We start from the raw sequence: 72,089 nt of genomic DNA on the forward strand, positions 1-72,089 counted from the left end.
GAAGATTTCATCGGCTGACAAGGATCAATGTGGAGGATACCAAGAAGAGGGGGGTTTACACTTTGGTGATTATGATAGCTTTGGTCAATTTGTAAACAAGGCAACGTCCGTGTATTAGGAAACATAAGAAGGCAATTTGTCCCTAAAAAAGGAATATGATGCTAAGGAATTAATTAATTGCATCATGGATGAGCTGAGCCTGTGGAAGCTTGCAGCTGCCGGAGGGAGACGGTGTGTGTGTGTTGTGTGTAAATGTGACAGTTTGTTCGCAACTATGTCAAGCATCTTGTAAATTGCTTCTTTTTTCCTTAACAATATGGTGCGCTATTTGCGCACTCTCAGAAAAAAGTTTCATTTGTCGGTTTCATATTCTTGCATGTTTTCTGTTAAATATCGGAACCTATATGAAAATAAGGGCACACAAGGTTTAGATTTGACTTATATACGAATATGTAAGGAATGGAAATGGCCAGATCGTGGACTTAGTTTTATTACCCTTATTACTTTAAGGTTATAAATATTCATCTCTTCATTTTATTATGACATGTATGTTTCTTTTTTAATCATACAAACTTACGATCGAAAGTGGTTGAAAGAATTGATATTTTCCTTTATTTGTATATTAAGACAACATCTATCAACGGAGGAAGTATTATATTTGAGTTTTTATCCTATATATGTTCCAAGTTTTTATTCTATAAATATGTTAAATACTACACGCGGTTATTTTTTCCTACATACTTGCAATATTTACATGCATTATATGTTCACCCGTATAACATAGACGTCATCAAATATACGGCAAGGAGCCGTGGCGAAGCACGGGCATTCAACTAGTAAGAACTAAGATACATAAGCGGCATATTCATTACCACAATAGTTTTTAGGCTACTTTCCCATGAGATATGTATTGCAAAGACAAGGAATGAAATTTTTGAAGGTAGCACGCAAGCAATTTACTTTGGAATGGCAGAAAAATACCACATAGTAGGTAGTTATGGTGGACACAAATGGCATAAGTTTTGGCTCAAGGTTTTGGATGCACGAGAAGTAATCTCTCTCAGTACAAGGCTTTGGCTAGCAAGGTTGTTTGAAGCAAACACAAGTATGAACCGGTACAGCAAAACTTTCATAAGAACATATTGCAAGCATTATAAGACTCTACACTGTCTTCCTTGTTGCTCAAACACTTTTACCAGAAAATATCTAGACTTTAGAGAGACCAATCATGCAAACCAAATTTCAACAAGCTCTACGGTAGTTCTCCACTAATAGGTTTAAACTACATGATGCAAAAGCTTAAACATGATCTACTTGTAACGGCCCCGGATAGTACCCCTATTAGATTTGCTTATTCTTTTCTTTTTATGCATCATCATGACATCATGCATCATATCATCCATGTTTTTCACTAAATAAAATTATTTTATAAAGCCTAGATATTTTGTTTTCCTCTCATACGGTTTATATAATAAACCCTCCTCTTTTCTTTTCTCTAACAAAACCCCTAAACCTCCCGGGCCTCCCTCCTCTTTGGCCCAACTCGTCCTCTATCTTTTCTCCTTTTCTTTTCCCTGTTGGCCCTCTCCCTCTCCTCTTTCCTGCAGCCCAGCACCGGCTCGCTCCTCTCCAGCCCAACCTCCCTTGTTCTGGCCCGTACCCCTTCGCACGAGAGGCTCCTCTTCTTTCCGGGTTCGTCGTTTACCCACACGCAGGAGGCGTGACCCCTTTTTCCCATGGCCGCGCGTGGTCCTTCCTCTCCAGCACCGTGCGCCCACCTGCTCCCTCTCCTCTCCCTTTTAAGCGCCTCGTGATCTCCGCCAAACCCTAGCCCTCCTTCCTCTGGGCGCCGCCACTATCTCCTCTTCTTCCCCAACTTCCTCTTTTTCTCTCTGTGAACAAACGAGAAACCCCTGTACACCACCGCACCTTCCCCTCCATGGCACGGTCGAACCAGGCCACCCCTCGCCGAGCCGAGACCACCGGCGGATGCGCCTCGTCGTCCTCTCCATCCTCACGTGAGGAATCGAACCAGAATCTCTCCAATCTCCCGCAAAATCGCCAATTCCGTTCATGACCTGCCGGCGAGTTTCTTCGATTTCGGCCGCTGCGGTGTACCTCTGGCCTCACCAACCCCTCCAATGGCTTCCTGGTGATGTTCTTGTTCCCCATGACCTCTGGCTCTTCTCGTTTCTGCTCCTAGACGCGCCGCCGACGGTGACCATCTTTTTGCCCCGCAGGACCTCGTCGCTGGCCGTTCTCCGGTGGTACCCCGCCCTCACCTCCGCCCGCCTCAGATCCTCCACGTCGCGGCGCATCTACGACGCCCTCTGCCTCGTCCCGCCTCAGCCTCCCTCGACAAATCCGAGCTCGACTTGATCTCAGCCATGGCGTATGTGTCTCAGACCTCGGCCTAATTCTGGTCAAAAGTGCCACGCGTCTACTTCTAATCAAAACCCAACGACCAGCTTAGTGGTAATCCCCTGCTTCCTAACCCATCAGATCCCTGGTTCAAATCACCACTCTGGCTATTTAAGCCTCTTTTTGTTCTGGATCAGATCCGGCCCCGTTGATGGGCTTCGACCCAGATCCATAGCGTGGCAGGCTGCATCTCATCACCGGATCGGCCCACCAGCACCACCTCGCCATGCGGCAGGTAGCAGCCCAACGCCCTTCCAGCCCAATTCCTTTTCCCTGTCTTTTTCTTCTTTTTGCAAATCTGTCTATTTTATATCTTTTAAACTATAACTCCAAATGAAAAGTGTTATATATGAAAATTGATCAGAAAAATGTGCTGAACATGAATATGCCATCCATATGCCTGTTTGCATCTTGCATCATGTCGAGACGTGATAGTTCGTGCATACCACCTAACATATATGCGGAGTATTTCGGACGCCGACTATGGTTTTCCCCGCTCCGTTTAAATTTGAAGTAGCTCACCCTTGCCATGTTATGCCATGCTAATCAACCCTTAAATTTGTCGGTAGGAAATGCAACCTTAACCTAATTTGTTTGTCCGGGGTTCCGACTCCGATTAATATGGATAAGTTCCATCACCGCATCATGTTTGCCATGTCATGCATATCATCTTGATCATGCCGATTCTTCTTGCGTAGTTGTAAGACTTGCATGCGTTGTGTGTTCCAGCATTTGCTTCTTCTCGGATAGGATCGCGAAGTGGAGATGTGAGATACGACGAGTTCTCCGACAAGTTCTTCTGCAGCTTTCCACAGGCGAGCCCACCCCTTCACCTATTTTACTTTTACATGCTCTTTTGATCTATTGCTGTCCTTGTGTTGCGATTCTGTTGTGTCACGTGTCCTATCCACCTGTTACCTATATGTCCGAGATACACCTCCTCGCCCTACCTATTGTTTGTTGTTTGCCAGCTTTGCGAGTCGTAGGCGTGTTTAGGATCTGTTGTTTATCTCGATCTGTTATCGGGATATGTTGGGTTGTTGGGAGGTTTTTTACATGCTATATCATTTGTTGGAGATAATCACACTTTACTTTATTGTTAACAACTAAAATTGTAAGCAGAGGCATCTGTGAGCCCCTTTGCGAAAGCATCGGAACTTTGACTCGCTAATGTCCCCTAGGACCCGAGTTCTTGTTATCTGTTCCGAGATTGAGCGCTCTACCCGTACGTGGGGGAATGGGACCCCCATCACCAACTACCTTTCCTCGAGTCTGTTTATTGGGAGCCACAACCTTGGTTTTATTTGCTCATATGCACGATGCACGTTTTACTTCCTGTTGCCTTCGGGTGTTTATTCCTGTACTGTACTCATAACGCGGGACTCTTTATCCTTGGCCGGTCGTTAGTGCCCGCCTTGGAAGCCGACGCAAACCTCTGGGTCCGTATCGGAGTACGGCCGGACTTCGTCACGGGTAGCTTAGTTGGGTGGCTCCCATTAAATTTTCTCTTGCATTGGGAACGGTCTTGATGTGAGACTCCACCTGTAGTAAGTGGGTTCGAGCATGCGTATGGTTACATTTGGGCAACCCCTGCAGGGTGTACATCTTATCGATAAGCCGTGTCCGCGGTTATGGACGACTTGGAATTGTATGGCTTGATCATAGAACAACTTACACCTTATACTTGTTGTTAATAATCTGATAATAACTTGCGTAGTAATATAGCATTACTACAACCGATACCTAATAAAACTGGTCCACCGTTGAGTGCCTTTTACATTGCCTCTTCGCAATTGTTGAAGGGGATATGTGTAATCGGCTGGGTTATGTTTGTGTAGTATTTATCTGTTACCTTGTGCGCTCTCTTATCTTCTCTGAGTAGACGGATGTTGTAGCGTGTCTCTATTGGATAGTAGCTTTGCTGCCGCTAAACTCCACATATAGCCGGGTGAAGTTTATACCGCCCACCAGCGAGCATAGCTGGTCTTGTCTCGCAAGTACGTGCCAATGGTACTTACCCTCGCCTTCCTTTCTTTTTGTCTCCTCCCCCTTTTGTCGGCAACCGATGGCCCGACTTTGACAGGTACGAGATGATGACGTTAGCAAGGTTACCCTTCCGGCTTGGCCTGGGCAGGGTTATGGACGCCACTGGTTATCTTCAGGACTCTTAGTCCAATTTGTATCTTGTCCGTACTCGGACGTATTTGATCTTCTGTATGATTCGGATCTTTGTATGTATCTATTTGTATCTTGACTCGTTGGAGTCGTTGTTGTAATATATGTTTCTTGTGGGCTCTATTGTAATCCTGTTGTAATGTTACTGCTCGTGTTAATTCCTCTGGCATCACGTGTGTGATTCTTCGCGCACGTCGTGTCGGAGGGCGTCTCTGGATCGATATCGTGCGGATTTCGGCGGGATCGCTGGAATCCTCAGGATACCGGTTCCGGGGCGTCACAAGTTGGTATCAGAGCCTCAGGTTGACGGTACCCCACTAGTCCAGCCTGTAGGATAACCTTGCCAACAGACGTCGTTGTGTCTAGTGTCAAAACTATTCTCTAAAATTCGTTGGATAGATCTGATTAGCTCTGATTTTTCTCCTTACCTATATTCTTTCTCATCTTATCTTCGCGAGTTTTGAGTCTTCTCTCTTATCTGAGTTTTTCCGAGTCTTAGGTTCCGACGTGGGTTGGACGATCTATGCCTTTCACCTATTAGGTCTGATCTTCGGAGGATACCGACGGAAGCGCATCATCAACAGCGGGACAATGACTTCTTGTTAGTGGTGTCGCCCTATCAGCATGGAGCAAGAACTCTTGTTAGTGGTGTCGAGGAGATCAACACTTCGCCAGAAGAAGGTTCCACCTCGAGGTCGGGTAATTGTCAACATGGTACAAGAAGACTCGATAGTTTAACCAACTCCCCCTTGGCTTGACGTGGAACCTCGGGGCGAGGTTCCTTGTTAGTGGTGTCGATTGTAACGGCCCCGGATAGTACCCCTATTAGATTTGCTTATTCTTTTCTTTTTATGCATCATCATGACATCATGCATCATATCATCCATGTTTTTCACTAAATAAAATTATTTTATAAAGCCTAGATATTTTGTTTTCCTCTCATACGGTTTATATAATAAACCCTCCTCTTTTCTTTTCTCTAACAAAACCCCTAAACCTCCCGGGCCTCCCTCCTCTTTGGCCCAACTCGTCCTCTATCTTTTCTCCTTTTCTTTTCCCTGTTGGCCCTCTCCCTCTCCTCTTTCCTGCAGCCCAGCACCGGCTCGCTCCTCTCCAGCCCAACCTCCCTTGTTCTGGCCCGTACCCCTTCGCACGAGAGGCTCCTCTTCTTTCCGGGTTCGTCGTTTACCCACACGCAGGAGGCGTGACCCCTTTTTCCCATGGCCGCGCGTGGTCCTTCCTCTCCAGCACCGTGCGCCCACCTGCTCCCTCTCCTCTCCCTTTTAAGCGCCTCGTGATCTCCGCCAAACCCTAGCCCTCCTTCCTCTGGGCGCCGCCACTATCTCCTCTTCTTCCCCAACTTCCTCTTTTTCTCTCTGTGAACAAACGAGAAACCCCTGTACACCACCGCACCTTCCCCTCCATGGCACGGTCGAACCAGGCCACCCCTCGCCGAGCCGAGACCACCGGCGGATGCGCCTCGTCGTCCTCTCCATCCTCACGTGAGGAATCGAACCAGAATCTCTCCAATCTCCCGCAAAATCGCCAATTCCGTTCATGACCTGCCGGCGAGTTTCTTCGATTTCGGCCGCTGCGGTGTACCTCTGGCCTCACCAACCCCTCCAATGGCTTCCTGGTGATGTTCTTGTTCCCCATGACCTCTGGCTCTTCTCGTTTCTGCTCCTAGACGCGCCGCCGACGGTGACCATCTTTTTGCCCCGCAGGACCTCGTCGCTGGCCGTTCTCCGGTGGTACCCCGCCCTCACCTCCGCCCGCCTCAGATCCTCCACGTCGCGGCGCATCTACGACGCCCTCTGCCTCGTCCCGCCTCAGCCTCCCTCGACAAATCCGAGCTCGACTTGATCTCAGCCATGGCGTATGTGTCTCAGACCTCGGCCTAATTCTGGTCAAAAGTGCCACGCGTCTACTTCTAATCAAAACCCAACGACCAGCTTAGTGGTAATCCCCTGCTTCCTAACCCATCAGATCCCTGGTTCAAATCACCACTCTGGCTATTTAAGCCTCTTTTTGTTCTGGATCAGATCCGGCCCCGTTGATGGGCTTCGACCCAGATCCATAGCGTGGCAGGCTGCATCTCATCACCGGATCGGCCCACCAGCACCACCTCGCCATGCGGCAGGTAGCAGCCCAACGCCCTTCCAGCCCAATTCCTTTTCCCTGTCTTTTTCTTCTTTTTGCAAATCTGTCTATTTTATATCTTTTAAACTATAACTCCAAATGAAAAGTGTTATATATGAAAATTGATCAGAAAAATGTGCTGAACATGAATATGCCATCCATATGCCTGTTTGCATCTTGCATCATGTCGAGACGTGATAGTTCGTGCATACCACCTAACATATATGCGGAGTATTTCGGACGCCGACTATGGTTTTCCCCGCTCCGTTTAAATTTGAAGTAGCTCACCCTTGCCATGTTATGCCATGCTAATCAACCCTTAAATTTGTCGGTAGGAAATGCAACCTTAACCTAATTTGTTTGTCCGGGGTTCCGACTCCGATTAATATGGATAAGTTCCATCACCGCATCATGTTTGCCATGTCATGCATATCATCTTGATCATGCCGATTCTTCTTGCGTAGTTGTAAGACTTGCATGCGTTGTGTGTTCCAGCATTTGCTTCTTCTCGGATAGGATCGCGAAGTGGAGATGTGAGATACGACGAGTTCTCCGACAAGTTCTTCTGCAGCTTTCCACAGGCGAGCCCACCCCTTCACCTATTTTACTTTTACATGCTCTTTTGATCTATTGCTGTCCTTGTGTTGCGATTCTGTTGTGTCACGTGTCCTATCCACCTGTTACCTATATGTCCGAGATACACCTCCTCGCCCTACCTATTGTTTGTTGTTTGCCAGCTTTGCGAGTCGTAGGCGTGTTTAGGATCTGTTGTTTATCTCGATCTGTTATCGGGATATGTTGGGTTGTTGGGAGGTTTTTTACATGCTATATCATTTGTTGGAGATAATCACACTTTACTTTATTGTTAACAACTAAAATTGTAAGCAGAGGCATCTGTGAGCCCCTTTGCGAAAGCATCGGAACTTTGACTCGCTAATGTCCCCTAGGACCCGAGTTCTTGTTATCTGTTCCGAGATTGAGCGCTCTACCCGTACGTGGGGGAATGGGACCCCCATCACCCACTACCTTTCCTCGAGTCTGTTTATTGGGAGCCACAACCTTGGTTTTATTTGCTCATATGCACGATGCACGTTTTACTTCCTGTTGCCTTCGGGTGTTTATTCCTGTACTGTACTCATAACGCGGGACTCTTTATCCTTGGCCGGTCGTTAGTGCCCGCCTTGGAAGCCGACGCAAACCTCTGGGTCCGTATCGGAGTACGGCCGGACTTCGTCACGGGTAGCTTAGTTGGGTGGCTCCCATTAAATTTTCTCTTGCATTGGGAACGGTCTTGATGTGAGACTCCACCTGTAGTAAGTGGGTTCGAGCATGCGTATGGTTACATTTGGGCAACCCCTGCAGGGTGTACATCTTATCGATAAGCCGTGTCCGCGGTTATGGACGACTTGGAATTGTATGGCTTGATCATAGAACAACTTACACCTTATACTTGTTGTTAATAATCTGATAATAACTTGCGTAGTAGTATAGCATTACTACAACCGATACCTAATAAAACTGGTCCACCGTTGAGTGCCTTTTACATTGCCTCTTCGCAATTGTTGAAGGGGATATGTGTAATCGGCTGGGTTATGTTTGTGTAGTATTTATCTGTTACCTTGTGCGCTCTCTTATCTTCTCTGAGTAGACGGATGTTGTAGCGTGTCTCTATTGGATAGTAGCTTTGCTGCCGCTAAACTCCACATATAGCCGGGTGAAGTTTATACCGCCCACCAGCGAGCATAGCTGGTCTTGTCTCGCAAGTACGTGCCAATGGTACTTACCCTCGCCTTCCTTTCTTTTTGTCTCCTCCCCCTTTTGTCGGCAACCGATGGCCCGACTTTGACAGGTACGAGATGATGACGTTAGCAAGGTTACCCTTCCGGCTTGGCCTGGGCAGGGTTATGGACGCCACTGGTTATCTTCAGGACTCTTAGTCCAATTTGTATCTTGTCCGTACTCGGACGTATTTGATCTTCTGTATGATTCGGATCTTTGTATGTATCTATTTGTATCTTGACTCGTTGGAGTCGTTGTTGTAATATATGTTTCTTGTGGGCTCTATTGTAATCCTGTTGTAATGTTACTGCTCGTGTTAATTCCTCTGGCATCACGTGTGTGATTCTTCGCGCACGTCGTGTCGGAGGGCGTCTCTGGATCGATATCGTGCGGATTTCGGCGGGATCGCTGGAATCCTCAGGATACCGGTTCCGGGGTGTCACACTACTTGAGAGCTCAAAACAATTGCCAAGTATCAAATTATTCAAGACAATATATCATTTAACACATGAAGCATTTTCTGTTTCCAACCAAATAGCAATATATGAAGCGACTTTCAGCTTTCGCCATGAATATTAAAAACGAAGAACACAAGTGTTCAAATGAAAAAGCGAAGCGTGTCTCTCTCCAACACAAGGAATGCTAGGATCCGATTTTATTCAAACATAAACAAAAATAAAAACAAACAGACGCTCCAAGTAAAGAACATAAGATGTGACGGAATAAAAATATAGTTTCACTAGAGGTGACTTGATAAGTTGTTGATGAAGAAGGGGATGCCTTGGGCATCCCCAAGCTTAGATGCTTGAGTCTTCTTGAAATATGCAGGGATGAACCACGGGGGCATCCCCAAGCATAGACTTTTCACTCTTCTTGATCATATCATATCATCCTCCTCTCTTGATCCTTGAAAACTTCCTTCACACCAAACTCAAAACAATCTCATTAGAGTGTTAGTGCATAATCAAAAATTCACATGTTCAGCGAGGACACAATCATTCCCAACACTTCTGGACATTACCCAAGGCTACTGAAAGTTAATGGAGCAAAGAAATCCACTCAACACAGTAAAAGAGGCAATGCGAAATAAAAGGCAGAATCTGTCAAAACAGAACAGTCCGTAAAGACAAACTTTTTTGAGGCACTTAACAGGCTTAGATGAAAAAGCTCAAATTGAACGAAAGTTGCGTACGTATCTGAGGATCACGCATGAATTTTTTCAGCATTTTACGAGTTTCCTACAGAGAGATCTACTCAAATTCGTCACAGGTAAAAATCTGTTTCTGCGCAGGAATCCAAATTTAGTATCAACTTTACTATCAAAGACTTTACTTGGCACAACAACGAAATAAACATGATAAGAAGAGGTTGTTACAGTAGTAACAACTTCCAAGACACAACAAAACAGTAGCAAAAATAAAAAACAACATGGGTTATCTCCCAAGAAGTGCTTTTCTTTAACGCCTTTCAGCTAGGCGCAGAAAGTGCAAATCAAGTAACATCAAGAGAAAAAGCATCAACATTATAATTTGTTCTAATAATAGAATCAAAAGGCAACTTCATTCTCTTTCTAGGGAAGTGTTCCATACCTTTCTTGAGAGGGAATTGATATTTAATATTTCCTTCTTTCATATCAATAATAGCACCAACAGTTCGAAGAAAGGGTCTTCCCAAAATAATAGGACAAGATGCATTGCATTCAATATCCAAGACAACAAAATCAACGGGAACAAGGTTATTGTTAATCGTAATGTGAACATTGTCAATCCTCCCCAAAGGTTTCTTTATAGAATTATCATCAAGATTAACATCCAAATAACAATATTTCAATGGTGGCAAGTCAAGCATATCATAGAGTTTCTTAGGCATAACAGAAATACTTGCACCAAGATCACATAAAGCATTACAATCAAAATCATTGACCTTCATTTTAATGATGGGCTCCCAACCATCTTCCAACTTCCTAGGAATAGAAGTTTCAAGTTTTAATTCCTCTTATCTAGCTTTAATGAGAGCATTTGTAATATGTTTTGTAAAGGCCAAGTTTATAGCACTAGAATTAGGACTTCTAGCAAGTTTTTGCAAGAACTTAATAACTTCAGAGATATGACAATTATCAAAATCAAAACCATTATGATCTAAAGCAATGGGATCATTGTCCCCAATACTCTGAATTTTTTTAGCACTTTTATCACAAACAGTTTTAGCAGTTTCAGGCAATTTTGCATGCTTTGTATTAGGAGTAGAAACATTGCCAACACCAATTATTCTACCATTGATAGTAGGAGGTTTAGCAACATGTGAAGCATTAACATTACTACTAGTGGTGGTAATAGTCCAAACTTTAGCTACATTATTCTCTTTAGCAAGTTTTTCTTCTCTTTCCCACCTAGCATGCAATTCAGCCATCATTCTAATATTGTCATTAATTCGAACTTGGATAGCATTTGCTGTAGTAAGAATTTGGGTATCATTATCCTCAGGTTTAGCAGCCATTTTATTAATTAAAGAAGCTTGTGACTCAGACATGTATGAGATTCGGTTTTCAGCATTTGCAAGCTTAGTTTGCAAACCAGAAATTTCCATATTCAAATTTTCAAGTTGATTCCCTATATTTTTCAACAAGGCGGATTGTTCATTCATAGTTTTAGTAAACAATTGATTTTGCTCATATTGTGATTGCATAAAGCTCTTAGTAGCTCTTTCAATTTCTAGCATCTTTTCCTCACTAGGCAAAACAGATCTACCATAAGAATTACCACTATTAGAAGGATATGGCCTATAGTTGTTACCAAAATTATTCCTATAAGCATTGTTGTTGAAATTATTACTTTTAATGAAGTTTAGATCAACTTGCTCTTCTTGAGCAACCAATGAAGCTAAAGGAACATTATTAGGATCAACATTAGATCTACCATTAACAAGCATAGACATAATAACATCAATCTTATCACTCAAGGAGGAGGTTTCTTAAACATAATTTACCTTCTTACCTTGAGGAGTCCTTTCAGTGTGCCATTCAGAGTAGTTGATCATCATATCATCAAGAAGTTTTGTTGCAGCATCCAAAGTGATGGACATAAAAGTACCTCCAGCAGCTGAATCCAATAGGTTCCTTGAAGAAAAATTTAATCCTGCATAGAAGGTTTGGATGATCATCCAAGTAGTTAGTCCATGGGTAGGGCAATTCTTTACCAAAGATTTTATTCTTTCCCATGCTTGGGCAACATGTTCATTATCCAATTGCTTAAATTCATAATGCTACTTCTCAAAGATATAATTTTAGCATGAGGATAATATCTTCCAATGAAAGCATCTTTACATTTAGTCCATGAATCAATACTATTCTTAGGCAAAGATAGCAACCAATCTTTAGCTCTTCCTCTTAAGGAGAAAGGAAACAATTTCAGTTTTATAATATCCCCATCTACATCCTTATACTTTTGCATTTCACAAAGTTCAACAAAATTATTAAGATGGGCAGCAGCATCATCAGTACTAACACCAGAAAATTGCCCTCTCATAACAAGATTTAGTAAAGCAGGTTTAATTTCATAAAATTCTGATGTAGTGGCAGGTGGAGCAATAGGAGTGCATATGAAATCATTATTATTGGTGCTAGTACAATCACACAACTTAGTGTTTTCAGGAGTATTCATTTTAACAGTAGTAAAGCAAACCGAATTAAATAATGTAAAACAAGTAACTAATTTTTTTGTGTTTTTGATATAAAGAAAGCAAAACAAGACAGAAAATAAAATAAAATAAAGCAAGACAATAAACAAAGTAAAGAGATTGGGTGTGAGAGACTCCCCTTGCATCGTGTCTTGATCTCCCCGGAAACGGCGCCAGAAAATATGCTTGATGACGCGTGAAGCACACGTCCGCTGGGAACCCCAAGAGGAAGGTGTGATGCGTACAGCAGCAAGTTTTCCCTCAGTAAGAAACCAAGGTTATCGAACCAGTAGGAGACGAAGGCCACGTGAAGGTTGTTGGTGAAGGAGTGTAGTTGTTGACTGCCAAAACCCACCGGCGGGCAGTGACTTGTCAACACTGTAGAGCCGGGAAGAGCCTAGAGCTGCGGCTGGCTGAGACCCCTCCGAGCGACGGCCCGCAATGCTCTTCTGGTCACACGCGGCGATGCGAAGTGCAAGGGCGTGCCACCTGACCTATACCTGGTCAGGAAGGTGATGGAGATGCCTCGCTTAGTTTCCTGCAGGGCATACACGTAAACGTTAAATACGAGCCTCGATCGGCTCTCAGGTTATCCTGTGAATCGGCTCAAAGAGCCGATCCACCCATGATTCGTACGGGGTGCACGAATATATGGTGGTCCTGCTTGATCAAGATAAAGTTAATGAGATCTACGACGATTTAGGGTTTTCACCGCATAATCGGATCATCCTACTCTAGGTTGGGCCTCGCGGCCACGCACGGTGATCGTAAGCCGATCCTAAACAAGGCCTAAAAACCAACACAAGGTTGATCCCCGGAACATCCTGTTTAGGGCCAACGAACGACACCCTACGTGCCGCTGGATCCTCCACCCCTTTGTAAGGCCTAACTATTGCAGATATTAAACTAATCCTTGTAGAACAAGGAGCAATCGTAACAGATCAGATCTACTAAATAATGATCAAGCGGGGTGCCGCCCCCACACCTGAGATAGGTGTGAGGGCGGCTAGACATGCAAGGGTTGCACTACGTAAGCATGTTATACGAAGAACTATGCTAACCCTAACACATCTATGATAACTACGTTGCTCGCCATCAAAGACGCTTCAGTACGAGCAACGCATGAACAACGTGGGGCTTGTGCTGCCTAGATCGCAAGATGCGATCTAGGCAGCATGTCGCTTACCTGATAGAAACCCTCGAGACGAAGGAGTTGGCGATGCGCCGAGATTGGTTTGTTTTGGGTTGAACGTGAGTTGTTGTTTATTTCATAAACCCTAGATACATATTTATAGTCCGTAGACTTTCTAACGTGGGAATAATCCCAACCGTGCACGAGGCAAACTCTAACTAACCGACACGTATCCTACTATGTTACAGATACACGGGCCAACTAGCCCAAACTTTGCATATAAAGGCCGATTCACGTATTCCTTCCATGTATATTCTTCAAGCCCATCTCCAATCGCGGCCCACCTCTGATCCGGTCAAATTCTGGTGATAACACATGCCCCCCTGGTTTTGGAAATGACAATTCCAAAATCATTTTGCTTTTCCTTCGTCGGGTCATGTCGTGGCAGAGCAAAACCGTCGCAGTATCCTCCATCATGATGCCTTGCCTCTTCCACCTCTGCGTGAACTCCCATTTTTGAAGAAGGTTTCGACGAAGGACCAGCCGATGACACCCCAATCGGCTTTTAAAACAGAGCATCTACTAGGCCAGCTGCCCCCCGAGCCTCAGCCAAGGCGAGAATACTGGTGAAGATGCACAGATCAGACCAAAGGCTTGGAACTCAGATAATTCTGAGACAGCCACCCTACCGATTCAGCCGCTCTTGACCCCATCGATTGCCTCTTCCCCCATTGAAAGCCGATGTTGTACGCCAAAACTGACTTCTGACAGCACTGTTGTAATCGGCTCATTGCAGCTGAGGAAGCTCTCATCGTTTGCCCCCTCGAGGAAGCAGAGGGCCTCAAGAAATCCGTGTCTTGCACCCCAACCGGTGGATCTTGCGTAATTGTACTAGAGTCGATGGTTGTGCATCGGCTGTATGTCATGAAAAATCATCTATGGAAGAACATTGCAAAACCAAATGACATTTGGACTGAAAGGGCAAAAGGTGGCATCTTCTGGATATTATCAACATAAAGTAATATAACAAGTGCAATATGCAAGTATGTAGGAATCAATGCACAGTTAACACAAATGTTTGCTTTTTTAGATAGAAGGAAATGGGTAAACTGACTCAACAATAAAAGTAGAAGAAAGGCCCTTCGCAGAGGGAAGCATGGATTGCTATATTTGTGCTAGAGCTTTGATTTTGAAAACATGAAACAATTTTGTCAACGGTAGTAATAAAGCATATGTATCATGTAAATTATATCTTACAAGTTGCAAGCCTCATGCATAGTATACTAATAGTGCCCGCACCTTGTCCTAATTAGCTTGGACTACCGGATCATCGCAATGCACATGTTTTAACCAAGTGTCACAAAGGGGTACCTCTATGCCGCCTGTACAAAGGTCTAAGGAGAAAGCTCGCATTTTGGATTTCTCGCTTTTGATTATTCTCAACTTAGACATCCATACCGGGACAACATAGACAACAGATAATGGACTCCTCTTTTATGCATAAGCATGTAACAACAATTAGTAATTTTCTCATATGAGATTGAGGATATTTGTCCAAAACTGAAACTTCCACCATGGATCATGGCTTTAGTTAGCGGCCCAATGTTCTTCTCTAACAATATGCATGCTTAACCATAAGGTGGTAGATCGCTCTTACTTCAAACAAGACGGACATGCATAGCAACTCACATGATATTCAACAAAGAATAGTTGCTGGCGTCCCCAGAAACGTGGTTATCGCACAACAAGCAACTTAATAAGAGATAAAGTGCATAAGTACATATTCAATACCACAATAGTTTTTAAGCTATTTGTCCCATGAGCTATATATTGCAAGGGTGAAGAATGGAATTTTAAAGGTAGCAATCAAGCAATTTACTTTGGAATGGCGGAGAAATACTATGTAGTAGGTAGGTATGGTGGACACAAGTGGCATAGTATTTGGCTCAAGGATTTTGGATGCATGAGAAGTATTCCCTCTCGATACAAGGTTTAGGCTAGCAAGGTTGTTTAAAGCAAACACAAGTATGAACCGGTACAACAAAACTCACATAAAAGACATATTGAAAGCATTATAAGACTCTATACCGTCTTCATTATTGTACCTTTTATCATCATATCGAAGCCGATCGCTTGAACCGGCCTCCTCTTTGTCCTTGCCACCAGAGTGACTGCTCTCTTCTTTGTCTTTACCATGGCGGTATACAGAAGTTGCACTGAAGACCGACTTGGTGAAAATCCGCGTCTTGAACACGCAGCGGGCAGATCCATGAGAATTTTTTTTTACTGGCCGATTTTTCTATCGGCCCCCAATATTTCACTGCATATGTATCGCACATGTTCATAGCATCTGTCTATCTGATTATGTGCCCCCCCGAGCCGATTCTGTCAGGTTACTGCAGATATCGGCTCTGCAGTTATCCACAGAACTATACCTGAACATCGGCTCTGCAGACATGACCAATGCCGATTTCCTCGAGCTCTCAAGCCGATGTAGTCCCACCGGGCGTGCCAGAATGTGTTGACTGCCAAAACCCACCGGCGGGCAGTGACTTGTCAACACTGTAGAGCCGGGAAGAGCCTAGAGCTGCGGCTGGCTGAGACCCCTCCGAGCGACGGCCCGCAATGCTCTTCTGGTCACACGCGGCGATGCGAAGTGCAAGGGCGTGCCACCTGACCTATACCTGGTCAGGAAGGTGATGGAGATGCCTCGCTTAGTTTCCTGCAGGGCATACACGTAAACGTTAAATACGAGCCTCGATCGGCTCTCAGGTTATCCTGTGAATCGGCTCAAAGAGCCGATCCACCCATGATTCGTACGGGGTGCACGAATATATGGTGGTCCTGCTTGATCAAGATAAAGTTAATGAGATCTACGACGATTTAGGGTTTTCACCGCATAATCGGATCATCCTACTCTAGGTTGGGCCTCGCGGCCACGCACGGTGATCGTAAGCCGATCCTAAACAAGGCCTAAAAACCAACACAAGGTTGATCCCCGGAACATCCTGTTTAGGGCCAACGAACGACACCCTACGTGCCGCTGGATCCTCCACCCCTTTGTAAGGCCTAACTATTGCAGATATTAAACTAATCCTTGTAGAACAAGGAGCAATCGTAACAGATCAGATCTACTAAATAATGATCAAGCGGGGTGCCGCCCCCACACCTGAGATAGGTGTGAGGGCGGCTAGACATGCAAGGGTTGCACTACGTAAGCATGTTATACGAAGAACTATGCTAACCCTAACACATCTATGATAACTACGTTGCTCGCCATCAAAGACGCTTCAGTACGAGCAACGCATGAACAACGTGGGGCTTGTGCTGCCTAGATCGCAAGATGCGATCTAGGCAGCATGTCGCTTACCTGATAGAAACCCTCGAGACGAAGGAGTTGGCGATGCGCCGAGATTGGTTTGTTTTGGGTTGAACGTGAGTTGTTGTTTATTTCATAAACCCTAGATACATATTTATAGTCCGTAGACTTTCTAACGTGGGAATAATCCCAACCGTGCACGAGGCAAACTCTAACTAACCAACACGTATCCTACTATGTTACAGATACACGGGCCAACTAGCCCAAACTTTGCATATAAAGGCCGATTCACGTATTCCTTCCATGTATATTCTTCAAGCCCATCTCCAATCGCGGCCCACCTCTGATCCGGTCAAATTCTGGTGATAACAGTAGTGCGGCGCAACATCAGGGATTCCGGCGCCAACGTGGAACCTGCACAACACAATCAAAATACTTTGCCCCAACTTAACAGTGAGGTTGTCAATCTCACCGGCTTGCTGTAAACAAAGGATTAAACGTATGGTGTGGAGAATGATATTTGTTTGCAAAGAACAACGGAGAGCAATGATTTGCAGTAGATTGTATTTCAGATGTAAAAGAATGGACCGGGGTCCACAGTTCACTAGTGGTGTCTCTCCTATAAGATAAATAGCATGTTGGGTGAACAAATTACAGTTGGGCAATTGACAAATAGAGAGGGCATAACAATGCACATACATATCATGATGACTACTATGAGATTTACTTAGGGCATTACGACAAAGAACATAGACCGCTATCCAGCATGCATCTATGCCTAAAAAGTCCACCTTCGGGTTAGCATCCGCGCCCCTTCCAGTATTAAGTTGCAAACAACAGACAATTGCATTAAGTACTGTGCGTAATGTAAACAATACAAATATCCTTAGACAAAGCATTGATGTTTTATCCCTAGTGGCAACAGCACATCCACAACCTTAGAACTTTCTATCACTGTCCCAGATTCAATGGAGGCATGAACCCACTATCGAGCATAAATACTCCCTCTTGGAGTCACAAGTATCAACTTGGCCAGAGCCTCTACTAGCAACGGAGAGCATGCAAGAACATAAATAACACATATATGATAGATCGATAATCAACTTGACATAGTATTCCATATTCATCGGATCCCAACAAACGCAACATGTAGCATTACAAATAGATGATCTTGATCATGATAGGCAGCTCACAAGATCTAAACATGATAGCACAAGAGGAGAAGACAACCATCTAGCTACTGCTATGGACCCATAGTCCAAGGATGAACTACTCACGCATCAGTCCGGAGGCGGGCATGGTGATGTAGAGCCCTCCGGTGATGATTCCCCTCTCCGACAGGGTGCCGGAGGTGATCTTCAGAACCCCCCGAGGTAGGGTTGACGGCGGCGGCGTCTCTGGAACTTTTCTCGTATCGTGGCTCTCGGTACTAGGGTTTTCGCGACAGAAGGAATAAATAGGCGAAGGGGCAGAGTCGGGGGGCGCCCGAGGGCCCACCCCATAGGCCGGCGCGGCCAGGGGTGGGGCCGCGCACCCCTATGGTGTGGCCGCCTCGCGTCCCCTCTTCGTCTCCTCTTCGGTGTTCTGGAAGGCTCCATGGAAAATAAGACCGTGGGCTTTTGTTTCGTCCAATTCCGAGAATATTTCCTGTGTAGGATTTCTGAAACCAAAAATAGCAGAAAACAGGAACTGGCGCTTCGGCATCTTGCTAATAGGTTAGTACCGAAAATGCATCAAAATGATGTAAAGTGTATATAAAACATGTGAGTATTGTCATAAAACTAGCATGGAACATAAGAAATTATAGATACGTTTGAGACGTATCACATCACTCTCTCAAGATCATGCCAATGATCATCTCCCGGGTTGGCCACAAATCGGCTAAGTTTGCATACAACAAACGAGATATCAGGCCTCGTAGCGCAAGCTAAATACATGAATGAACCAATGATCTGAGAGTATCTCAATTGATCTCTAGTTGCCTTTTTATTCTTTCGAAGCAAGACACTAGGATCAGAAGGTATGAGAGAAGATTTACAATCAGCATAGTCAAAACTGCTCAACACATTCTCAACATAATGAGATTGCACAAGTGTAATCCCATTATTTCCATCTTTCAATAACTTGATATTTAATATAACATCAGCTTCTCCAAGATCTTTCATCTCGAAACACTGAGATAAGAAGGTTTTGACCTCCTCAATCAGTTTGAGACTTGTCCTGATAATTAGTATGTCATCCACATATAAACATAGGACAACTCCCTCACCTCCACCATGGCGGTAGTACACACATTTGTCGGCTTCATTAACAACAAAGCCCACAGATGTCAAAGTTCTTTCAAACTTCTCATGCCATTGTTTGGGTGCTTGTTTGAGACCATACAAAGATTTCTTTAACTTACACACCTTTCTTTCTTGACCTTGTAGTATGAAACCATCAGGCTGTTCCATGTAAATTTCTGCTTGTGACGGTAAAGCACACGTCCGTTGGGAACCCCAAGAGGAAGGTGTGATGCGTACAACAGCAAGTTTTCCCTCAGTAAGAAACCAAGGTTATCGAACCAGTAGGAGATGAAGGCCACGTGAAGGTTGTTGGTGAAGGAGTGTAGTGCGGCGCAACACCAGGGATTCCGACGCCAACGTGGAACCTGCACAACACAATCAAAATACTTTGCCCCAACTTAACAGTGAGGTTGTCAATCTCACCGGCTTGTTGTAAACAAAGGTTTAAACGTATGGTGTGGAGAATGATGTTTGTTTGCAAAGAACAACACAGAACAATGATTGCAGTAGATTGTATTTCAGATGTAAAAGAATGGACCGGGGTCCACAGTTCACTAGTAGTGTCTCTCCAATAAGATAAATAGCATGTTGGGTGAACAAATTACAGTTAGGCAATTGACAAATAGAGATGCATACACATATCATGATGACTACTATGAGATTTACTTAGGGCATTACGACAAAGAACATAGACCGCTATCCAGCATGCATCTATGCCTAAAAAGTCCACCTTCGGGTTAGCATCCGCACCCCTTCCAGTATTAAGTTGCAAACAACAGACAATTGCATTAATTACTGTGCGTAATGTAATAAATACAAATATCCTTAGACAAAGCATTGATGTTTTATCCCTAGTGGCAACAACACATCCATAACCTTAGAACTTTCTGTCACTGTCCCAGATTCAATGGAGGCATGAACCCACTATCGAGCATAAATACTCCCTCTTGGAGTCACAAGTATCAACTTGGCCAGAGCCTCTACTAGCAACGGAGAGCATGCAAGAACATAAACAACACATATATGACAGATCGATAATAAACTTGACATAGTATTCAATATTCATCGGATCCCAACAAACACAACATGTAGCATTACAAATAGATGATCTTGATCATGATAGGCAGCTCACAAGATCTAAACATGATAGCACAAGAGGAGAAGACAACCATCTAGCTACTGCTATGGACCCATAGTCCAAGGATGAACTACTCATGCATCAGCCCGGAGGCGGGCATGGTGATGTAGAGCCCTCCGGTGATGATTCCCCTCTCCGGCAGGGTGCCGGAGGCGATATCCTGAATCCCCCGAGATGGGATTGGCGGCGGTGGTGTCTCAGTAACTTTTCTCGTATCGTGGCTCTCGGTGATAGGGTTTTCGCGACGGAGAGAATATATAGGCGAAGGGGCAGAGTCGGGGGACGCTCGAGGGGCCCACCCCATAAGGCGGCGCGGCCAGGGGTGGGGCCGCGCCCCCCTATGGTGTGGCCGCCTCGCGTCCCTTCTTCGTCTCCTCTTCGGTGTTCTGGAAGGATCCGTGGACAATAGGACCGTGCACTTTTGTTTCGTCCAATTCCGAGAATATTTCCTGTGTAGGATTTCTGAAACCAAAAACAGCAGAAAACAGGAACTGGCGCTTCAGCATCTTGTTAATAGGTTAGTGCCGGAAAATGCATCAAAATGATGTAAAGTGTATATAAAACATGTGAGTATTGTCATATAACTAGCATGGAACATAAGAAATTATAGATACGTTTGAGACGTATCAATTTCCTCATCCAACTCTCCATTTAAGAAAGCCGTCTTAACGTCCATTTGATGAACGAGAAGACCGTTTGAGGCAGCCAATGACAGTAGCACTCGAATTGTGGTCAATCTCACCACAAGTGAGTAGGTATCGAAGAAATCTTCACCTTCCTTTTGGGTATAGCCTTTGGCTACAAGCCGAGCTTTGTACTTCTCAATAGTACCATCAACTCGAAGCTTCTTCTTAAACACCCATTTACATCCTACAGGTTTGCACCCAGAAGGACGCTCAGTTAACTCCCACGTTCCATTAGCCAAGATGGAATCCATCTCGCTTTGAACCGCTTCCTTCCAGTAATCTGCATCAGGAGATGTGAGAGCTTCTGAAATGGTAGTGGAAGTATCATCCACAAGATACACAATGAAATCATTACCAAAAGACTTTGCAGTCCTTTGTCTCTTACTCCTTGTTGGAGCTTCATTGTCATCCTCACCAGAATCTGAACTCTCATCATCAGATTCGCTAGACTCCATAGGAGTTTCATGAATTGGTGATGACCCACAAGTATAGGGGGTGCATCGTAGTACTTTCGATAAATAAGAGTGTCGAACCCAACGAGGAGCAGAAGGTGTTGACAAGCAGTTTCGATGAAGGATTCACTGTAAATGCTCACAGACAAGTTTTCATGAGGTTTTGATATAGCAGATAAATAAAATACAAGTAAGTAATATGCGAGAATAATAATTGCAGCAAGTGACCCAATCCTTTTTAGCACAAAGGACAAGACGGTTTGTTTACTTATGATGACCAAACGTTCTTGAGGACACACGGGAATTTAGTCTAGTGCTTTCGCTTCATATAGTTGATTAATCTTCATTGTTTTGATAAGTGTTGTGTGGGTGAACCTATGCTAATGCACCGCCCCTTCCTAGGACTAATACATACTTGTGATTAATGCAAGCATCCGCAAATACAAGAAAGTAATTAAGATAAATCTAACCACAGCCTTAAACTCTGAGATCCTGCTATCCCTCATGCATTGATATACCAACGGGGGTTCAGGTTGCTATCACTCCGGCAACCCCACAATTAGAAAAAGAATAAAAGATGCATTCCCCTAGGCCCATAAAGGTGAAGTGGCATGTAGTCGACGTTCACATGACACCACTAGAAGAATAACACCACAACTTAAATATCAAACCATTAAATATTACTCAACATAGTTCACTACTAACATTAATTTAGACTTCACCCATGTCCTCAAGAACTAAACGAACTACTCACAAGACATCATATGGAACATGATCAGATGTGATATGATGATGGATAACAATCTGAACATAAACCTTGATTCAATGGTTTCACTCAATAGCATCAATAACAAGGAGTAATCAACACCGGGAGAGTTTTCCCTATGAAATACTCAAGATTTAACCCTAGATGTTACAGCGGAGACGAGGTGCAGCGGTGGAGATGACGGTGTCGGTGGTGGAGATGATGATGATGATCCCAATGAAGTCCAGCTCGATGACGATGGCGACGATTTCCCCCCTCCGGGAGGGAATTTCCTCGGCAGATTTCTGCCTGCCGGAGAGCTCTTTTCTCTCTGGTGTTTTTCCGCCTCGAGGAGGCGGCGATGACTATCCTCGATGTTCCCCCACACCTTAGGGTTTCTGGGAGATGAAGTACGCGAAAGGGCGATGGCCGAGGGGGTCGTGGGCCCCCTCCCCACGTGGCGGCGCTGGCATTGGTGGCCGCGCCGACCCATGGGGAGGGCCCATGGCGGCCCTCCTCGGCCTCCCCTTTTGGCTGGCTCCGTCATCTGGAAAAATAGGAGCTTCGGTATATTTTCCGTCAATTGTTGATCTTCAGAAATATTTTATCCTGACAATGCTTTTTCCAGCAGAATTCTGACTCCGGTGAGTAATTCTCCAATAATCATGAAACATGCAAAATAGGTGAAATAACATAAGTATCATCTCTAAATATGAAATATATCAATGAATAACAGTAAATTATGATATAAAATAGTGATGCAAAATGGACGTGTCAACTCCCCCCAAGCTTAGACCTCGCTTGTCCCCAAGCGAAACTGAACTTAGTAAACAAGACCACATGTTTATGGAGTGAAGATTCGATAAATAAAATATGGACAAGAAGCATCACATTTATTAATTCACAGAAGACATTCTAGTAAACAACTTCCTCATATAACTCAACTTGAAACAAGTAAAGGGAAATCACAAATAAAGGTGCATAGGAAATCATAATTGGTGATGGCAAACTTCGTTCTTGGTCAAAGAACAATTAACAGATTGTACTTATCTTTCGAGCAGAGTCTTTATATTAGAGCTTATATGGCAGAACTTACATGCTCAATCATAACAATCTCCTCATAATCATTGATAACCTTCAAAGTCATATTCATTCAGATAAAATTTGTATTAAACAAGGAAGAATAAAAGACATGATTAAATAGATCACAATATAAATGGTTGGATCACAAGAACTCAATTGCTTGCTTGAGATAGAGGGAAATAGGTTTACTGACTCAACATAAAAGTAAAAGATAGGCCCTTCGCAGAGGGAAGCAGGGATTAAATCATGTGCTAGAGCTTTTTAAGTTTTGAAATCATAAAGAGAGCATAAAAATAAAGTTTTGAGAGGTGTTTGTTGTTGTCAACGAATGATAGTGGGCACTCTAACCCCCTTGTCAAATAGACTTTCAAAGAGCGGCTCCCATGAAGGACGTTATCTCTACCAGCAAGGTAGATCATCCCTCTTCTCTTTTGTTTACACATGTATTTTAGTTTTATTTATAGATGACACTCCTCCCAACCTTTGCTTTCACAAGCCATGGCTAACATGTGATACCATCCTCGGGTGCCTTCCAACATTTCACATACCATGGAGGAGTGTCTATTGCAAAATTAAGTTGCTTACTGATAAATCAGGGCAAAACATGTGAAGAGAATTATTAATGAAAGTTATTAATTGGGGCTGGGCACCCCGTTGCCAGCTCTTTTTGCAAAATTATTGGATAAGCGGATGTATATGCCACTAGTCCATTGGTGAAAGTCTGCCCAACAAGACTGAAAGATAAAACACCACATACTTCCTCATGAGCTATAAAACATTGACACAAATAAGGAGTAATAAAGTTTTGAATTGTTTAAAGGTAGCACATGAAGTATTTACTTGGAATGGTAGAAAAATGCCACATAGTAGGTAGTTATGGTGGACACAAATGGCATAGGTTTTGGCTCAAGGTTTTGGATGCACGAGAAGCATTCCCTCTCAGTACAAGTCTTTGGCTAGCAAGGTTGGTTAGCAAGCATAAGAGTTGAGGGAAACAAACAAATATACATGTGATAGAAACAATCATGCATCTTCCTTGTAAGCACAAACAATTTTAACTTCAGAATACTAAGCTCATTAGCCAACAAGAAAGAAAGATAATGAAATAATATATCTACATGTACTTCCCTATTTTCTACTTAAGCCTCAAAGTATTGTTGCTGTTGACCAATGCTAAGTTTGACAAAACCAAATAGATTTACTTGATGCTCCCAAAGTGATATCAATACTAACAACAAGATCAATCATATAACAGAAATTGCAAACTAAAATAAGGTGTGCAAAAAGTAAATGATAAAACTTCTCATTAATATTCCATAACGATAACTCACACCAAGGGATACATAGATAACCAACTAAAAGAGAGATACTTCCACACTGCAAACCATCTTATATGATAACTTCCCTACTCATGATATGACACTACTTGACAGTAAAAAGGTAAAGGGATTTCTATTTTCGTGCCCTCAGGTCCTTAGTTGTACTCAGTTTTCCCCAGCTCCTTAGTTTTTCCTCAGTTTTCTCCAAGCCCTTGTTTGAAACCCGCAGAAGCAGCTCAGACGGCAGGATTCCCGTTTAGTTGACCGTTCTGTCACGTGTGGGGTGATACGTCTCCGACGTATCGATAATTTCTTATGTTCCATGCCACATTATTGATGTTATCTACATGTTTTATGCACACTTTATGTCATATTCGTGCATTTTCTGGAACTAACCTATTAACAAGATGCCGAAGTGCCGATTCTTGTTTCTGCTGTTTTTGGTTTCAGAAATCCTAGTAACGAAATATTCTCGGAATTGGACGAAATCAACGCCCAGGGTCCTATTTTGCCACGAAGCTTCCAGAAGACCGAAGAGGAGACGAAGTGGGGCCACGAGGTGGCCACACCCTAGGGCGGCGCCCCCCCCTTGGCCGCGCGGCCCTGTGGTGTGGGCCCCTCGTGCCGCCTCCTGACCTGCCCTTCCGCCTACTTAAAGCCTCCGTCGCGAAACCCCCAGTACCGAGAGCCACGATACGGAAAACCTTACTGAGACGCCGCCGCCGCCAATCCCATCTCGGGGGATTCAGGAGATCGCCTCCGGCACCCTGCCGGAGAGGGGATTCATCTCCCGGAGGACTCTACGCCGCCATGGTCGCCTCCGGAGTGATGTGTGAGTAGTCTACCCCTGGACTATGGGTCCATAGCAGTAGCTAGATGGTTGTCTTCTCTCCATTGTGCTTCATTGTCGGATCTTGTGAGCTGCCTAACATGATCAAGATCATCTATCTGTAATTCTATATGTTACGTTTGTTGGGATCCGATGAATAGAGAATACTTGTTATGTTGATTATCAAAGTTATGTCTATGTGTTGTTTATGATCTTGCATGCTCTCCGTTACTAGTAGATTCTCTGGCCAAGTAGATGCTTGTAACTCCAAGAGGGAGTATTTATGCTCGATAGTGGGTTCATGTCTCCGTGAATCTGGGGGAGTGACAGAAACCTCTAAGATTATGGATGTGCTGTTGCCACTAGGGATAAAACATTGGTGCTATGTTCAAGGATGTAGTTACTGATTACATTACGCGCAATACTTAATGCAATTGTCTGTTGTTAGCAACTTAATACTGGAGGGGGTTCGGATGATAACCTGAAGGTGGACTTTTTAGGCATAGATGCATGCTGGATAGCGGTCTATGTACTTTGTCGTAATGCCCAATTAAATCTCACTATACTCATCATAATATGTATGTGCATGGTCATGCCCTCTTTATTTGTCAATTGCCCAACTGTAATTTGTTCACCCAACATGCTATTTATCTTATGGGAGAGACACCTCTAGTGAACCTGTGGACCCGGTCCAATTCTCTATCTTGAAATACAATCTATTGCAATACTGTTTTTCTTGTTTTACGCAAACAATCATCTTCCACACAATACGGTTAATCCTTTGTTACAGCAAGCCGGTGAGATTGACAACCTCACTGTTTCGTTGGGGCAAAGTACTTTGGTTGTGTTGTGCAGGTTCCACGTTGGCGCCGGAATCTCTGGTGTTGCGCCGCACTACATCCCGCCGCCATCAACCTTCAACGTGCTTCTTGACTCCTACTGGTTCGATTAAACCTTGGTTTCTTACTGAGGGAAACTTGCCGCTGTGCGCATCACACCTTCCTCTTGGGGTTCCCAACGGACGTGTCAACCACATGCATGAAGCAAATTTCTGGCGCCGTTGCCGGGGACCTGAAGAAAAGTTACACCACAAAGATTTCTATCTCCCACGTCAACTGCACGCCAGCAGCAAATTTCTGGCGCCGTTGCCGGGGAGATCAAGACACGCTGCAAGGGGAGTCTCCACTTCCCAATCTCTTTACTTTGTTTTTGTCTTGCTTAGTTTTATTTACTACTTTGTTTGCTGCACTAAATCAAAATACAAAAAAAATTAGTTGCTAGTTTTACTTTATTTGCTATCTTGTTTGCTATATCAAAAACACAAAAAAATTAGGTACTTGCATTTACTTTATCTAGTTTGCTTTATTTACTGTTGCTAAAATGGCTACCCCTGAAAATACTAAGTTGTGTGACTTCACAACCACATATAATAATGATTTCTTATGCACACCTATTGCTCCACCTGCTACTACAGCAGAATTCTTTGAAATTAAACCTGCTTTACTGAATCTTGTTATGCGAGAGCAATTTTCTGGTGTTAGTTCTGATGATGCTGCTGCCCATCTTAATAATTTTGTTGAATTATGTGAAATGCAAAAATATAAAGATGTAGATGGTGACATTATAAAATTAAAATTGTTCCCTTTCTCATTAAGAGGAAGATCTAAAGATTGGTTGCTATCTCTGCCTAAGAATAGTATTGATTCCTGGACTAAATGCAAGGATGCTTTTATTGGTAGATATTATCCCCCTGCTAAAATTATATCTTTGAGGAGTAGCATAATGAATTTTAAACAATTAGATACTGAACATGTTGCTCAAGCATGGGAAAGAATGAAATCTCTGGTTAAAAATTGCCCAACCCATGGACTGACTACTTGGATGATCATCCAAACCTTCTATGTAGGACTAAATTTTTCTTCGCGGAATTTATTGGATTCAGCTGCTGGAGGTACCTTTATGTCCATCACTCTTGGTTAAGCAACAAAGCTTCTTGATAATATGATGATCAATTACTCTGAATGGCACACGGAAAGAGCTCCACAAGGTAAGAAGGTAAATTCTGTCGAAGAAACCTCTTCCTTGAGTGATAAGATTGATGCTATTATGTCTATGCTTGTGAATGATAGGACTAATGTTGATCCTAATAATGTTCCGTTAGCTTCATTGGTTGCACAAGAAGAACATGTTGATGTAAACTTCATTAAAAATAATAATTTCAACAACAATGCTTACCGGAACAATTCTAGTAACAACTATAGGCCATATCCTTATAATAATGGCAACGGTTATGCTAATTCTTATGGGAATTCTTACAATAATAATAGGAACACACCCCCTGGACTTGAAACCATGCTTAAAGAATTTATTAGTACACAAACTGCTTTTAACAAATCTGTTGAAGAAAAGCTTGGGAAAATTGATATTCTCGCTTCTAAAGTCGATAGTCTTGCTGCTGATGTTGATCTTTTGAAATCGAAAGTTATGCCTAATGAGAATCATCATAATAAAATTGTTACTACAGCAAATGCCATCCAAGTTAGAATTAATGAGAATATAAGATTAATGGCTGAACTGCGTGCAAGGTGGGATAGAGAAGAAAATGAAAAACTAGCTAAAGAGAAAAATGTAGCTAAAGTTTGGACTATTACCACGACTAGTAATGCTAATGCTACACATGTTGCTGCACCTCCTACTATTAATAATAAAATAATTGGTGTTAGCAATGTTTCCACTTCTAATGCAAAGCGCGAAACTGCACAAAGCTGCTAAAACTGCTGAAACTGCCTCGTGATAAACCGCTGAAATTTTTCCAACATTGGGGATGATGATCCCATTGCTTTAGATTATAATGGTTTGAATTTTGATGATTGCCACATCTCTGAAGTTATAAAGTTCTTGCAAAAACTTGCTAAAAGTCCTAATGCTAGTGCTATAAATTTGGCTTTCACGCAACATATTACAAATGCTCTCATAAAAGCTAGAGAAGAGAAACTAGAGCGCGAAGCCTCTATTCCTAGGAAGCTAGAGGATGGTTGGGAGCCCATCATTAAGATAAAGGTTAAAGATTTTGATTGTAATGCTTTATGTGATCTTGGTGCAAGTATTTCTGTTATGCCTAAGAAAATCTATAATATGCTTGACTTGCCACCGCTGAAAAATTGTTATTTGGATGTTAATCTTGCTGATCATTCTACAAAGAAACCTTTGGGGAAAGTTGATAATGTTCGCATTACCGTTAACAATAACCTTGTCCCCGTTGATTTTGTTGTCTTGGATATTGAATGCAATGCATCTTGTCCCATCATATTGGGAAGACCTTTTCTTCGAACTGATGGTGCTACTATTGATATGAAGGAAGGTAATATAAAATATCAATTTCCACTCAAGAAAGGTATGGAACACTTCCCTAGAAAGAGAATGAAGTTACCTTTTGATTCTATTATTAGAACAAATTATGATGTTGACACTTCGTCTCTTGATAATACTTGATACACACTTTCTGCGCCTAGCTGAAAGGCGTTAAAGAAAAAGCGCTTATGGGAGACAACCCATGCTTTTACCTACAGTACTTTGTTTTTATTTTTGTGTCTTGGAAGTTGTTTACTACTGTAGCAACCTCTCCTTATCTTAGTTTAGTGTTTTGTTGTGCCAAGTAAAGTCGTTGATAGAAAAGTTCATACTAGATTTGGATTACTGCGCAGTTTCAGATTTCTTTGCTGCCACGAATCTGGGCTTAATTCTCTGTAGGTAACTCAGAAAATTATGCCAATTTACGTGAGTGATCCTCAGATATGTACGCAACTTTCATTCAATTTGAGCATTTTCATTTGAGCAAGTCTGGTGCCTCGATAAAATTCGTCAATACGAACTGTTCTGTTTTGACAGATTCTGCCTTTTATTTCGCATTGCCTCTTTTGCTATGTTGGATGAATTTCTTTGATCCATTAATGTCCAGTAGCTTTATGCAATGTCCAGAAGTGTTAAGAATGATTGTGTCACCTCTGAACATGTTAATTTTTATTGTCGCTAACCCTCTAATGAGTTGTTCTAAGTTTGGTGTGGAGGAAGTTTTCAAGGATCAAGAGAGGAGTATGATGCAACATGATCAAGGAGAGTGAAAACTCTAAGCTTGGGGATGCCCCGGTGGTTCACCCCTGCATATTCTAAGAAGACTCAAGCGTCTAAGCTTGGGGATGCCCAAGGCATCCCCTTCTTCATCGATAACATTATCAGGTTCCTCCCCTGAAACTATATTTTTATTCCATCACATCTTATGTGCTTTTCTTGGAGCGTCGGTTTGTTTTTGTTTTTGTTTTGTTTGAATAAAATGGATCCTAGCATTCACTTTATGGGAGAGAGACACGCTCCGCTGTAGCATATGGACAAGTATGTCCTTAGCTTCTACTCATAGTATTCATGGCGAAGTTTCTTCTTCGTTAAATTGTTATATGGTTGGAATTGGAAAATGATACATGTAGTAATTGCTATAAATGTCTTGGGTAATATGATACTTGGCAATTGTTGTGCTCATGTTTAAGCTCTTGCATCATATGCTTTGCACCCACTAATGAAGAAATACATAGAGCATGCTAAAATTTGGTTTGCATATTTGATTTCTCTAAAGTCTAGATAATTTCTAGTATTGAGTTTGAACAACAAGGAAGACGGTGTAGAGTCTTATAATGTTTACAATATGTCTTTTATGTGAGTTTTGTTGCACCAGTTCATCCTTGTGTTTGTTTCAAATAAGCCTTGCTAGCCTAAACCTTGTATCGAGAGGGATTACTTCTCATGCATCCAAACTACTTGAGCCAACCACTATGCCATTTGTGTCCACCATACCTACCTACTACATGGTATTTTCTGCCATTCCAAAGTAAATTTCTTGAGTGCTACCTTTAAAATTCCATCATTCACCTTTACAATATATAGCTCATGGGACAAATAGCTTAAAAACTATTGTGGTATTGAATATGTACTTATGCACTTTATCTCTTATTAAGTTGCTTGTTGTGCGATAACCATGTTCACTGGGGACGCCATCAACTATTCTTTATTGAATTTCATGTGAGTTGCTATGCATGTTCGTCTTGTCTGAAGTAAGAGAGATCTACCACCTTATGGTTAAGCATGTGTTGGCGTCAGAAACCCACCGGCGGGCAGCGACGGGCAACACCGTAGAGCCGGGAACAACCTAGGGCTGCGGCTGGCCGAGGTCCCTCCGAGCGACGGCCCGCAAAGCCTTCTGGTCACACGTCCGATGCTGATCGCAAGGGCGTGCCACCTGACCTATACCTGGTCAGGAAGGTGATGGAGATGCCTCGCTTAGTTTCCTGCATGGCATACACGTAAACATTAAATACGAGCCTCGATCGGCTCTCAGGTTATCCTGTGAATCGGCTCAAAGAGCCGATCCACCCATGATTCGTACGGGGTGCACGAATATATGGTGGTCCTGCTTGATCAAGATAAAGCTAATTAGATCTACGACGATTTGGGGTTTTCACCGCATAATCGGAACATCCTACTCAGGATTGGGCCTCGCGGCCACGCACGGTGATCGTAAGTCGATCCTAGACAAGGCCTAAAAACCAACACGAGGTTGATCCCCGGAACATCCTGTCTAGGACTAACGAACGACACCCTACGTGCCGCTGGATCCTCCAGCCCCTTGTAAGGCCTAACTATTGCAGATATTAAACTAATCCTCGATGAACAAGGAGCAATCGTAACGGATCAGATCTACTAAATAACGATCAAGCGGGGTGCCGCCCCCACACCTGAGATAGGTGTGAGGGCGGCTAGATATGCAAGGGTTGCACTACGATAGCATGTTTACGCGAAGAACTATGCTAACCCTAACACATCTATGATAACTACGTTGCTCGCCATCAACAAGGCTTCAGTACGGGCAACGCATGAACAACGTGGAGCTTGTGCTGCCTAGATCGCAAGATGCGATCTAGGCAGCATGTTGCTTACCGGTAGAAACCCTCGAGTTGAAGGAGTTGGCGATGCGCCGAGATTGATTTGGTTGGTTGAACGTTGGTTGTTGTTTATTCCATAAACCCTAGATACATATTTATAGTCCAGGGGACTTTCTAATTTAGGCGTGCACCTAACCGTGCACGGGTAAAACTCTAACTTTCAATCTAAGATATAATCTACCATAATTAAAGATACACGGGCAGTCTAGCCCAAACTCTTCGCGCAAGGCCGCTTCAGAGATCCTCCACGTGTGATCTTCCAAGCCCATCTCTCTTACGGCCCACTTCCTGATTTGGCCGAAATCTGGTGATAACACATGCCCCCCTGGTTTTGGCAATGATAATTTCAAAACCACTCTGTTTTTCCTTCGAAGGGTCATGTCGTGGCAGAGCAGACCTGTCGCAGTATCCTTCATCATGATGCCCTGTCTTTCCCGCTTCTCTGCAAAATTCGATAGCTTTGGCATCACTTCCTCGGAAACTGCAATGGCATTAAATTTTCACCAGGCTTCTCATTATTTAACTGTGCCGATCGATTAGCTCTCTTCATTCCCTTCCTCTGTTCCAGCCATCGGCACCAAAAAAAAAACCCTCTTCCTCTGTAGCCATGTCTTCCTCTTCGTCTACCTCCTCAGGCCTCCCCCTCCAATCTTCACCGAAGAGCAAGACTGAAGACGACCTCCACCCCGGGGCGAACCCCATCTCCTCCGACAAGAAGGAGGAAGAAGGAAAGGCAGAGAAGACCAAGGTCTCCCCCTCCGCCAGGCTCCCCCCGAAGAAACGCCCCCGCATGTGGGCGGACAGCGAGGACGATGATGACGACGAGGAGGAAGAGGAGGAGGATGAATCTTCCTCCTCCATCGGGTATCCGCCGACCAAGCGCTTCCGCTCCTGGGCGGACAGCGAGGATGATGATGATGACGAGGAAGACGAAGCTCCGGCCAAGGGCTGGGGTAGCAGCGATGAGGAGCTTCCTGGGAGCAGCGCCGACGACCTCGACGACGGCGACGATGAGGATAGCGACGACTAGTAGAGTAGGACTAGTAATAGCAGTGCACTAGGCACCAGATCCCTCTTTTGAGAGCCATCGGCTCTTTCTTGTAAAGCCGCTCCTTTGAATTAATGAAATTGTTCTTTCAATTAATCCAATTTCACTCCTTCCGCTAATCATACCAAGACCGATAGCAACGTATCGGATTCCTTTTCCTTTGGACGCCCGTGAAGCCGGACTCAAATGTCGATTAGACCGCCAATCAAGCACTTCTCAAATTCTGGCTGTGATTTCTCGCAACCCCTTAGCCGATGACTACTCATCGGCTATTTTGAGAATCGAGTCCCTTTCCTTTTCTTGCAGCGACAGGACGGTCTAAAACCTGTAAAGCCGACAGCCTTCCGGTTCCTCTCCGTAGCTTTAGCAGTTTTCTTTTTTGCAACACCTGAACTGCTTCAGAGAAGATCACAATGCAGGGTCAGTCGATGCGACTCCAATCGGCTCCCAAAACAGAATATCTACCAAATTAGCTGCCCCCCGAGCCTTAATCAAGGCGAGAATACCGGCGAGGACGCACAGGTCGTTGATCAGCTTTCTTCTACTGAACGTCAATGTTGATGTGAACTTCGAGCACATAGCCAGTAGATCTTGGTCTCGTGTAACTGTGCTAGAGTCGATGGCTGCGCATCGGCTGTCTGTTATGAATTTTTTTTTTTTTTTTACTGGCCGATTTTTCTCTAATCGGCCCCTAATGTTTCATTGTACACATGTTTGCTGCACATGTCCATCTGACTATATGCCCCCCGAGCCGAATCTGCCAGATGACTGCAGATATCGGCTTTTGTGGTTAACCAGGGCACTGCACTTGCACGTCGGCTCTGCAAGGATTCGTGCTGACTTTCATCTGCCGACGTGGCCGCTGCCCAGTAGATTGACGTTGCATACAGGCAGAACATGTGATTAGGATAATTCTGGCCGATTGCTGGAATCGGCCTCCATATTGATTGGAGCGCTGACTGAAGGTTCTGTAATGCTCCTTCACAATTTTTGGGGCCGATCACAAGGATCAGCCTCGCCATGTCTGCTCATCGCTCTGCTTCAGTTACGCGGTCGGGCTGGTGGATAAAACCAGCCCAACCTCTGACTTGATGCGCCTGCTATCGTCCACCTTGAGTGCGTCGTAGAATCGTGGAGCACTAAGCTCCGTCGGAAGGACGAGCACCATGTTTGTACCAGCCGATGTTTCATCATCGGCTTTCCTTTGCTTGGGGCGCCACTCCATTTTCCGTGGACGACCTTCTTCGTCCAGGGTTCGCTGAACTTTCGCAGCCAGATCAGGTCGTGCCTTCCTTAACGTATGCAAGTACACCCTTTCGGCTTCTTCCAGACCGCGCAAACGCTGAACCCTGCGCTTTTGTGAACGGCTGAGTCCATCAGGGCACCACCTTGGCCGGTGGTACCTGTCTTCTTCTTCTTGTCGTCTTCTGAATCCTCGAGATCCGCCCACCGAGGGGACTCAGCGCGTTTGCTCTGTGGCGGGAGAGGCCCTAAGCGCCTGAACACGGACACGTTGGCTGCCTCCTTCTTCTTGTGGTTGCATTCTGGGCAATTGCCGATTGTGGGCAATCGGCTCATTCCTGAATCCCAGCAGTGTCTGAAGAAGGGGCAGTCCCAGTGCCTGTCGTTGTCATCTTGCTCCCTTGACTCTTCTTTGGCACGGCGCTCGTGCTCCTCCTCATCGTGATCGTGCCGACGATGTGTTCTGGCTTCTCTAGCCAGACGATCTCTTTCATCATCATCGCTGGATCGTCGGCGTTGGTCATACTGACTCACATATTTGTTGAGGAGGTGATCAGAGAGGGGTCGCTGATATCTGATGTTCTTCACTTCTCCCTCTGTGACGTAGCGCTTGCCATCATGTCGGAGCCGATCGCGTGGAGCGGCTTCCTCTGTGTCCTTGCTACGAGAGCAGCTGCCCTCGTCTCCATCTTTGCCAGAGTGGTGCCCAGGTCCTACCATGTTGATGCTGAACGAGGATCCTGGCTGGCAACCTTCAGGGTATGTGCATTCTACCATGTTAACGGCGGGGAAGGGCTGGGTGTCGACCTTCATGGCGTACTGGTTGAAAATCAGTCGTCCCTTCTCTATCACCGCTTGGATGTGCTGACGCCACACCCTGCAGTCGTTGGTGGCATGGGAGAGCGAGTTATGCCATTTGCAGTATGGCTTTCCGTTCAGCTCTTGCACCGTGGGGAATTTGAGACCTTCAGGAATCGTCAACTGCTTCTCCTTGAGCAGGAGGTCGAAGATTTGCTCAGTCTTGGTCACGTCAAAATCAAATCCCCTGGGCGGGCCTTGTGGCTTTACCCATTTGCAGGACACGGGGGTTCCTCCCCGCGTCCATTCAGCCACTGCTATCTCTTGATCTCCCGCAGGAACTTCGTCTTCCTCTGCATCGACCAGGACTACTGCACGCTTGAATTTGTCCTGGTACAGGTCCGGGTGGCGCTGTTCATATGCCGACAGTTTCTGAACCATGTGCGCCAGTGAGGGATAGTCTGCTTGGGAGGCCATGTCCTTGAGCGGTGTTGCGAGGCCTGCTACTGCCAACTCGACTGCTTCCTTTTCAGTTAACCGAACCGAATAACATCGGTTCCTAAGATTCCTGAAGCGCTGGATGTACTCTGTCACAGTTTCTCCACGCTTCTGACGTAGTTGCGCTAGATCGGCAATGCCGGACTCGGAAGCCTCTGAATGGTACTGCGTATGGAACTGCTCTTCCAACTGCTTCCAAGTCCGGATGGAGTCTGGTGGCAACGAGGTGTACCATCCGAAAGCCGATCCCGTGAGGGACTGTGAAAAGAGCCTCACGCGTAGTTGATCCGACACTGAAGCCGGTCCTAGTTGTGCCAAATATCGGCCCACGTGCTCGGTGGAGCTGGAACCATCTGATCCACTGAATTTGGAGAAGTCAGGGAGCCGATATTTGGGTGGTAGCGGGATCATCTCGTAGTCGTCGGGATACGGCTTGGAATAGCCGATTGCCCTCCTTTTCGGCACCATGCCGAACTGGTCTCTTAGTATGGTACTGATCTGATCCGCTGTGCTGGCTGCAGGAGTTGAATTCTGGAGATTCGCCGGGGTGGCGTACTTAGCCAACCATGTTTGCTTTTCCAGCTCTGAGCCAACTGCAGGAGCTGAGCTCTGGAGGTTCGTCGGGGTGGCGTACCTAGTTAGCCACGTCTGCTTCTCAAGCTCTGTCGCTGACGTCCCTCCTGTTTTCCCAGGAGTCCCTGATGCTGTGGCCTGGTTTATGAGTGCCCAGTTACCACAATCTGGCACATACGTGCACGTGTACCCGTGAGGGATTTCCTTAGGCGCCTCCGGCAAGAACTGGTAGTCACCAGGGTCACCACCGATCTTGTAGACGACGAATGCCGGTGAAGCCGGCACTTCTAGTGCTGCCAACGCATATGGCAGCGGTGGACGGGACTGGAGTGGCAACTCTCCTTGATGCGTCCCGAGCGCTGGTCCTGACGGCGAGTACTGGTGCCTCATGATCTCCTGGATCACGCGAAGAGCGACACGCTCCAACGTGTTGACCAGGTTCTCAGAGTGGCGGTGTAGCGAGTGAGCCACCAGGTAGTTGATCTCCTGCCGCAGGGACCTGGTGCGTTCTTCCGATGGGGCAGAGAGGTCTATCCCATCTAGTGTACCATTAGGCGAGAACCCCTTCCACCTGATGCCATGGGAACGGGTTCTGTGGAAAGAGCCGATGAGGTCGGCCTCGAGGATGACCTTAATTTCGTCATACTTCTTCTTGAGCTCATCGGTCAAGTCCTCGTACGTGACTGGCGTGCCGTCCGCCATCTCAGATGTAGATGGCGATGTGGTCGATGTAGAAGCTTGTCCCACCGGGCGTGCCAGAATGTGTTGGCGTCAGAAACCCACCGGCGGGCAGCGACGGGCAACACCGTAGAGCCGGGAACAACCTAGGGCTGCGGCTGGCCGAGGTCCCTCCGAGCGACGGCCCGCAAAGCCTTCTGGTCACACGTCCGATGCTGATCGCAAGGGCGTGCCACCTGACCTATACCTGGTCAGGAAGGTGATGGAGATGCCTCGCTTAGTTTCCTGCATGGCATACACGTAAACATTAAATACGAGCCTCGATCGGCTCTCAGGTTATCCTGTGAATCGGCTCAAAGAGCCGATCCACCCATGATTCGTACGGGGTGCACGAATATATGGTGGTCCTGCTTGATCAAGATAAAGCTAATTAGATCTACGACGATTTGGGGTTTTCACCGCATAATCGGAACATCCTACTCAGGATTGGGCCTCGCGGCCACGCACGGTGATCGTAAGTCGATCCTAGACAAGGCCTAAAAACCAACACGAGGTTGATCCCCGGAACATCCTGTCTAGGACTAACGAACGACACCCTACGTGCCGCTGGATCCTCCAGCCCCTTGTAAGGCCTAACTATTGCAGATATTAAACTAATCCTCGATGAACAAGGAGCAATCGTAACGGATCAGATCTACTAAATAACGATCAAGCGGGGTGCCGCCCCCACACCTGAGATAGGTGTGAGGGCGGCTAGATATGCAAGGGTTGCACTACGATAGCATGTTTACGCGAAGAACTATGCTAACCCTAACACATCTATGATAACTACGTTGCTCGCCATCAACAAGGCTTCAGTACGGGCAACGCATGAACAACGTGGAGCTTGTGCTGCCTAGATCGCAAGATGCGATCTAGGCAGCATGTTGCTTACCGGTAGAAACCCTCGAGTTGAAGGAGTTGGCGATGCGCCGAGATTGATTTGGTTGGTTGAACGTTGGTTGTTGTTTATTCCATAAACCCTAGATACATATTTATAGTCCAGGGGACTTTCTAATTTAGGCGTGCACCTAACCGTGCACGGGTAAAACTCTAACTTTCAATCTAAGATATAATCTACCATAATTAAAGATACACGGGCAGTCTAGCCCAAACTCTTCGCGCAAGGCCGCTTCAGAGATCCTCCACGTGTGATCTTCCAAGCCCATCTCTCTTACGGCCCACTTCCTGATTTGGCCGAAATCTGGTGATAACACATGCCCCCCTGGTTTTGGCAATGATAATTTCAAAACCACTCTGTTTTTCCTTCGAAGGGTCATGTCGTGGCAGAGCAGACCTGTCGCAGTATCCTTCATCATGATGCCCTGTCTTTCCCGCTTCTCTGCAAAATTCGATAGCTTTGGCATCACTTCCTCGGAAACTGCAATGGCATTAAATTTTCACCAGGCTTCTCATTATTTAACTGTGCCGATCGATTAGCTCTCTTCATTCCCTTCCTCTGTTCCAGCCATCGGCACCAAAAAAAACCCTCTTCCTCTGTAGCCATGTCTTCCTCTTCGTCTACCTCCTCAGGCCTCCCCCTCCAATCTTCACCGAAGAGCAAGACTGAAGACGACCTCCACCCCGGGGCGAACCCCATCTCCTCCGACAAGAAGGAGGAAGAAGGAAAGGCAGAGAAGACCAAGGTCTCCCCCTCCGCCAGGCTCCCCCCGAAGAAACGCCCCCGCATGTGGGCGGACAGCGAGGACGATGATGACGACGAGGAGGAAGAGGAGGAGGATGAATCTTCCTCCTCCATCGGGTATCCGCCGACCAAGCGCTTCCGCTCCTGGGCGGACAGCGAGGATGATGATGATGACGAGGAAGACAAAGCTCCGGCCAAGGGCTGGGGTAGCAGCGACGAGGAGCTTCCTGGGAGCAGCGCCGACGACCTCGACGACGGCGACGATGAGGATAGCGACGACTAGTAGAGTAGGACTAGTAATAGCAGTGCACTAGGCACCAGATCCCTCTTTTGAGAGCCATCGGCTCTTTCTTGTAAAGCCGCTCCTTTGAATTAATGAAATTGTTCTTTCAATTAATCCAATTTCACTCCTTCCGCTAATCATACCAAGACCGATAGCAACGTATCGGATTCCTTTTCCTTTGGACGCCCGTGAAGCCGGACTCAAATGTCGATTAGACCGCCAATCAAGCACTTCTCAAATTCTGGCTGTGATTTCTTGCAACCCCTTAGCCGATGACTACTCATCGGCTATTTTGAGAATCGAGTCCCTTTCCTTTTCTTGCAGCGACAGGACGGTCTAAAACCTGTAAAGCCGACAGCCTTCCGGTTCCTCTCCGTAGCTTTAGCAGTTTTCTTTTTTGCAACACCTGAACTGCTTCAGAGAAGATCACAATGCAGGGTCAGTCGATGCGACTCCAATCGGCTCCCAAAACAGAATATCTACCAAATTAGCTGCCCCCCGAGCCTTAATCAAGGCGAGAATACCGGCGAGGACGCACAGGTCGTTGATCAGCTTTCTTCTACTGAACGTCAATGTTGATGTGAACTTCGAGCACATAGCCAGTAGATCTTGGTCTCGTGTAACTGTGCTAGAGTCGATGGCTGCGCATCGGCTGTCTGTTATGAAATTTTTTTTTTTTTACTGGCCGATTTTTCTCTAATCGGCCCCTAATGTTTCATTGTACACATGTTTGCTGCACATGTCCATCTGACTATATGCCCCCCGAGCCGAATCTGCCAGATGACTGCAGATATCGGCTTTTGTGGTTAACCAGGGCACTGCACTTGCACGTCGGCTCTGCAAGGATTCGTGCTGACTTTCATCTGCCGACGTGGCCGCTGCCCAGTAGATTGACGTTGCATACAGGCAGAACATGTGATTAGGATAATTCTGGCCGATTGCTGGAATCGGCCTCCATATTGATTGGAGCGCTGACTGAAGGTTCTGTAATGCTCCTTCACAATTTTTGGGGCCGATCACAAGGATCAGCCTCGCCATGTCTGCTCATCGCTCTGCTTCAGTTACGCGGTCGGGCTGGTGGATAAAACCAGCCCAACCTCTGACTTGATGCGCCTGCTATCGTCCACCTTGAGTGCGTCGTAGAATCGTGGAGCACTAAGCTCCGTCGGAAGGACGAGCACCATGTTTGTACCAGCCGATGTTTCATCATCGGCTTTCCTTTGCTTGGGGCGCCACTCCATTTTCCGTGGACGACCTTCTTCGTCCAGGGTTCGCTGAACTTTCGCAGCCAGATCAGGTCGTGCCTTCCTTAACGTATGCAAGTACACCCTTTCGGCTTCTTCCGTGACTGGCGCAAACGCTGAACCCTGCGCTTTTGTGAACGGCTGAGTCCATCAGGGCACCACCTTGGCCGGTGGTACCTGTCTTCTTCTTCTTGTCCCTCGTCTTCTGAATCCTCGAGATCCGCCCACCGAGGGGACTCAGCGCGTTTGCTCTGTGGCGGGAGAGGCCCTAAGCGCCTGAACACGGACACGTTGGCTGCCTCCTTCTTCTTGTGGTTGCATTCTGGGCAATTGCCGATTGTGGGCAATCGGCTCATTCCTGAATCCCAGAAGTGTCTGAAGAAGGGGCAGTCCCAGTGCCTGTCGTTGTCATCTTGCTCCCTTGACTCTTCTTTGGCACGGCGCTCGTGCTCCTCCTCATCGTGATCGTGCCGACGATGTGTTCTGGCTTCTCTAGCCAGACGATCTCTTTCATCATCATCGCTGGATCGTCGGCGTTGGTCATACTGACTCACATATTTGTTGAGGAGGTGATCAGAGAGGGGTCGCTGATATCTGATGTTCTTCACTTCTCCCTCTGTGATGTAGCGCTTGCCATCATGTCGGAGCCGATCGCGTGGAGCGGCTTCCTCTGTGTCCTTGCTACGAGAGCAGCTGCCCTCGTCTCCATCTTTGCCAGAGTGGTGCCCAGGTCCTACCATGTTGATGCTGAACGAGGATCCTGGCTGGCAACCTTCAGGGTATGTGCATTCTACCATGTTAACGGCGGGGAAGGGCTGGGTGTCGACCTTCATGGCGTACTGGTTGAAAATCAGTCGTCCCTTCTCTATCACCGCTTGGATGTGCTGACGCCACACCCTGCAGTCGTTGGTGGCATGGGAGAGCGAGTTATGCCATTTGCAGTATGGCTTTCCGTTCAGCTCTTGCACCGTGGGGAATTTGAGACCTTCAGGAATCGTCAACTGCTTCTCCTTGAGCAGGAGGTCGAAGATTTGCTCAGTCTTGGTCACGTCAAAATCAAATCCCCTGGGCGGGCCTGGTGGCTTTACCCATTTGCAGGACACGGGGGTTCCTCCCCGCGTCCATTCAGCCACTGCTATCTCTTGATCTCCCGCAGGAACTTCGTCTTCCTCTGCATCGACCAGGACTACTGCACGCTTGAATTTGTCCTGGTACAGGTCCGGGTGGCGCTGTTCATATGCCGATAGTTTCTGAACCATGTGCGCCAGTGAGGGATAGTCTGCTTGGGAGGCCATGTCCTTGAGCGGTGTTGCGAGGCCTGCTACTGCCAACTCGACTGCTTCCTTTTCAGTTAACCGAACCGAATAACATCGGTTCCTAAGATTCCTGAAGCGCTGGATGTACTCTGTCACAGTTTCTCCACGCTTCTGACGTAGTTGCGCTAGATCGGCAATGCCGGACTCTGAAGCCTCTGAATGGTACTGCGTATGGAACTGCTCTTCCAACTGCTTCCAAGTCCGGATGGAGTCTGGTGGCAACGAGGTGTACCATCCGAAAGCCGATCCCGTGAGGGACTGTGAAAAGAGCCTCACGCGTAGTTGATCCGACACTGAAGCCGGTCCTAGTTGTGCCAAATATCGGCCCACGTGCTCGGTGGAGCTGGAACCATCTGATCCACTGAATTTGGAGAAGTCAGGGAGCCGATATTTGGGTGGTAGCGGGATCATCTCGTAGTCGTCGGGATACGGCTTGGAATAGCCGATTGCCCTCCTTTTCGGCACCATGCCGAACTGGTCTCTTAGTATGGTACTGATCCGATCCGCTGTGCTGGCTGCAGGAGTTGAATTACGGAGATTCGCCGGGTGGCGTACTTAGCCAACCATGTTTGCTTTTCCAGCTCCGAGCCAAGCTGCAGGAGCTGAGCTCTGGAGGTTCGTCGGGGTGGCGTACCTAGTTAGCCACGTCTGCTTCTCAAGCTCTGTCGCTGACGTCCCTCCTGTTTTCCCAGGAGTCCCTGATGCTGTGGCCTGGTTTATGAGTGCCCAGTTACCACAATCTGGCACATACGTGCACGTGTACCCGTGAGGGATTTCCTTAGGCGCCTCCGGCAAGAACTGGTAGTCACCAGGGTCACCACCGATCTTGTAGACGACGAATGCCGGTGAAGCCGGCACTTCTAGTGCTGCCAACGCATATGGCAGCGGTGGACGGGACTGGAGTGGCAACTCTCCTTGATGCGTCCCGAGCGCTGGTCCTGACGGCGAGTACTGGTGCCTCATGATCTCCTGGATCACGCGAAGAGCGACACGCTCCAACGTGTTGACCAGGTTCTCAGAGTGGCGGTGTAGCGAGTGAGCCACCAGGTAGTTGATCTCCTCGCCGCAGGGACACGGTGCGTTCTTCCGATGGGGCAGAGAGGTCTATCCCATCTAGTGTACCATTAGGCGAGAACCCCTTCCACCTGATGCCATGGGAACGGGTTCTGTGGAAAGAGCCGATGAGGTCGGCCTCGAGGATGACCTTAATTTCGTCATACTTCTTCTTGAGCTCATCGGTCAAGTCCTCGTACGTGACTGGCGTGCCGTCCGCCATCTCAGATGTAGATGGCGATGTGGTCGATGTAGAAGCTTGTCCCACCGGGCGTGCCAGAATGTGTTGGCGTCAGAAACCCACCGGCGGGCAGCGACGGGCAACACCGTAGAGCCGGGAACAACCTAGGGCTGCGGCTGGCCGAGGTCCCTCCGAGCGACGGCCCGCAAAGCCTTCTGGTCACACGTCCGATGCTGATCGCAAGGGCGTGCCACCTGACCTATACCTGGTCGGAAGGTGATGGAGATGCCTCGCTTAGTTTCTGCATGGCATACACGTAAACATTAAATACGAGCCTCGATCGGCTCTCGAGGTTATCTGTGAATCGGCTCAAAGAGCCGATCCACCCATGATTCGTACGGGGTGCACGAATATATGGTGGTCCTGCTTGATCAAGATAAAGCTAATTAGATCTACGACGATTTGGGGTTTTCACCGCATAATCGGAACATCCTACTCAGGATTGGGCCTCGCGGCCACGCACGGTGATCGTAAGTCGATCCTAGACAAGGCCTAAAAACCAACACGAGGTTGATCCCCGGAACATCCTGTCTAGGACTAACGAACGACACCCTACGTGCCGCTGGATCCTCCAGCCCCTTGTAAGGCCTAACTATTGCAGATATTAAACTAATCCTCGATGAACAAGGAGCAATCGTAACGGATCAGATCTACTAAATAACGATCAAGCGGGGTGCCGCCCCCACACCTGAGATAGGTGTGAGGGCGGCTAGATATGCAAGGGTTGCACTACGATAGCATGTTTACGCGAAGAACTATGCTAACCCTAACACATCTATGATAACTACGTTGCTCGCCATCAACAAGGCTTCAGTACGGGCAACGCATGAACAACGTGGAGCTTGTGCTGCCTAGATCGCAAGATGCGATCTAGGCAGCATGTTGCTTACCGGTAGAAACCCTCGAGTTGAAGGAGTTGGCGATGCGCCGAGATTGATTTGGTTGGTTGAACGTTGGTTGTTGTTTATTCCATAAACCCTAGATACATATTTATAGTCCAGGGGACTTTCTAATTTAGGCGTGCACCTAACCGTGCACGGGTAAAACTCTAACTTTCAATCTAAGATATAATCTACCATAATTAAAGATACACGGGCAGTCTAGCCCAAACTCTTCGCGCAAGGCCGCTTCAGAGATCCTCCACGTGTGATCTTCCAAGCCCATCTCTCTTACGGCCCACTTCCTGATTTGGCCGAAATCTGGTGATAACAGCATGCATATTGTTAGAGAAGAACAATGGGCCGCTAACTAAAGCCATGATCCATGGTGGAAGTTTCAGTTTTGGATATATATCCTCAATCTCATATGAGAAAATTATTAATTGTTGTTACATGCTTATGCATAAAAGAGGAGTCCATTATCTGTTGTCTATGTTGTCCCGGTATGGATGTCTAAGTTGAGAATAATCAATAGCGAGAAATCCAATGCGAGCTTTCTCCTTAGACCTTTGTACAGGCGGCATAGAGGTACCCCTTTGTGACACTTGGTTAAAACATGTGCATTGTGATGATCCGGTAGTCCAAGCTAATTAGGACAAGGTGCGGGCACTATTAGTATACTATGCATGAGGCTTGCAACTTGTAAGATATAATTTACATGATACATATGCTTTATTACTACCGTTGACAAAATTGTTTCATGTTTTCAAAATCAAAGCTCTAGCACAAATACAGCAATCGATGCTTTTCCTCTATGGAGGACCATTCTTTTACTTTCATTGTTGAGTCAGTTCACCTATTTCTCTCCACTTGTGTGAACTGTGCATCGATTCCTACATACTTGCATATTGCACTTATTATATTACTCTATATTGACAATATCCATAAGATATACATGTTATAAGTTGAAAGCAACCGCTGAAACTTAATCTTCCTTTGTGTTGCTTCAATACCTTTACTTTGATTTATTGCTTTATGAGTTAACTCGTATGCAAGACTTATTGATGCTTGTCTTGAATACTATTCATGAAAAGTCTTTGCTATATGATTCACTTGTTTACTCATGTCATATACATTGTTTTGATCGCTGCATTCACTACATATGCTTTATAAATAGTATGATCAAGGTTATGATGGCATGTCACTCCAGAAATTATACCGTGTTTATCGTTTTACTCGCTCGGACGAGCAGAACTAAGCAGGGATGTTGATACGTCTCCGACGTATCGATAATTTCTTATGTTCCATGCCACATTATTGATGTTATCTACATGTTTTATGCACACTTTATGTCATATTCGTGCATTTTCTGGAACTAACCTATTAACAAGATGCCGAAGTGCCGATTCTGTTTTCTGCTGTTTTTGGTTTCAGAAATCCTAGTAACGAAATATTCTCGGAATTGGACGAAATCAACGCCCAGGGTCCTATTTTGCCACGAAGCTTCCAGAAGAGCGAAGAGGAGACGAAGTGGGGCCACGAGGTGGCCACACCCTAGGGCGGCGCGGCCCCCCCTTGGCCGCGCGGCCCTGTGGTGTGGGCCCCTCGTGCCGCCTCCTGACCTGCCCTTCCGCCTACTTAAAGCCTCCGTCGCGAAACCCCCAGTACCGAGAGCCACGATACGGAAAACCTTACTGAGACGCCGCCGCCGCCAATCCCATCTCGGGGGATTCAGGAGATCGCCTCCGGCACCCTGCCGGAGAGGGGATTCATCTCCCGGAGGACTCTACGCCGCCATGGTCGCCTCCGGAGTGATGTGTGAGTAGTCTACCCCTGGACTATGGGTCCATAGCAGTAGCTAGATGGTTGTCTTCTCCCCATTGTGCTTCATTGTCGGATCTTGTGAGCTGCCTAACATGATCAAGATCATCTATCTGTAATTCTATATGTTGCGTTTGTTGGGATCCGATGAATAGAGAATACTTGATATGTTGATTATCAAAGTTATGTCTATGTGTTGTTTATGATCTTGCATGCTCTCCGTTACTAGTAGATGCTCTGGCCAAGTAGATGCTTGTAACTCCAAGAGGGAGTATTTATGCTCGATAGTGGGTTCATGTCTCCATGTATCTGGGGGAGTGACAGAAACCTCTAAGATTATGGATGTGATGTTGCCACTAGGGATAAACATTGGTGCTATGTTCAAGGATGTAGTTACTGATTACATTACGCGCAATACTTAATGCAATTGTCTGTTGTTAGCAACTTAATACTGGAGGGGGTTCGGATGATAACCTGAAGGTGGACTTCTTAGGCATAGATGCATGCTGGATAGCGGTCTATGTACTTTGTCGTAATGCCCAATTAAATCTCACTATACTCATCATAATATGTATGTGCATGGTCGTGCCCTCTTTATTTGTCAATTGCCCAACTGTAATTTGTTCACCCAACATGCTATTTATCTTATGGGAGAGACACCTCTAGTGAATTGTGGACCCCGGTCCAATTCTCTATACCGAAATACAATCTATTGCAATACTGTTTTACTGTTTTCTGCAAACAATCATCTTCCACACAATACGGTTAATCCTTTGTTACAGCAAGCCGGTGAGATTGACAACCTCACTGTTTCGTTGGGGCAAAGTACTTTGGTTGTGTTGTGCAGGTTCCACGTTGGCGCCGGAATCTCTGGTGTTGCGCCGCACTACATCCCGCCGCCATCAACCTTCAACGTGCTTCTTGACTCCTACTGGTTCGATTAAACCTTGGTTTCTTACTGAGGGAAACTTGCCGCTGTGCGCATCACACCTTCCTCTTGGGGTTCCCAACGGACGTGTCAACCACACGCATCATGGGGCCGCGTCGTGTGGGGCCGGTAGAAAGGGACCGCGTGGGACAGGACGAGACCGCGTTTGGTTGCGCACGTGAGCAGGAGCTGGGTTCTGTCTCTCTCGGCCCCAAATTGGCATTATTAAGAGCACCTTTTCCCCTCTTTTCTCTCTGTCCTTTTCACCAAATATCAAATCTATAGAAGTTTGCATTTCTGTCTTTCTTCAATTATTTGTGCCTTTTGGCCCTCGTTGTTTGCCCAATATGGCAGCAAATCTAGTAGGGATCCCAATCTAGTACTCCCTCTGGTCCATATAGAAGCAAATATCCAGGGTAATGTACGATAAATTCACAGTCATAGTAAATCGAGAAAACAAAGTAGGGCCAACAAAATATAGTAGAATAGGGATAGATAATAGGGATCCCTCCCTAGATAATAAGCTGCATACACAGCAGCCAACATAGTAACAGGTTCTAGGTTCTTCACAGCACCATCATACTAACAACATAACAACAAGGGATCCCTAGCTAACAACAAAGGGATCCCAACAACAAAATGGGAGGCAGCAGCAGCACACGTCCAGGACTCCACCTACCCCATCTGGCTCTCCCTCCACTTGTTGCTGCTGCTCCCCTTGGGAGCCTTGGGCTTGAGCGGAGGCATGCGCCCGACGGAGATCTCCACCCGCTGCATGCTGCGGAGGTGCATGCCGAGCGCCCTGTGCTTGGTGCGGAAGGAGTAGACGTTCACCATCGTGCCGACCTTGGGGAAGGTGTTGCTGATGTTCTCAGCATGCGTGACGAGGCAGTTGAAGTCCGTGCCGCCGATTCTCCTGGTGCAGAAGGGGCACCTGTAGACACCCTCGGCGAAGTAGGAGATGTACTGGCCGACCTGCAGCCTCCGCAGCACCTGGCGAGTCTTGACATCCTCCTCCTCCTCGTCGCTGCCGACGTCGCTGCCAGACAGCTGATCCATATCAAACAGAAACTATGAGTGAATGAGTTGCAACGATGACGAACGTGCATGATAACAAAGTTAGGAAAAACAAAGTCTGCCTCAGTTAGATTGGGCACGATTATATATCTACAGGGAAGGTGTAAGCGAACCAAAGCTCATGCACAACAGATTTGTACATAGCAATGGTTCGCTGAACCCTCCCTGTAAAAAATTGTGCCCAACGATTCATCGTAGGCAAAGAAACAGATTCCAGATCTGAACTTGAACACATTCCAGATTATTTGCAAAATTAAACGGTTGATATCTTTCGATTAGTGCATAAAATAACTGATTGAGATCCCATTTTACTTTCATAAATTAACTGATTGAGATCCAATTATTACTTGCATAAATTAACCGAACGGCCGAACCCCAAATCTTAAAGGAAATCAAGAAGTGATCAAAACAAAATGGAATAAAATCGGCGCAAATATTAGCCCAATACTCATCCATCTACAGATCCATCTACACCAGCAAAAATAGGGTTCAAAAAGGAATGGGGAACAAAAAAGGAAGCAAACCGTAGTTACCTCATTCCATGGGTCCTCCAGGAAGGTGTCGTAGGGGTTCGGGGACGGGACGTACGGCACCGGCTCATAGGGGTCATATCCCGGCGGGATCTGACCGCCACCGGCGGCAGCAGCCTCTGATGCACCGGCGGAGGCAGCGGCGATGTCCGTTGAGGGGACGGCGTCGAAGAGGGAGGCGTCGCGCTTGGAGCCGACGACGTCGTGGACGATGGGATTGGCATTCTCCTTGTCCATCTCGCCGGCAGAGGAGAGGGAGAGGGAGAGGGTTTTTTTGCTTTGGAGAAGATGATGGGACGTGAGAGAGGCGTCGTTGCGTGGGCGAGTGAGAGTGACAGAGATAGTGGGAGGAGGCGTCTATAAAGGCGAGGGGTGGTTAATGCGACCCGCATCCTACGCGTCCACCGCTGCACGTCTGCACGTCTTGGACTTCTGCAATGCGACACGCGTCCACGATTGCACGTCTTCGACTTCTGCACCGCGACCCGCGTCTACGCGTCAACAATTGCACGTCTTCCATTTCTGCACCGCAACACGCGTCCTCGAGTCTAACCCTGGAAATTTAGATATACTTAGGTATAACCTCGAGTCATATACTAGCATTTTTTGTGTGCTCAGTTTTCCCCTTGAGTGCTAATACTGGCTAGTGCAATATGCTCAGTTTTACCCTCATGTGGCTGGTCAACAGACAGTCAACAAATGGGATTAACTAGTCAAATGAGTCATTTAATGTGCAAAAAATTCCGAAAAATAGTGGCACATACTCATGGAGTCTTTACCACAAATTTCCAGTTCTCAAAACATAGATAAGTCATAGATAAATCAAGTTTTACCACAAATTGCCACTTCTCAAAGGCCTTCTCAAATCACCTAGTAGCTATGAAGGTGCATGGTTTTCCACAATAAGCCCTTCCCAAAACAGCTTTCCCCAAAACATACTTTGTCTAAATGAGGCCACAATTCTCACACTCATGTATATTTGTATTGCAAATAGTTTGAGGTAGGCCAAGATGGGTTTCATTGTACAAAACACACATTTTCCATTTTTTAAATCTCATATTTGAATCCCTTAGTCTGTTTATTACACAGGTGCCCTTGCTTTCTTGATACTACTCAGTTTTGCCCTCTCCCTACACAAATTCTCGCAGACGTGCAACATTGCCCTGATTGGTCTAGCCCATGTCACGCGGATCGTGCCCGCCGACCGTTGATCGTATGATCTAACGGGCAGGATAACCCCTCTCTCTCTCTGTCGGCGGTTACCTTCCACTCTCTAAGTATGCTAAAGGGAGGTTTTCTGTATTCATTTTCACGCGCTAAAAATTATAAACTCTTTTAGGCATTACTTTTCACGCAAAAAATGATAAACCATCACCGATTTGTTGTAGCCATTAATTTTCACGCAAAAAATGATAAACCATCACCGATTTGTTGTAGCCATTAATTTTCACAAAAAAAATAATAAACCATCACCGATTTGTTGTAGCCATTAATTTCATGCAAAAAATGATAAACCATCACCGATTTGTTGTAGCCATTTTTCACGCAAAAAATGATAAACCATCACCGATTTGTTGTAGCCATTAATTTTCACGCAAAAAATGATAAACCATCACCGATTTGTTGTAGCCATTAATTTTCACGAAAAAATGATAAACCATCACCGATTTGTTGTATCGATTACTTTTCACACAAAAAATCTACCTATCTTTGTATAGAAGATCGTCTGTATGATTTTTTAGGTCATTTAGAGAAGGTTTCAATGAGACCTAACCAAATTTGGCATACATGATGCCATATCTATAACAACAAGGAATATCTAAAAGGGAAAGTTTCACAAAATTTGAAATTTAGGGCGAAAATGATGCCATACATGATGCCATAACTTGTTACAAAATCTGAAAATCAATTGGGAATTATAAAGGGAAATAAAAAGTTCGAAAAATGTAAAAACGAAACCATCTATCTATCTATGTATAGAAGATCAGCTGTATGAAATTTGAGGTCATTTAGAGAATGTAGAAAAAATCACCTTGTTAGAAAAGCTGGTTTCAGTGAGACGAAACGGCATGCGTTTAAGCAAAGTGATTTTTTCGAACATCTCCAAATGACCCCAAATTTGCCATACATGATGACATACGTGTAACAACAAGGAACCCTATCTAAAAAGTGTCAAAAAAGTTTGCCCAACCGTATAACTCTATCAAAAAGAACCTCACCATGGCGCTAGTATAATTTTGGGCTTAGTTACAAACTTTCGTTACCTAACCTTCAACACGAAACTTGTTTCAAATCACTTTTGGCATACAAGAAACAAATCCCACCTTGATTCGAGCACCACAGCCTCCAAACGATGCCGATGCCGATATCGGCATGGTCAGAACGACTATGCTCGCCGCCACTGCTAGGTCACCGTCGGGATGCACCGTCAATCCCGTCCCCTCATTCGATCACTGACACACCAGAGATACCGCCGAGGCCAGTGCCGAACGTACATGCTGATGCCAATGCCGAACATGCATGCACGCCGCTGTGGGCACGGCCACGCCGCCCAGCTATGCTGGACGCCACAGACCACCGCGAGGTCTTTCCCTTCGCCACCACACTCTTCTAGCACCCATCTATACACGCCAGAAAGGAGAGACACTAGTTTTCTCTACATTGCTCGCGTTCGTGTCGAACACGGTCAGTCAAAGTTTTGAGGTAGTCATCGATGTCGTCGACCATTTCTTCTCTTCTTTGCATGGTTAAACGCGTCTAGTTCATATCTATCTAATGCCTCATGCAGTTCTTTATGGACATCGATCTCATCTCGGCACCCCGCAGGCCACCTCCTCCGTGCCATCGCTGTAGAGCTCCGTTTAAAAATCTATTCCTACCCGTGTATTGCCAATTGTATCAGCGCCATGGCCCACTTGTCATTCGATATACCGAAGCCCCACTCGTGCGCGTTTTGGTCAGGGATACACCGATGCTTACAGTCAAACAAAGATGGATGGTCTGACGTGTCTTTGCAGGCTCTACGTGGCCCCACTAGTCAGAAGATAACGGTCAACCATCGGGCAACCGGCCGTTACATCACGTGTGATGGTTTCAGACAAAGGCTTGGGTAAAACTGAGGAAAAACTAAGGAGCTGAGGAAAACTGAGCACAACTAAGGACCCAAGGGCACGAAAATAGAAATCCCAAAGGTAAAAGATAGTGATGATGTGATAGCGCGGCACTCCCCCAAGCTTGGAACAAGCCAAGGGGATGCCAATACCAATGATGAATTACTCCTTCGGTGATGGTGGTGAATTCTTGATAAGTTTCTTAACAAGCTCCTTTAGCTCATCAATCTCGTAGGTGAGGTTGCGGATCAGCTCCGAGTTGTGCTCGACGCGGTTAATGAGTATGTCAGACGGCGAGTCCCAACTCTTAGAGTTGTTTCCCCACTCCTCAGCTTCAGGTTTCATCCTTCCTGCATTATTAGAATGATCCATACCCCAGCTACTAGGCAATTCTGCCTCAGGAATCCTTTCAATTTGACTCTTATTAATTAGAGTGTGGAAGGGGTTATTGATGCCTGGAGAAGATGTCCTTGGAGCTAGGAAGCGACGTGGGACTTTTCCTCCGGTGCTCATCTATGCGCCTCTCTTGAGGTTGAACGGATTCGCCACCACCCCGATGCTTGCGACGGTGGCGCGCGGGTATACACGCGGGTCTTCCTCCACTTCTCCTTCATCTTCACTCTCGACTTCTTCTTTCAACTCGGGGTCTTGAATATCTTCCTCCAAAGGCCCCTTGCCCTTGTTGTTGGAAACCATGGTGCTTCTAGATCAAAAACAGATCCTGGCAGAAAACAGCTTGAAACAAAACACGACGAGAAGACGATATACGGACCTCGGGGGATCCGGGGGATTATATAACAAAAAATTTCACGACAAAAGGAAAGCACCAGGTCGAACCCAAGTGGGAGAGGGACTCCGAGGAGCCGTCCCCATATGGCGGCGCGGCCAGAGTGGGGCCCGCGCCACCACATGGGGACGCTCCCTCGTGCGCCTCCTCCACTCTGATTCGATCTCGTAATTTTTCATATTTTCTAAAAATAGCAAAAATATTGTTCGGAAAGTTAAACGTGGAATTTTTACTACCAAAACTGTTACCTATTCGAAGTCAAACTCTGCAGAACTATCAATTTGATCTTTGATGGAAGTTTCCGGAGTCACCACTCAAATAACATCAACATCTTCATTATAAGAATCTCTAGAAATATAATGTTTGAGTCTTTGTCCATTCACCACTTGTGTGGCATCATCTTTCAGCGAAGCAATTTTTATTGCCCCTGAACGATACACCTCCACAATGACATATGGTCCTTCCCATTTTGAGAGTAATTTTCCTGCAAAAAATCTGAGACGAGACCGATACAATAGGACTTTATCTCCAACATTAAATTATCTTTTAATAATTCTTCTATCATGCCATTTCTTAACTTCTTAAAAATTCTAGCATTTTCATAAGCTTCACTTCTCCACTCATCTAAAGAACTCAATTGTAGCAACCTTTTCTTACCGGCAAGTTTAAAATCTTTATTAAATTCTCTTACAGCCCAATAAGCTTTGTGCTCTAGTTCTAAAGGTAAATGACAAGCTTTTCCATAAACCATTTTATAAGGAGACATACCCATAGGATTTTTATAAGCAGTTCTATAAGCCCACAACGCTTCCTTCAACTTACTAGCCCAATTTTTCCTAGATTTATTAATAGTCTTTTGCAAGATAGATTTAATTTCTCTATTTGATAATTCTATTTGCCCACTAGTTTGAGGATGATAAGCTGAATCAATTCTATGATTAATACCATATTTAGCAAGAGTTTTTCTAAAACCACCATGAATAAAATGAGAACCTCCATCAGTTATAAGATATCTAGGTACTCCAAACCTAGGAAAAATAACATCTAAAAGCATTTTTAAAGAGGTCTCACCATCAGCACTTTTTGTGGGTATGGCTTCCACCCATTTAGTAACATAATCAACAGCAACAAGTATATGAGTGTTACCTTCTAAAGAAGGGAAAGGACCCATGAAGTCAAATCCCCAACAATCAAATGGTTCAATAACAAGAGTATAATTCATAGGCATTTCATTGCGTCTAGATATATTACCAACTCTTTGACATTCATCACAAGATAAAATAAACTTTCTTGCATCTTTAAAGAGAGCTGGCCAATAAAAACCTGACTGTAGAACCTTTTGTGCGGTTCTATCTCCGGCGTGATGTTCTCCGTAAACACTACCATGACACTTACTCAATATCTCTTCTTGTTCATATTCGGGGACACATCTTCGCATAATACCATCCACTCCTTCTTTATATAAGTGTGGGTCATCCCAAAAATAATGCCTCAAGTCATAAAAGAATTTCCTCCTTTGCTGAGCTGAAAAGGTTGGAGGCAAGTACATGGAAACAATAAAGTTAGCATAATCAACATACCAAGGACTATCTCGCGAGCTCACCTTTATTGCAGCCAATTGTTCATTTGGAAAACTATCATTAACAGGAACAGGATCATAAGCAATATTTTCCAATCTAGACAAATTATCAGCAACAGGATTATCAGCACCTTTCCTATCTACAATATGTAAATCAAATTCTTGCAAAAGAAGGACCCATCTAATAAGCCTTGGCTTAGCATCTTTCTTTTCCATAAGGTACCTAATTGCAGCATGATCAGTATGAACTGTGACTTTTGAATCAACAATATAAGGTCTAAACTTGTCACAAGCAAAAACTATAGCTAATAACTCTTTTTCAGTTGTAGCATAATTTCTTTGAGCAACATCAAGAGTCTTACTAGCATAATGAATAACATTCAATTTTTATCTACTCGTTGTCCAAGAATAGCACCTACAGCAAAATCACTAGCATCACACATAATTTCAAAAGGTAAATTCCAATCAGGAGGTTCAACTACAGGAGCAGTTGTTAAGGCTTTCTTTAGAGTTTCAAAAGCTTCCTTACAATCATCATCAAAGACAAAAGGTACATCTTTTTGAAGAAAATTAGTAAGAGGCTTTGAAATTTTAGAGAAATCTTTAATAAATCTCCTATAAAAACCAGCATGACCAAGAATACTACGAATACCTTTAACATCCATAGGATAGGGCATCTTCTTAATTGCTTCAACTTTAGCTCTATCAACTTCAATACCTGATACGTCTCCGACGTATCGATAATTTCTTATGTTCCATGCCACATTATTGATGTTATCTACATGTTTTATGCACACTTTATGTCATATTCGTGCATTTTCTGGAACTAACCTATTAACAAGATGCCGAAGTGCCAGTTGCTGTTTTCTGCTGTTTTTGGTTTCAGAAATCCTAGTAAGGAAATATTCTCGGAATTGGACGAAATCAAAGCCCAGGGGCCTATTTTCTCACGAAGCTTCCAGAAGTCCGAAGGAGAGACGAAGAGGGGCCACGGAGGGGCCACACCCTAGGGCGGCGCGGCCCCCCCCTTGGCCGCGCGGCCCTGTGGTGTGGGGCCCCCGTGCCGCCTCTTGACCTGCCCTTTCGCCTATAAAAATTCTCCGTGACGAAAACCCCAGTACCGAGAACCACGATACGGAAAACCTTCCAGAGACGCCGCCGCCGCCGATCCCATCTCGGGGGATCCAGGAGATCGCCTCCGGCACCCTGCCGGAGAGGGGAATCATCTCCCGGAGGACTCTACGCCGACATGGTCGCCTCCGGTGTGATGTGTGAGTAGTCTACCCCTGGACTATGGGTCCATAGCAGTAGCTAGATGGTTGTCTTCTCCCCATTGTGCTATCATTGTCGGATCTTGTGAGCTGCCTAACATGATCAAGATCATCTATCTGTAATTCTATATGTTGCGTTTGTTGGGATCCGATGAATAGAGAATACTTGTTATGTTGATTATCAAAGTTATGCTATGTGTTGTTTATGATCTTGCATGCTCTCCGTTACTAGTAGATGCTCTGGCCAAGTAGATGCTTGTAACTCCAAGAGGGAGTATTTATGCTCGATAGTGGGTTCATGCCTGCATTGACACCTGGGACAGTGACAGAAAGTTCTAAGGTTGTGTTGTGCTGTTGCCACTAGGAATAAAACATTAGTGCTATGTTCAAGGATGTAGTCACTAGTTACATTACGCACCATACTTAATGCAATTGTCTGTTGCTTTGCAACTTAATACTGGAGGGGGTTCGGATGATAACCTGAAGGTGGACTTTTTAGGCACAGATGCAGTTGGATGGCGGTCTATGTACTTTGTCGTAATGCCCAATTAAATCTCACTATACTCATCATGATATGTATGTGCATGGTCATGCTCTCTTTATTTGTCAATTGCCCAACTGTAATTTATTCACCCAACATGCTGTTCGTCTTATGGGAGAGACACCTCTAGTGAACTGTGGACCCCGGTCCAATTCTCTTTACTGAAATACAATCTACTGCAATCTGTTTCTCTTTGTTTTCGCAAACAATCATCTTCCACACAATACGGTTAATCCTTTGTTACAGCAAGCCGGTGAGATTGACAACCTCACTATTTCGTTGGGGCAAAGTACTTTGGTTGTGTTGTGCAGGTTCCACGTTGGCGCCGGAATCTCTGGTGTTGCGCCGCACTACATCCCGCCGCCATCAACCTTCAACGTGCTTCTTGGCTCCTCCTGGTTCGATAAACCTTGGTTTCTTTCTGAGGGAAAACTTGCTGCTGTGCGCATCATACCTTCCTCTTGGGGTTGCCCAACGAACGTGTGAAATACACGCCATCAAGCATATTTTCTGGCGCCGTTGCCGGGGAGTGAAGCGCTATTGGTAAGTGGAATTGGTAAGGAAAACCTTTACTGTTGTGCTGATTTTATTTCTGCCTGCTGCTATAAGTCATTATGGAGAGATCTTCTCTTCAATTTCTATTTGGGAAATCTACTACTACTGCAACGGTAGTGGATGAAGCGCCAGGTGGGGAAGTAATACCATATAAAATACCTATGAAAATTATTGAACGTGTTATGGATAACCGCTATGAAGGGGATGGAACTGTCCACCCTGGAGATCATTTATTGTTCTTACATGAATTATGCGGTTTATTCAAGTGTGCAGGTATTGCTATGGATGAAGTGAGGAAGAAACTATTCTCTTTATCGCTGTCTGGTAAAGCGGCGCATTGGTATAAATTATTGGATAATGGGGATTCTCTTGAATGGAATGATATTGTGCCCCGGTTTTATTCTAAGTTCTATCCTCCAAGTGAAATTCATAAGGATCGGAATCGCATATATAATTTTTGGCCTCATGATGGAGAGAGTATTGCCCAAGCTTGGGGGAGATTGAAGTCTTTAATGCTCAAATGCCCCATTCATGAGCTTCCTGGTAATGTTATTATTGATAATTTATATGCAAGAATTTCTTTTCAAGACAAGACCTTGCTGTATACTTCTTGTTATGGATCATTTACACGCAACAAAGAATAGTTTAAAATTGACATTCTTGATAGAATCAAATAAAATACTGAATGATGGTAGAACGACAAAGATCGAGAATCAGGTATAATTTATGATTATAAATGCATTGAAGCTTTTATGGATACTGATAAATTTCGTAATATGAGTGCTACATATGGTCTTGATTCTCAAGTTGCTGCAAATCTTTATAAAGCTTTTGCTTCTCATTATGAATTGCCAAAGAAGAATTTTGATAAGTATCATGAACCGTATAAAGATAAAATTGATTCATCTATTAATAAATGTGTTGCAGTTGAAACTGCTGATCATGTTATTCCTGAAGCTTATATTGAAAAAACTCCTTTCCCTGCTAAAATGAAGGAGTACTCTGATATAAATAGTGCGGTTCATAAAAGTGAAAAGAAACCTGTAGAACCTGAAGAACAAATAAAAGTTGAACCTGCTGTTGCAATAGTTAAAGATCTTGTGACTGAAAATGTGGAGGATGGTCATATTATTTTCTGTGAAGATGCTTCTCATATTGTTTCACATCCTAATAAACCCAAACAAGCTAGTGTTCCTATGCTATCTGTTAGAATTGGTGATCATTGCTATTATGGATTATGTGATATTGGTGCAAGTGTTAGTGCTATTCCGTATGAGCTTTACACGGAGATTATGCACGAAATTGATTCTTGTGAACTTGAAGATATTGATGTGGTTATTCAGCTGGCTAATAGAGAAACTATTTCTCCAATTGGTATTGTTCGAGATGTGGAAGTTTTATGCGGTAAGATTAAATATCCTGCTGACTTTTTGGTACTTGGTTCTGCTGCTAGTGATTATTGTCCTATTATTTTTGGTAGACCTTTTCTAAATACTTGTGGAGCTATTATAGGTTGCAAGAAAGAGAAAATTTTGACTAAATTTGCTGGTGAATCTTATGAGTTTAACTTCTCTAAATTTACTAAAACTCCTTATAAAGCTGATTTGCCTAGTAATGATATTAAAATGGAGCAATGTGCATCTATTGTTCTTGTTCCTAATAATCCTTTGCAGCAACATTTGGAGGATAGCGAGAGCGAAATTTTTAGGAAAGAAAGAGATGAGCTTGAGGAAATTTTTCTTCGTCAACCTATTCTCAAGCATGATTTACCGGTGGAAGATTTGGGTACAACACCGCCACCAAAGGAAGATCCTGTTTTTGATTTAAAGCCTTTACCTGATAATCTTAAATATGCTCATATTGATGATAAGAAAATATATCCTGTTATTATTAGTTCTAAGCTTTCAGAGATTGAGGAAGAAAGGTTATTGGAAATATTGAAGAAGCATCGAGGCGCTATTGGCTACACTCTTGATGATTTGAAAGGGATTTCTCCTTCTATTTGCCAACATGCTATTAATATGGAAGATGATGCAAAGCCTCGTTGTTGAACCTCAAAGATTGCCTAATTCCAAAGATGAAAGAAGTGGTAAGGAATGAGGTACTACGACTCCTTGAAGCTGGTATTATATATCCTATTGCTGATAGTAGATGGGTTAGTCCTGTGCACTGTGTTCCCAAGAAAGGAGGTATGACTGTTGTGCCTAATGATAATGATGAGCTCATTCCTCAAAGAGTAGTTGTAGGGTATAGAATGTGCATTGATTTTCGAAAAGTTAATAAAGTTACTAAAAAGATCATTACCCTTTACCCTTTATTGATCAAATGCTAGAAAGATTATCTAAAAATACTCATTTTTGCTTTCTTGATGGTTATTCTGGGTTTTCACAAATTGTCTGTTAAAGCTAAAGATCAAGAGAAAACCACTTTTACTCCGTCCCTATGGAACTTATGCTTATAGACGCATGCCTTTTGGTTTATGTAATGCTCCTGCTACTTTTCAAAGATGCATGTCTGCTATTTTTCATGGTTTTTCTGAAAGTATTGTAGAGGTATTCATGGATGATTTTTCCGTCTATGGGAATTCTTTTGATAGCTGCTTGCGAAACCTTGATAAAGTTTTGCAGAGATGTGAAGAAACTAACCTTGTTCTTAATTGGGAGAAATGCCACTTTATGGTTAATGAAGGAATTGTATTGGGACATAAAATTTCTGAGAGAGGTATTGAAGTTGATAGAGCTAAAGTTGAAGCAATCGAGAAGATGCCTTATCCGAGGGATGTTAAAGGTATTCGTAGTGTTCTTGGTCATGCTGGGTTTTATAGGAGATTTATTAAAGATTTCTCTAAGATTTCAAAGCCTCTTACTAATCTTCTTCAAAAAGATGTACCATTTGTTTTTGATGATGATTGTAAGGAAGCGTTTGAAACTCTTAAGAAAGCCTTAACAACTGCTCCTATAGTTGAACCCCCTGATTGGAATTTACCCTTTGAAATTATGTGTGATGCTAGTGATTTTGCTGTAGGCACTGTCCTTGGACAAACAGTAGATAAAAAACTGAATGTTATTCATTATGCTAGTAAAACTCTTGATGCTGCTCAAAGAAATTATGCTACAACTGAAAAGGAATTATTAGCTGTAGTTTTTGCTTGTGATAAATTTAGATCTTATATTGTTGATTCAAAAGTTACTATTCATACTGATCATGCTGCAATTAGATACCTAATGACAAAGAAAGATGCTAAGCCAAGGCTTATTAGATGGGTACTTCTTTTGCAAGAATTTGATTTACATATTGTAGATAGGAAAGGTGCTGATAATCCTGTTCTTGATAATTTGTCTAGATTGGAAAATATTGCTTATGATCCTGTTCCTGTTAATGATAGTTTTCCAAATGAACAATTGGCTGTAATAAAGGTGAGCTCGCGAGACAGTCCTTGTTATGCTGATTATGCTAACTTTATTGTTTCCAAGTACTTGCCTCCAACCTTTTCAGTTCAGCAAAGGAGGAAATTCTTTTATGATTTGAGGCATTATTTCTGGGATGACCCACACTTATATAAAGAAGGAGTGGATGGTATTATGCGAAGATGTGTTCCCGAATATGAACAACAGGAGATATTGAGTAAATGTCATGGTAGTGCTTATGGAGGACATCACGCCGGAGAAAGAACCGCGCAAAAGGTTCTACAATCAGGTTTTTATTGGCCAACTCTCTTCAAAGATGCGAGAAAGTTTATTTTATCTTGTGATGAATGCCAAAGGGTTGGTAATATCTCCAGACGCAATGAAATGCCTATGAAATATACTCTTGTTATTGAACCGTTTGATTGTTGGGGATTTGACTTCATGGGACCTTTTCCGTCTTCAGAAGGTAACACTCATATACTTGTTGCTGTTGATTATGTTACTAAATGGGTGGAGGCTATACCTACAAAAAGTGCTGATGGTGAGACCTCTTTAAGAATGCTCTTAGATATTATTTTTCCTAGATTTGGAGTACCTAGATATATTATGACTGATGGAGGTTCTCATTTTATTCATGGAGGTTTTAGAAAAACTCTTGCTAGGTATGGTATTAATCATAGAATTGCTTCGCTTATCATCCTCAAACTAGTGGTCAAGTAGAATTATCAAATAGAGAGATTAAATCTATCTTGCAAAAGACTCGTTAATAAAACTAGAAAGAATTGGGCTAGTAAATTGAAGGATGCACTTTGGGCTTATAGAACTGCTTATAAAAATCCCATGGGAATGTCACCTTATAAAATGGTTTATGGGAAAGCTTGTCATTTACCTTTAGAACTAGAGCACAAAGCTTATTGGGCTGTTAGAGAATTAAATAAAGATCCTAAACTTACCGGTGATAAGAGATTGTTGCAATTGAGTTCCCTAGATGAATGGAGAAGTGAAGCTTATGAAAATGCTAAACTCTTTAAAGAGAAAGTTAAAAAATGGCATGATAGGAGGATTATCAAAAGAGAATTTAATATTGGGGATAAAGTCCTATTGTATCGGTCTCGTCTCAGATTCTTTGCAGGGAAATTACTCTCGAAATGGGAAGGACCATATGTTGTCGAGGAGGTGTATCGTTCAGGAGCAATCAAAATTAGCTCTCTCCAAGGCAATGCTACGCAAGTGGTGAATGGACAAAGACTCAAGCATTATATCTCAGGTGATTCCTATAATGTTGATGTTGATATTATTCAAGTGGAAACACCGGAGGATTTCATCAAAGGGCAAATTGACAGTCCGCCAGAACTCGACTTTGAATAGGTAACGATCGGTAATGAAAAGTACGCAATTTACTTTCCGAACAATATTTTTGCTGTTTTTGGAAAATATGCGAAATTACGAGTTCGAAACGGAGTGGAAAGGACGCACGAGGGGTGCCACCATAGGCGGCGCGGCTCGACCTGGGCCCGCGCCGGCCTATGGTTTGGCCGCCCCGTCGCCCCTTTCCGACTCTGGTTCGATCTGGTACTTTCCGTTTGTCGTGAAAAATTTTGCTATATAATCCCCCGGACCCCTGGAGGTCCGTATATCGTGTTTTCGACGTGTTTTGTTTCGAGCTGTTTCTGCCAGGATCTGTTTTCGGTTTAGAAGCACCATGGTTTCCAAGAACAAGGGCAAGGAGTTTCCGGATGAAGATGATCGAGATCTTGGGTGGAAAGAGGAAGTCAAGGACGTCAAGGAAGAAGATGAAGAAGAGGTGGAGGAAGACTCGCGCGCAAGCCCGCGTGCTACCATCGCAAGCATCAAGGTGATGGACAACCCTTTTAGTGCAAACAAGAGCGCAAGAATTCGCACTGGAGGAGCGGTTCCACGTCATTACCTAGCTCCGAGAACATCTCCATCAGGCACTCATCACCCCTTCCACAATCTAATTTTCAATAATCAAATTGAAGGGACTCCCAAGGCAGCATTGCCTAGCCAGTGGGATATAGATCGCTCTAACACTGCAGGAGAGAAGGAGCCTGAAGCTGAAGAGTGGGGAAATAACTCCAAGAGCTGGGACTCGCCATCAGACAGACTCTTTAACCGCGTCGAGCACAACTCAGAGATGATTCGCAATCTCATACACAGGATTGACGAGCTTCAGGAGCTTATTGAGAAGCTTGTCAGGAATTCATCACCACCATCGCCGAAGGAGTAATTCATCATCGGTTTTGGCATCCCCTTGGTTTGTTCCAAGCTTGGGGGAGTGCCGCGGTATCACATTATCACTACCTTTTACTTTTATTGTCAAGTAGTGTCATATCATGAGTAGGGAAGTTATCATATAAGATGGGTTGCGTTTGGAAGTATCTCTCCTTTAGTTGGTTGTCTATGTATCCCTTGGTGTGAGTTATCGTTATGGAATATTAATGAGAAGACTTATCATTTACATATTGCACATCTTATTTTAGTTTGCAATCTTTACTATATGATTCACCTTGTTGTTAGTATTGGTATCACTTTGGGAGCATTGAATAAATCTATTTGGTTTTGGCAAACTTAGCATTGGTCAATAGCAACAACACTTTAAGGTTTAAATAGAAAAGAGAAATACATGTAGATGTTTCATTGTCTTTCTTGTTAGCTCATAGCTTATTATTCTGAAGTTAAAATTGTTTGTGCTTACAAGGAAGATGCATGATTGTTTCTATCACATGTATATTAGTTTGTTTCCCTCGACTCTTATGCTTGCTAATTAACCTTGCTAGCCAAAGACCTGTACTGAGAGGGAATACTTCTCGTGCATCCAAACCTTAACCCAAACCTATGCCATTTGTGTCCACCATACCTACCTACTACATGGTATTTTCTGCCATTCCAAGTAAATACTTCATGTGCTACCTTTAAACAATTCAAAACTTAGTATCTCTTATTTGTGTTAATGTTTCATAGCTCATGAGGAAGTATGTGGTGTTTTATCTTTCAATCTTGTTGGGCAACTTTCACCAATGGACTAGTGGCTACATCCGCTTATCCAATAATTCTGCAAAAAGAGCTGGCAATGGGATTCCCAGTCCCAAATTAATTAAATTAAATAGACACTCCTCCATGGTATGTGATTGATGGACGGCACCCGAAGGATTCGGTTAGCCATGGCTTGTGTAAGCAAAGGTTGGGGGGAGTGTCATCATCATAATAAAACTAAAATAAAAAGGCACTCCTTCATGGTATGAGATTGTTGGCAGGCACCCGAGGATTCGGTTAGCCATGGTTTGTGAAAGAAAGGTTGGAAGGAGTGCCACACAAAATGAAAATAATATGGGAGCCGCTCTTAGGAGGTTGTCTGGCAAGGGGGTTAGAGTACCCGCTACCAGTCGTTGACAACAACAAACACTTCTCAAAATGTTACTTTTATTCTCTTTATATGATTGCAAAACTGAAAGAGCTCTAGCACATGATTTAATCCCTGCTTCCCTCTGCGAAGGGCCTGTCTTTTACTTTATGTTGAGTCAGTAAACCTATTTCCCTCCATCTCAAGCAAGCATTTGAGTAGTTGTGATCAAACCATAATATTGTGATTTGCTACATCATGTCTTTTATTCTTCCTTGTTTAGTACAAGTTTTATCTGAATGAATATAGCTTTGCAAGTTATCAATGAACATGAGAAGACCATTATGATTGAGTATGCAAGTTGTGCCTTATAAATGAGAGCGCTGCTCAATAAGATAAATATAATCTGTTAGTTGTTCTCTGACCAAGAACGAAGTTTGCCATCACCAATCATGATTTCTCATGCACCTTTACTTGTGATTACCCTATACTTGTTTCAATATGAGTTATAAGAGGTTGTCTACTATAATGTCCTGTGTGAATGAATATGATGCTTCTTGTCCGTATTTTATTTATCGACTCTTCACTCCATAAACATGTGGTCATGTCTATCGAGCTCAGTTTCGCTTGGGGACAAGCGAAGTCTAAGCTTGGGGGGAGTTGATACGTCCAATTTGCATCACTATTTTATATCATAATTTGCTGTTATTCATTGATATATTTCATATTGGGACACATTACTTATGTTATTTCATCTATTTTGCATGTTTCATCGTTATTGGAGGATCGAACACCGGAGCCAGGATTCTGCTGGAAAAAGCACCGTCAGAACGCAATATTTTGGAAGATCAACTCTGGAAGGAAATTATACCAAAAATCCTATTTTTCAAGATGACGAAGGAAGCCAGAAGGAGGAGCCAGGAGCAGCCAGGGTGGGCCCACACCCTAGGGCGGCGCGGGCCAGGCCCTGGCCGCGCCGGCCTGTGGTGTGGAGGGCCCACGACCCCTTTCGCCTCCTTTTCTTCGCCAAACCCTTCGTCCCGAAGACCTAAGCCACAGAGGGTACCTCGCGAAGAGTTACAGCCGCCTCTGCGGGGCGGAGAACACCAGAGAGAAAAGAGCTCTCCGGCGGGCAGGAATCCGGGAAATTCCCTCCGGGGAGGGGAAATCGACGCCATCGTCACCGTCATCGAGCTGGACATCATCGCCATCACCATCATCATCATCTCCACCATCATCACCGCCGTCATCACCGCTGGACACCGTCACCGCCATAGCAATTTGGGTTTGATCTTGATTGTTTGATAGGGGAAACTCTCCCGGTATCGATTTCTACTTGTTGTTGATGCTATTGAGTGAAACCATTGAACCAAGTTTATGTTCAGATTGTTATTCATCATCATATCACCTCTGATCATGTTCCGTATGATGTCTCGTGAGTAGTTCGTTTAGTTCTTGAGGACATGGGTGAAGTCTAAATGTTAGTAGTGAACTATGGATGAGTAATATTCAATGGTGTGATATTTAAGTTGTGGTGTTATTCTTCTAGTGGTGTCATGTGAACGTCGACTACATGACACTTCACCATTTATGGGCCTAGGGGAATGCATCTTGTATTCGTTTGCCAATTGCGGGGTTGCCGGAGTGACAGAAACCTAAACCCCCGTTGGTATATCGATGCAGGAGGGATCGCAGGATCTCAGAGTTTAAGGCTGTGGTTAGATTTATTTCTTAATTACTTTCTTGTAGTTGCGGATGCTTGCAAGGGGTATAATCACAAGTATGTATTAGTCCTAGGAAGGGCGGTACATTAGCATAGGTTCACCCACACAACACTTATCACAACAATGAAGATTATTTAGCCGTATGTAGCGAAAGCACTAGACTAAAATCCCGTGTGTCCTCGAGAACGTTTGGTCATTATAAGTAAACAAACCGGCTTGTCCTTTGTGCTAAAAAGGATTGGGCCACTCGCTGCAATTGTTACTCTCGCACTTTACATACTCGTACTTTATTCAACTGTTACATCAAACCCCCCTGAATACTTGTCTGTGAGCATTTACAGTGAATCCTTCATCGAAACTGCTTATCAACACCTTCTGCTCCTCGTTGGGATCGACATTCTTACTTATCGAAGATACTACGATACACCCCCTATACTTGTGGGTCATCAAGAATATTTTCTGAAAATATGCTTGATGGCGTGTATTTCACACGTTCGTTGGGCAACCCCAAGAGGAAGGTATGATGCGCACAGCAGCAAGTTTTCCCTCAGAAAGAAACCAAGGTTTATCGAACCAGGAGGAGCCAAGAAGCACGTTGAAGGTTGATGGCGGCGGGATGTAGTGCGGCGCAACACCAGAGATTCCGGCGCCAACGTGGAACCTGCACAACACAACCAAAGTACTTTGCCCCAACGAAACAGTGAGGTTGTCAATCTCACCGGCTTGCTGTAACAAAGGATTAACCGTATTGTGTGGAAGATGATTGTTTGCAGAAAACAGTAGAACAGTATTGCAGTAGATTGTATTTCAGTAAAGAGAATTGGACCGGGGTCCACAGTTCACTAGAGGTGTCTCTCCCATAAGACGAACAGCATGTTGGGTGAACAAATTACAGTTGGGCAATTGACAAATAAAGAGAGCATGACCATGCACATACATATCATGATGAGTATAGTGAGATTTAATTGGGCATTACGACAAAGTACATAGACCGCCATCCAACTGCATCTATGCCTAAAAAGTCCACCTTCAGGTTATCATCCGAACCCCCTCCAGTATTAAGTTGCAAAGCAACAGACAATTGCATTAAGTATGGTGCGTAATGTAACTAGTGACTACATCCTTGAACATAGCACTAATGTTTTATTCCTAGTGGCAACAGCACAACACAACCTTAGAACTTTCTCACATCGTCCCGTGTCAATGTGCATGAACCCACTATCGAGCATAAATACTCCCTCTTGGAGTTACAAGCATCTACTTGGCCAGAGCATCTACTAGTAACGGAGAGCATGCAAGATCATAAACAACACATAGCATAACTTTGATAATCAACATAACAAGTATTCTCTATTCATCGGATCCCAACAAACGCAACATATAGAATTACAGATAGATGATCTTGATCATGTTAGGCAGCTCACAAGATCCGACAATGATAGCACAATGGGGAGAAGACAACCATCTAGCTACTGCTATGGACCCATAGTCCAGGGGTAGACTACTCACACATCACACCGGAGGCGACCATGGCGGCGTAGAGTCCTCCGGGAGATGATTCCCCTCTCCGGCAGGGTGCCGGAGGCGATCTCTGGATCCCCGAGATGGGATCGGCGGCGGCGGCGTCTCTGGAAGGTTTTCCGTATCGTGGTTCTCGGTGCGGGGTTTCGTCACGGAGACTTTTTATAGGCGAAAGGGCAGGTCAAGAGGCGGCACGGGGCCCCACACCACGGGCCGCGCGGCCAAGGGGGCCGCGCCGCCCTAGGGTGTGGCCCCTCCGTGGCCCCTCTTCGTCTCTCCTTCGGACTTCTGGAAGCTTCGTGAGAAAATAGGCCCTGGGCTTTGATTTCGTCCAATTCCGAGAATATTTCCTTACTAGGATTTCTGAAACCAAAAACAGCAGAACAAAGAATCGGCACTTCGGCATCTTGTTAATAGGTTAGTTCCAGAAAATGCACGAATATGACATAAAGTGTGCATAAAACATGTAGATAACATCAATAATGTGGCATGGAACATAAGAAATTATCGATACGTCGGAGACGTATCAGCATCCCCAAGCTTAGTTCTGCTCGTCCCGAGCAGGTAAAACGATAACACAGGATAATTTACGAGTGACATGCCATCATAATCTTGATCATACTATTTGTAAAGCATATGTAGTGAATGCAGCGATCAAAACAATGTATATGACATGAGTAAACAAGTGAATCATATAGCAAAGACTTTTCATGAATAGCACTTCAAGACAAGCATCAATAAGTCTTGCATAAGAGTTAACTCATAAAGCAATAATTCAAAGTAAAAGGTATTGAAGCAACACAAAAGAAGATTAAGTTTCAGCGGTTGCTTTCAACTTGTAACATGTATATCTCATGGATATTGTCAACATAGAGTAATATAATAAGTGCAATAAGCAAGTATGTAGGAATCAATGCATAGTTCACACAAGTGTTTGCTTCTTGAGGTGGAAACATTGCTAACACCAATTCTTTTATTAGTATGAGTAGGAGGTGCAGCAACATGTGTAGCATTAGCATTACTAGTGGTGGTAATAGTCCAAACTTTAGCTATATTCTTCTCTTTAGCTAGTTTTTCATTTTCTTCTCTATCCCACCTAGCACGCAGTTCAGCCATTAATCTTATATTCTCATTAATTCTAACTTGAATGGCATTTGCTGTAGTAGTAATTTTATTATGATGATTCTCATTAGGCAAAACTTTTGATTTCAAAAGATCAACATCAGCAGCAAGACTATCAACTTTAGAAGCAAGTATATCAATTTTCCCAAGCTTTTCTTCAACAGATTTGTTAAAAGCAGTTTGTGTACTAATAAATTCCTTAAGCATGGCTTCAAGTCCAGGGGGTGAACTCCTATTATTGTTGTAAGAATTCCCATAAGAATTACCATAGCCGTTGCCATTATTATAAGGATATGGCCTATAGTTGTTACTAGAATTGTTCCGGTAAGCATTGTTGTTGAAATTATTATTTTTAATGAAGTTTACATCAACATGTTCTTCTTGTGCAACCAATGAAGCTAATGGAACATTATTAGGATCAATATTAGTCCTATCATTCACAAGCATAGACATAATAGCATCGATCTTATCACTCAAGGAAGAGGTTTCTTCGACAGAATTTACCTTCTTACCTTGTGGAGCTCTTTCCGTGTGCCATTCAGAGTAGTTGATCATCATATTATCAAGAAGCTTTGTTGCCTCACCAAGAGTGATGGACATAAAGGTACCTCCAGCAGCTGAATCCAATAAATTCCATGAAGAAAAATTTAGTCCTGCATAGAAGGTTTGGATGATCATCCAAGTAGTCAGTCCATGGGTTGGGCAATTTTTAACCAGAGATTTCATTCTTTCCCAAGCTTGAGCAACATGTTCAGTATCTAATTGTTTAAAATTCATTATGCTACTCCTCAAAGATATAATTTTAGCAGGGGGATAATATCTACCAATAAAAGCATCCTTGCATTTAGTCCATGAATCGATACTATTCTTAGGCAGAGATAGCAACCAATCTTTAGCTCTTCCTCTTAATGAGAAAGGGAACAATTTTAGTTTAATAATATCACCATCTACATCTTTATATTTTTGCATTTCACATAGTTCAACAAAATTATTAAGATGGGCAGCAGCATCATCAGAACTAACACCAGAAAATTGCTCTCGCATAACAAGATTCAGTAAAGCAGGTTTAATTTCAAAGAATTCTGCTGTAGTAGCAGGTGGAGCAATAGGTGTGCATAAGAAATCATTATTATTTGTGGTTGTGAAGTCACACAACTTAGTGTTTTCAGCGTTGGCCATTTTAGCAACAGTAAATAAAGCAAACTAGATAAAGTAAATGCAAGTAAACTAATTTTTTTGTGTTTTTGATATAGCAAACAAGATAGCAAGTAAAGTAAAACTAGCAACTAATTTTTTTGTATTTTGATTTAGTGCAGCAAACAAAGTAGTAAATAAAACTAAGCAAGACAAAAACAAAGTAAAGAGATTGAGAAGTGGAGACTCCCCTTGCAGCGTGTCTTAATCTCCCCGGCAACGGCGCCAGAAAATATTCTTGATGACCCACAAGTATAGGGGGTGTATCGTAGTATCTTCGATAAGTAAGAATGTCGATCCCAACGAGGAGCAGAAGGTGTTGATAAGCAGTTTCGATGAAGGATTCACTGTAAATGCTCACAGACAAGTATTCAGGGGGGTTTGATGTAACAGTTGAATAAAGTACGAGTATGTAAAGTGCGAGAGTAACAATTGCAGCGAGTGGCCCAATCCTTTTTAGCACAAAGGACAAGCCGGTTTGTTTACTTATAATGACCAAACGTTCTCGAGGACACACGGGATTTTAGTCTAGTGCTTTCGCTACATACGGCTAAATAATCTTCATTGTTGTGATAAGTGTTGTGTGGGTGAACCTATGCTAATGTACCGCCCTTCCTAGGACTAATACATACTTGTGATTATACCCCTTGCAAGCATCCGCAACTACAAGAAAGTAATTAAGAAATAAATCTAACCACAGCCTTAAACTCTGAGATCCTGCGATCCCTCCTGCATCGATATACCAACGGGGGTTTAGGTTTCTGTCACTCCGGCAACCCCGCAATTGGCAAACGAATACAAGATGCATTCCCCTAGGCCCATAAATGGTGAAGTGTCATGTAGTCGACGTTCACATGACACCACTAGAAGAATAACACCACAACTTAAATATCACACCATTGAATATTACTCATCCATAGTTCACTACTAACATTTAGACTTCACCCATGTCCTCAAGAACTAAACGAACTACTCACGAGACATCATACGGAACATGATCAGAGGTGATATGATGATGAATAACAATCTGAACATAAACTTGGTTCAATGGTTTCACTCAATAGCATCAACAACAAGTAGAAATCGATACCGGGAGAGTTTCCCCTATCAAACAATCAAGATCAAACCCAAATTGCTATGGCGGTGACGGTGTCCAGCGGTGATGACGGCGGTGATGATGGTGGAGATGATGATGATGGTGATGGCGATGATGTCCAGCTCGATGACGGTGACGATGGCGTCGATTTCCCCCTCCCGGAGGGAATTTCCCCGGCGGATTCCTGCCCGCCGGAGAGCTCTTTTCTCTCTGGTGTTCTCCGCCCCGCAGAGGCGGCAGTAACTCTTCGCGAGGTACCCTCTGTGGCTTAGGTCTTCGGGACGAAGGGTTTGGCGAAGAAAAGGAGGCGAAAGGGGTCGTGGGCCCTCCACACCACAGGCCGGCGCGGCCAGGGCCTGGCCCGCGCCGCCCTAGGGTGTGGGCCCACCCTGGCTGCTCCTGGCTCCTCCTTCTGGCTTCCTTCGTCATCTTGAAAAATAGGATTTTTGGTATAATTTCCTTCCAGAGTTGATCTTCCAAAATATTGCGTTCTGACGGTGCTTTTTCCAAAGCGGAATCCTCGGCTCCGGTGTTCGATCCTCCAATAACGATGAAACATGCAAAATAGATGAAATAACATAAGTAATGTGTCCCAATATGAAATATATCAATGAATAACAGCAAATTATGATATAAAATAGTGATGCAAATTGGACGTATCAATACCTCTCTCCGAAATTTTATGTCCCAATATAATTCCTTCATTAACCATAAAGTGGCATTTCTCCCAATTAAGAACAAGGTTAGTTTCTTCACATCTCTGCAAAACTTTATTAAGGTTTCGCAAACAATTATCAAAGGAATTCCCATAGACAGAAAAATCATCCATGAATACCTCTACAATCTTTTCACAAAAGCCATGAAAAATAGCAGACATGCATCTTTGAAAAGTAGCAGGAGCATTACATAAACCAAAAGGCATACGCCTATAAGCATAAGTTCCATAGGGACAGGTGAAAGTGGTTTTCTCTTGATATTTAGTTCTAACAGCAATTTGTGAAAACCCAGAATAACCATCAAGAAAGCAGAAATGAGTATTTTTAGATAACCTTTCTAGCATTTGATCAATAAAAGGTAAAGGGTAGTGATCTTTCTTAGTAACTTTATTAACCTTTCGAAAATCAATGCACATTCTATACCCTACAACTACTCTTTGAGGGATGAGCTCATCATTATCATTAGGTACAACAGTTATTCCTCCTTTCTTAGGAACACAATGTACATGACTAACCCATCTACTATCAACAATAGGATATATAATACCAGCTTCAAGAAGTTTCAATACCTCATTCCTTACCACATCCTTCATCTTAGGAATTAGACGACGCTGATGTTCAACAATAGGCTTTGCATCATCTTCCATGTTGATGGCATGTTGGCAAATAGAGGGAGAAATCCTCGGTGTTTCTTCAATATTTCCAATAATCCTTCTTCCTCAAAATCTGAAAGCTTAGCACTAATAATAACATGATATGTTTTCTTATCATCAATATAAGCATACTTAAGATTATCAGGTAACGGTTTCAAATCAAAAACAGGATCTTCCTTTGGTGGTGGTGTTGTCCTAGATCTTCGACCGGTAAGTCATGTTTAAGAATGGGTTGACGAAGGAAAATTTCATCAAGCTCATTCCTTTCTTCCCTAAAGACTTCACTCTCATGATCCTCCAAATATTGCTGCAAAGGATTATTAGGAGCAAGAGCAATAGATGCAAGCTGTTCAACTCTAAAATCATCATTAGGCAATTCAGCTTCATAAGGAACTTTGGCAAATTTAGAGAAATTAAACTCATAAGATTCACCAGCAAATTTAGTCACAATTTTCTCTTTCTTGCAATCTATAATAGCTCCACAAGTATTTAGAAAAGGTCTACCAAAAATGATAGGACAAGTCTTACTAGCAGCAGAACCAAGTACCAAAAAGTCAGCAGGATATTTAATCTTACCACATAGAACTTCCACATCTCGAACAATACCAATAGGAGAGATAGTTTCTCTATTATCTAGCCGAATATCCACATCAATATCTTCAAGTTCACAAGAACCAATTTCATGCATGATTTCCCTGTAAAGCTCATAAGGAATGGCACTAGAACTTGCACCAATATCGCATAAACCATAATAACAATGATCACCAATTCTAACAGAGAGCATAGGAACATTGGCTTTCCTAGACTTACTAGGATGTGAAAAGATATTAGAAGCATCTTCACAGAAAATGATGTGACCATCTTCTACATTTTCATTCACAAGGTCTTTAACTATTGCAACAGCAGGTTCAACATTTATTTTCTCCTCAGGTTCTATAGGTTTCTTTGCACTTTTGTTAACCACACTAGTTATAACAGAATACTCCTTCATTTTAGCAGAAAAAGGAATTTTTTCAATATAAGCTTCAGGAAGAATGTGATCAACAGTTTTAACTTCAATACATTTACCTATAGGTGAATCAGTTTTATCTTTGTAAGGTTCATGATACTTATTAAAACTCTCCCTAGGCAATTCAAAATGAGAGGCAAAAGCTTTATAAAAATTTGCAACAACTTGAGAGTCAAGACCATAAGTAGCACTCATATTTCGAAATTTATCAGTATCCATAAAAGTTTCAATGCATTCATAATCATAATTTATACCTGACTCTCTACCTTTGTCGTTATCCCATCCTTCAGTATTCTCCTGAATCCGATCAAGAAGGTCCCATTTAAACTCTTCTTTGTTGCGCGTGAATGATCCAGAACAAGTAGTATCCAGCAAGGTTTTATCTTGAAAAGAAAGTCTTGCATAGAAATTATCAATAATGATATTACCAGGAAGCTCATGAATGGGGCATTTGAGCATTAAAGACTTCAATCTCCCCCATGCTTGGGCAATACTCTCTCCATCATGAGGCCAGAAATTATATATGCGGTTTCGGTCTTTGTGAATTTCACTTGGAGGATAGAATTTAGAATAAAATAGAGGCATAATATCCTTCCAATCAAGAGAATGCCCATTCTTCAGCAGTTTATACCAATGCGCCGCTTTACCAGACAGCGACATAGAGAATAGTTTCTTCCTAACTTCATCCATAGAAATACCTGCACACTTGAATAACCCGCATAATTCATGTAAAAACAGTAAATGATCTCCAGGATGGACAGTTCCATCCCCTTCATAGCGGTTATCCACAACACGTTCAATAATTTTCATAGGTATTTTATATGTAATCACTTTCTCATCTGGCGCCTCATCCACTACCTTTGCAGTAGTAGTGGATTTTCCAAATAGGAATTCAAGAGAAGATCTCTCCATAATGAATTATAGCAGCAGGCAAAAATAAAAACAACACGTACAGTTAAAGTTTTCCTTACCAATTCCACTTACCAATAGCGCTTCACTCCCCGTCAACGGCGCCAGAAAATAGTCTTGATGACCCACAGGTATAGGGGGTGTATCGTAATACTTTCAATAAATAAGAGTGTCGAACCCAACGAGGAGCAGAAGGTGTTGACAAGCAGTTTTGATGAAGGATTCACTGTAAATGCTCACAGACAAGTTTTCAGGAGGTTTTGATATAGCAGATAAATAAAATACAAGTAAGTAAAATGCGAGAATAATAATTGCAGCAAGTGGCCCAATCCTTTTTATCACCACGGACAAGCCGGTTTGTTTACTTATGATGACCAAACGTTCTTGAGGACACACGGGAATTTAGTCTAGTGCTTTCGCTTCATATAGTTGATTAATCTTCATTGTTTTGATAAGTGTTGTGTAGGTGAACCTA

General features: G+C 44.0%; 1 long non-coding RNA gene across 4 annotated transcripts; it reads left to right on the top strand.

Annotated features, from left to right (window-relative positions):
• Positions 1 to 1,419: 1,419 nt before the first annotated feature.
• Positions 1,420 to 8,821, top strand: LOC127317044 (uncharacterized). 4 transcript variants are annotated; one of them, XR_011747977.1, is made up of 8 exons: positions 1,425 to 2,152; positions 2,241 to 2,475; positions 2,559 to 2,656; positions 3,151 to 3,236; positions 4,505 to 6,555; positions 6,639 to 6,736; positions 7,231 to 7,316; positions 8,585 to 8,821. It is a non-coding gene; the product is annotated as an uncharacterized lncRNA (long non-coding RNA). The 4 variants fall into 4 exon arrangements; XR_011747976.1 differs by having other exon boundaries at positions 1,420 to 2,475; XR_011747975.1 differs by lacking the exons at positions 1,425 to 2,152; positions 2,241 to 2,475; positions 2,559 to 2,656; positions 3,151 to 3,236 and having other exon boundaries at positions 3,245 to 6,232; positions 6,321 to 6,555.
• Positions 8,822 to 72,089: the final 63,268 nt, after the last annotated feature.

This window comes from Lolium perenne, chromosome 7, assembly GCF_019359855.2.
Source record: "Lolium perenne isolate Kyuss_39 chromosome 7, Kyuss_2.0, whole genome shotgun sequence".
Lineage (NCBI taxonomy): Eukaryota > Viridiplantae > Streptophyta > Magnoliopsida > Poales > Poaceae > Lolium > Lolium perenne.